Source organism: Amblyomma mixtum, chromosome 10 (assembly GCF_055824585.1).
Source record: "Amblyomma mixtum isolate Tamu chromosome 10, ASM5582458v1, whole genome shotgun sequence".
Taxonomy (NCBI): Eukaryota; Metazoa; Arthropoda; class Arachnida; order Ixodida; family Ixodidae; genus Amblyomma; species Amblyomma mixtum.
This window is the reverse complement of record NC_143021.1, coordinates 154292756-154364844: the sequence shown is the minus strand read 5'-3', so window position 1 is coordinate 154364844 and position 72089 is coordinate 154292756. Positions and strand designations below refer to the sequence as shown.

At 47.0% G+C, this 72089-nt stretch overlaps 1 protein-coding gene and 2 pseudogenes across 3 annotated transcripts; 2 read left to right on the top strand and 1 right to left on the bottom strand.

Moving 5' to 3' along the window:
• Positions 1–1715, top strand: part of LOC149327422 (uncharacterized) — a 2765-nt pseudogene extending 1050 nt beyond the window's left edge.
• A 419-nt stretch (positions 1716–2134) lies between these two features.
• Positions 2135–2753, bottom strand: LOC149327421 (uncharacterized; annotated as a pseudogene).
• A 35392-nt stretch (positions 2754–38145) lies between these two features.
• On the top strand, positions 38146–53982 carry LOC149327420 (uncharacterized). 3 transcript variants are annotated; one of them, XM_089562478.1, is made up of 6 exons: positions 38146–38337; positions 39243–39321; positions 39893–39967; positions 44206–44336; positions 49930–50038; positions 53926–53982. In XM_089562478.1, the coding sequence occupies exons 1-6, from the start codon at positions 38322–38324 to the stop codon at positions 53969–53971; spliced, it is 456 nt and encodes a 151-aa protein (XP_089418604.1). In that variant the 5' UTR covers positions 38146–38321; the 3' UTR covers positions 53972–53982. The 3 variants fall into 3 exon arrangements, with proteins under 3 accessions (XP_089418604.1, XP_089418603.1, XP_089418605.1); XM_089562477.1 differs by having other exon boundaries at positions 39240–39321; XM_089562479.1 differs by having other exon boundaries at positions 38147–38337; positions 39240–39321; positions 53921–53942.
• Positions 53983–72089: the final 18107 nt, after the last annotated feature.

Below are 72089 nucleotides of genomic sequence, written 5' to 3'. Positions count from 1 at the left end.
GCGGCATGTGGTGGTATTTCTTCTGCTTTTACAATCAATTAGCTTTAAGCGATAACATATTGAGTAATATAAATTGATCAACACCACAAAATAAATAAATAAAATTAAAAATCCCCTGTTCCCCTTGGTTTCTGTGGCTGTTGGCTTCTCTCATCTGTGTTGAAGAGTGTGTATGGACAAAAAGTCTATGGCTGTCGAGCTTGTGTAACAGCATTGAGGAACATCAGTGCTTAGTTAATGCATTTACTTCTGCCTGCATCTGTGATAATTCTGGTATTGCTTTACTGGTTCAAGTGCTCTGAATGGCTGCTTGTTGTTCTTAAGGTGTGCTGCCTTGCTTTATAGTCCATGCAGCGGCAGCTACTATATTGGATATCATTGAGAGAGGTGCTAATGAGGGCCTAGTTGATGCGTGCCTGCCGTGATGTATAAATCACAGTGGTGTGGCTTTTTGGTACGGTCATACAGATTTTGTGCATTTAGCTTGTGGATGGTCCATGCATGGTGACTGCTTACCAAAAGAAAGAACTTGAGCTCGTGTAGTATAGAGCGAAGTCTTGCGACTGAGGGCTTAACGGTAAGACAGTTAGATTGTACATGCTTGCCCCGTTTGTTCTTGCTGAACAGCAGCAGAAAGGGCTGCTGATCTTGGACTCTTTTGGTGTAGCTGTACTCTAAGGAAAATTGTAGTAGCTACGAGCAGTCATACTCGACAAAGGTTGGCTTAAGGGTGTATGCTTTGTTGATTGTAGCATTGGGTGTTGCTGTTTGTATTGACCTGCTCCAGTGTGCCTGCTATGCTACTATGTGGTAATGCTAATGTGATAGAAGCAGGCAACATGGCTGCCGGTGTCGTGAAGAATGTTTTTTCTTGGTTTTCATGGCCTTGGCTATTATAATGCAGGAAGTGCATGTGACACAGAAAGAAGCACAAGCACTGGAAAAGGACAGCAGACAGCAGGCCAGAAGTAGCACTTGGCATAAAGGTCGAAAAGTTAGAATTACATCCTCCAAGTTTGGCCAAGTCCTCAACCGCAAGTCGTCATGGACAAGCCAGGGCCTACAGAATCTCACAGCTAGTAGAAACCTCTCTAGGGTTCCTGCAATCAGGTGAGTACTCTTTCAGTAGGGGTGCACACAACTGTGATAGTTTGCAAGCAAAGTGATATGGAAAAAAAGTTTGTGAGCAATAAATTTTATATTTTAAACATTTCACTTTACTTTTTTTTTCCAGCTACCGGATCAAAACAGAAGCAATAGCTGCCCAGAGGTACGATGATGTGCTCAAGAAGATGAGCCATGCTCCTGTCGTAACTACGTGTGGACTCCTGGTGAACCCAGCATTCCCATGGCTGGGAGCTCCACCAGACCGAATTGTCTACGATGCTGTGGAAGGGTCCCATGGCATCGTAGAAATCAAATGCCCTTACAGCTTACGTGGCCTCACAGCAGATGATCTGACAACAGCAGAATTCTGCAGCACTGCTGTTAATGAATTGCCACACTTGAAAGAGGATCACGAGTATTACCACCAGATTCTGGGGAAGATGGGCGTTTCAGAACTATCTTGGGGCGATTTTGTTGTGTATGGAGAAGAGTTTATCCTGATAGAGAGAATAAGATATCAGGAGAGTGTATGGAACAGTACAAAAAGGGTCCTAGATCAGTTTTATTTTAATGCGCTGCTGCCATATCTATCTGGGATTCGGATATAAGCTCACTGCCACTAACACACGGCTATTTATATCCCATCTATTCTCATGAACAACTAATCCTGACCTGTTGGGGAATAGGGGAGAAATCACGTTTTGTTTGGTTTATTTGGGTTTAGCGCCCCAAATCAACTCAGGCTATGAGGGACGCCGTAGTGAAGGGCTCCGGAAATTTCAACCACCTGGGGTTCTTTAACGTGCACTGACATTGCACGCTACACGGGCCTCTAGAATTTCACCCTCATCGACCCAAGATAGCTCTGAAACACCCATCTGCCCCAGCCGAGCGCCGTAACCACGGAGAAATCACGCTAAGAAAACTAGCCATGCTCTTATGCAATACCTTTTTTAATTTTTATGGTATTTATTTTTGGAAGCAGATGTTTTCAATCCTGCAGAAGCAGCATTTATTAAAAGTTCCATCACTCGTTGTCTTTCAGAAGGGGAGGCTGAAAGTTCGTCAGAATGGCACACACTGTCCACATTTGGTTTACCAAAGGCAGCAGGAAGATAGGAACAAGGCGGTCGAATATGAGGTAGCCTTTGATTCTCTTTATCTTCCTCTCCACATGCATCCTGATGTAAGCAATCTCCTGTGTCTCTTTCACTTCATTCGCAGTGAACTGTCCTCTCATTAAGAATGGGGGAATGTTCAGTTGTACTTTCTTTTTTTTTCAAGAGCTTTTCTATCTTGAAGCCTTTGTCAGCCATGACTGAGTCTGCTGTTTCAAAGGGAAGTTCCAGAAATGCACTCTTGATGACGCAGTCTTTATCCGACGTGCAGCCCGTAAAAAGTTCGGACACAAATGTCAATGCTCCACTAGGTGCAATTCCTATTAGTCCCTTAAGTGTGTGTGTCGACTTATAGAAAGAATAAACCTGTGACTGTGTCACAGAAGATGTTGGTACTTCACATCTTATTTCAGTGGCATCTAAAATAACACGCGTTGAAGGGTATTTGTCTTTGAATGCAGGTGGCATGGTCGCATCTACAGCTGGTCGTGACAACCAAAGAGAAAGCTCTGTAAGCTGTAAATACATGTAATCTAACCATGTGGAAAAGATCCTTGACACTGTGCTCTCTCAAATGTTGAACAAATGGGCAAGGTGCCGGTGAAAAAGGCCCACCCTAAGCTTCACTAGCACAAGGAAAAGCTGATTCTCTATGCTTATTTTGTGTCGTCGTCCAGTGTTTGCTGTGGTTCTGAGACCGTACTGGTACTGTCACTGCGCGAGATGTTTTCACTGGTTTCACCTGCATCTAGGAACTCCAAGAGGGTACGAAAATGGGAATAGTTGGGAAGACCGGTATAAAACTGCATGTCCTCTGTGCTATCTTTAAATGTTTCAACATCAAATGCAAGAGTTCCTTCCGCTTTCTCTACATTTTTTTTGTGCCTGGATTAGCTCACTACGGAGCAAATTTAGTTCACTGTCTTTGGATCTTAGCTGTAGATTTAAATACTCTAATTCTTTCTTGCTTTCCAGTTCTTTTGCCTTGCTGACAGCTAGTTGTTGTTCTAATTGTGCAATAGCTTCTCCGCAAGAGCAAACAGTGTTTGTGTGTGCATTCGAAGGGAAATTTCGCTGGACGCCTTCATTTTCAGTACTTGAGACCTCTCTGCCTTCTGTATTTCCTGGGCTATTGATAATTTTGGCACAGTTTTCATTTCCTGGGCTGTCATTATTGGCTGCCTGCTTCCTATGCTCGGAAGCAGGGATATCTTCATCCGTTAGGTTCCCGTGATCAACATTCGGAGGCATATGCTGTGCTGTCTGAGGTGACGTGTCCATCGCACATTGTTTCCTCTTTGATGGTGCCACACTCTGAAAAGGGACCGTTGGAGCTGGTGGCTTCCTTGGAGGCTTGGCAATTTTGAATGGAAACACTGATGGCACAGCAAAGTCGTGCAAGTGCCGTTGTCCGTTTGCAACCTTTGCAACATAGTCACTCTCGAGAAAATGAAGAGAGCAGACCTTTGTTGCATTCAACACTTTAAAAAGTGTACCTTCGTCGCGCCTAATGGCCACGATCCATTTTTGGTATAAGTCTGGTTTCCTCCGAAATCTGTGGTATGAGACCTGAAAATAAAATTCCACACTTACACTATGCACTGTTGTGACTTGCAGCTGCACGCTGCCCATGCATGTCATTTCAGACAACTGCTATTTTAAGTAAGCCTTCATGCCATCTTGCATATACCCGCCAACGATTTGGAAGCCAGCCAGCTAATGCGCTGTATTTTTCAGCATGCTGACATAGGGTACCAGATGTCAAGCTTTCCATATCCCTGGCCATAATCCAGCAACGCACTACTACTGCCGAAACCTCTCTTAACCTCTGCCTTAGCAGTCTTGTATCTCTTGCCGAATCATACGAACTGTGCCTTGAAATGCAGTCCTTATAGACTTCTTGCTACGCTGGTTGAGGCTGTTATTTATAAAAAAAGTTACAATAAATATGAACAAGATTCATCAACTTTCCTCGCACACCTGCTTACAGTCCTATTTCGGGTAGCTCGCAATGAGTACGTCGCCGTCGTCGGGCTATCCACGCTTGGTGCCAACGAAAAAATTACCGACGATTACGTTACTTCCTAATGCGAAATTTGAGCGCAGCAAATAAGCTGTTTCACCTTTTCGATAGATTGAGGCAAAGAAATCGAGCAACACATGTATGCGCTATCACAGAATTTTTTTTTTATTTTTCACACGTATTCGCAATTTCGGCTCGGGCGGTGCACATATACAGATTCGCCGCCACCGATCTGGCTCTCTGATTGCCACCGCACAGGGGTTGCATTGGAGGAGGAGCGAAGAAAGGAATTAAGTTCGAGCCGGCGCTTTGACAACCGGAGACTCGCAGGAAGAGGGGGGAGGGGGGCGGCGTGTACACCCAGCGGCAAACGATGGGGGCAGAAGCGCGCGCAGCAAGCGGACAACACGATAAAGGGAGGCGGGAAGAGATAGCAGCGACTGACTGATGCCGCTGACGCCGATAGCGCTGGGGGGATGAAAGGGGGGCGGAGCTGGTTACGAGGCCGACGCCGACGACGACGCGAAACCCAGGAACGGACGCCAAAGAGCTGCGCTCTAAAATACAGCGAGGCGCCTGTGGGAGCGGGATAGCGCATAATTTACGCGCATTGCCCCAGCCGCGGCGCTCCGTTTCGATAGGGCCAGCCGCGGTGGCTCAGCGGCTGGGGCGCTCGGCTACTGAAGCACAGTACGCGACCGTATGCTGTGCGATGCCGGCGGACTTTAAAAGTACCGAAAGTGGGCTGCATCACTTATCTGGTGCTCTCGGCGTCTCTCAACGGTTTACATCATAGCCGGAGTTGTTTTGAGACGTTAAACTCGAAAAGTCACGCCTTGCACACATGCGCGTACTGAAGGCATGCACACTAGAAGCGCAATGCAGAAAGCACTTACTTTTCGTCCCAGCTTGTCGAAACCGCCATACCGCATGCACAGTGGTACGCAGCAGTTAACTGGCATGACTTGAGGTAGTTCAGTGCAGCCAGGTAGCCAAAAATAACCACTGAAGTAAGGCAGCCAGAAGCGTAGAAGCGTCCGCGGGCGCACGGACGCACGGACGCACCACGGCGAGCACTGAGCACCTTTCCTGCACAATGGCGGCTGCAACGAAGTTCGTGTGCATGCATACAGATGGCGCTGCTCCAAACCGTGTTTTGCAACTCGTCTATTCTGATGCCATCACCTTCAGTGCAGCCAGTCTCGCTTTCCAGCCTCGCTACGCCAATGTCTCACACCTCGCTGCTTGACCACATCAAAGACTTTGTGCGTGAGGAGGTGGCTCTCTGTCACTCCTTCACGGCGTTCACGAACCTCTCTCGAACGTGGTTCCAGCCCACCGAACTGTGATTCGCTAGCTAGTGTCCGAAGCGATTCCACCTCTTCGTCCGCCGGCTCCTGCTGCGGCGCCGCTCTCATATGCCAACGCCGACCGAAGTCCAAGGGCCGACGCGTTTGTGTCGTTCTATCTTCTGACACCGCCCCCTGCCTTCTCAACCCGGCCACCCCCTGCTCGTGTTAAACCTTGGCGCACCAGTGGCAAAGACAACATTGCCTTTTGTTATGCATGTGGTGTTCCAGGTCACGTTGTGCGTCTCTATAGTCGCCGCGTGCTACCACTCGTGGATGACCCCCGAACCTACGCCTACGCGGCACCACAGCCCCCGCCACGTCTGTAGTCTGCCGAACAGCTTTATGCATCCGATCGCCGCCCGTATGCTCACCGCCATTCGCCATCCCCGCGGTGCCGCTCGGTTTCGCCACTGCGTCGTCAATCCCCCCCAGGAAAACAATTTGCCACAGCTCCCGAGGCATCAAATGCGTATTCGGCCGCAAGTTTAAGGCCATGTTTGTCCCCAGCGGACGTGCCCGACGATTCTCCGGAGGGCCTCACCGCCTTGGGGCTGTTCGATACTGGCACTGGTGTTTCTCTGATGAATGAGAAACTGTGCCGCAAACGCAAACGCAAACACACACACACACACACACACACACACACACACACACACACACACACACACACACACACACACACACACACACACACACGCGCGCGCACGCACGCACGCACGCACGCACGCACACACGCACGCACACACACGCACACACACTCACACTCACGCACGCACGCACGCACCTGGGCAGGTTGCCCACCACCGGGTGAGCAGATGAGCAGCCTGCCACAACAAAGACTAAACAACACACAACGGCTAAATGCAGTGAATCGTCAATATAAGTTCTAGCCAATAAAAATAAACACTTTTCTCGTTCTAGACGAGGCTCCTTGGTCTCAGGACTTCTTTCTATATTGCGCCGGCAAATACCCTGCAATAGACTTCAGAACAAGAGAATATTACAATGCAGAAAATAACCGTAGAAGGGAGAAGTATAACTGCATTAGGGGAAATATCTCACTTTTGGAAAACATCCGTTGGTGGTGCGATTTATAGTATCGCGAATACATTCCATTCGAACTTGATAAGTTAAAAGTTTCCCTCCTTCCTTTGTGAACAGCGCTGAAGTTGAAACACATGATTTGGCTTTAATTAAGAATAGGATACCGCATTAGGACGCGGCAGCGTTAAGAAAAAAGCGGGATATGCCCATGTCTTGATTTTAAGAATAAGCATCGCCTCACAACACAAGAGTCAGCTCATAAGTCCAAAGTGGAGGCAAGGAAGGAAAGCGTCTAGACATGATTCCGGACCGATAGAGTATATGAAAATTCCACTAACAACCCCCTCATTTCGTGCACTTCACAAAGGTATTCACTCGGCACATCTAGAAATTGAGAAAATTTGTGGTTGTGAGTTTATTCCTGACTACTTTGAAACTGGTCAGGTTTGATTATAATGTATTATTCAGGCCGTCGCCCTGTTTCATGCTTAGCAACGCAGTGCGGTCACATATACTGGAGTAAGTAAAGATCACGACATCTTGGTATGCGGTTGTCTATGATACGCCAATCCTAAGGAATTGTTTCCTTAAAAAAAACATTCATGATAATCCTGAATTTATTGTTGTGCTTAGTTAAAACGTATTCAGAGAAAAGAACAAGTGTCCCTGTGTTCAAGAATAGATTCTATTGTTTTCAAGTGCTCGGCGCACAGATCTCAGTAATAGATTTAAAAATAACTTGGATTTTCGTGCATCAGACAAAGGCTTCAGTTCCAAAACTTATGTATTTGGTTTGGAAACCTGGCCTTCTTTTTGTTCTGGTGGACACATAACTATTGTTTGTGACATAAAAGGAAGAAGGCAAAACCAGAACTAGTTTAATAAGAAATCCCGTGTCCCTTGGTTTCTGTGGCTGTTGGCTTCTCGCATATTTATAACGAGCCCCTCATTCTCCCCCCTTTGTTTGCTTAATTGCTTAGCGAGGGCCTCGGTTCTGGCAGCCTTGACGCCATAGGAAGCATAAGAGGGTTCTCACACAGCTTCCACCCTCGTCGTTCGATGACGTTCTACGTCACACCAGCGGTAACTCAGGACGTTCTACGTCCGCCGCTTACGAGCGTGGGTGGCGCTGGTGAACACTCCCAAGGTTAGGTTATTTGTAAACATAAATACCCCCGAAAGCAGAAGATTTGACAGCCGTCGCCGTAGCTCAGAGGTAGAGCACCGGACGCGTAATTCGGAGCTCGTGGGTTCGGATCCCACCGGCGGCATGTGGTTGTTTTTTCTACTGCTTTTCTAATGAATTAGCTTTGCGCAATAACCTATTTATTCATATTCTAAATTGCTCAACACCACAAAATAAATAAATTAATTGGAAATCCCCTGTGTCCCTTGGTTTCTGTGGCTGTTGTCTTCTCTCATATTTATAACGAGCCCCTCATTCTCCCCCCTTTGTTTGCTTACCAGAACTAGTTGTAATATGTTGTCACAACTGCAGTTTTTTATGTGAATTTTAGACACAGTTTTAGTAGTTTATTTCTAAAAGGCCCTTTTTTATTTCCAAAAAAGAAATGCATACAGCAGCGGTATTTTTAATGTAACGTGTACCACATATAAAAGCGCACCAACCCTCTCAGCCTCAGACGACACAAAGCATTATGTTGCTGTACACAGTTTTGGTTACCTGTCTCACCGCAAACGCTCTTGGCGCCGCACCGCCGCAGAATGGTAAGCTTACACAGCTTTTATTAGAGGGGCGAAAACGGAGATCTTATCAAATTACCTCTTCCTTCACTGCGTGCACTGAAGTGACGCTGAGGTTTGCTACTGCTAAAATGTCCCACCATTTCAACAGTGCCTCAAAGGAATGACGTAATACAAGAATGCACTAGGTGACAATAATGAAATGTAAAAATGATGTGCACTTCACTACAATTACACACATAAGAAAAGTGTATGTGAAGTCACCATTGGGTCATCGCGCAATAGAGAACTATAAATAAAATCTGGCAGTTTAGAACTAGGAACTGCTGTTTGAAAATTGTGTTTAAAAATTTGATGTAGTGCGAGCATCATAGGAGCCCAAGGATTCGTTGACTGCTCGGTGAATTTAGGTGCTATGTTGATTCTGATAACGTTGATACATTTAAGATGCATAATTAGCCAATGTGAAGATGCACATCCTCCATGTTGCTGGTGATGGATTGATCATGCAGCTGGGCTCTTAGACTACGGCGCTGTTCAGCACGCAGCTTGCATGCTGCAAGACGGCCTACAATATCAGAAAACCCGTGTTTGAAGACCGACCATTTGGTAAAGTCTGCTTCGTGGTTTCTGTGCCATAGACTGAACAGGTTTGGCAGGTAAATCAGCATGCTGTTCAGCTCCATGGCATCGTCTCACCGGTTGTGGCAAGCCAATCCTCCAGGTCGTGGTCATCGTCCCCGCTAAAGATGGCTGGGTCCCGTTGTCGGAGTGCGCCAGGGCAAATGACAGGCGTAGGCAAAAGGGCACATGACTGGCTTGCGTCGGTGGACGTCGCTTAAAGATGATTGATTAGAAAAGCAGAAGAAAAAATGCTTCTGTCACTTTAGATAAACCCTAACAACATCCAGGCAATTTCAGTTCTGAAGAACGCTGTTTTTTTTAAATCTTGGTCCATGTTAGCTGGGACACCCTGCGTATAGACGCAAATGGAAATCATTTTGCGTCTATTTTTAAGGCGAAAGCCTTTAATGTCTCATCGTTGTAAGCAGCAGTTGTCGACAAAAATGTCACGCTTTTCAATTGGTTGAAACGGTCGTGACGTCACAGCGCGCGAATTTCAAACGGGGCCAATTGTACTTTGCCTAGTAACCATGCAACCAATTGAAGGGATCGTATAGTGATGCTCAAAGTGGCACCGAGGTTAGTTCATTGCTTAATTACCGAATTAGCCTAATTAACTTTTCTAGTCAGGCCATATAAATAAAACCGAGTAATAAATTAGTCGAGCTCGGGAATCGAACCCCGGTCTTCGGCGTGCGAGACGAGCATGCTATCCACTCCGCCATGCCAGCTCGATGGTTTGGAATGAACAAAGGCGCGTCTAGTGAATACGGTGTCTTCGCTCACTCCCATCCTCCTCCCTTCCCTTCCGGCGAGGTTTAGGTGTCCACCGAGATATGAGAGACGGATACATTTCCTTTCATCAAAAAACAATTTACCGACGAGCGAGGCGTAGAACCGAATGGCGATGGCGTTCTATGGATTTCCTGGCAGCGTTGCAAGGTGCTGTCGCGTTCCACTCTTAGAGGCGAAGCTTAACATCTTAACCACACATCAGTGACTACACTTTAGGTCAAAAAAGTGCCCCCCCCCCTTAATCTTGACGGGTGTTCACCGAGATATGTGAGACAGTTACTGCGTAATTTCCTTCCCTCAAATACAATTTTCATTTTCTTCATTACGGGCCCTCTTTGTCCTCTTTCACTCCCACTTCCTCCCTTCCTCTACGGTGCGGTTCAGGTGCCCACCGAGATGACAGAATTACTGCGCCATTTCCTTTCCTCAAAAAGCGTTGCGTTCAAAGGGCAAGGCATCGCGCCGAACGGGTGGTGGCGTTCCGTGGACTCCCTGGCAGCGCTACAACACGGTGTCGCGTTCCACTCCTAAAGGCGAAGCTTAAGCGTCATTTAGTATTTAGGCATTAATCAGTAATTAACCATTAATTAGTGATTTGTCATCGCTTAGTAATTAGTACACAATTATATGTGACGCCACCAGTGCCACAGAGGCAGTCAAAGTGGTGCGGAAAACGCTTTCGCCTCTACGCACTTTAGACAGTCAAAGTGCCCCCTGAATTTTTTGTTTTATGCGTTCTACAGTGTTCTGTAACGTAACTTCGGTTTATTTTCCTTTCATGCATCCATATTTGCCTTTTCGTTATGTATTCTATTATGTTACCTGTGAAAAAGTTGTGGGTTCGAGTCCCGTGAAGGTCGTGAGGAATGAAAAAATTACCGACGATTACGTTACTTCCTAATGCGAAATTTAAGCGCAGCAAATAAGCTGTTTCACCTTTTCGATAGATTGAGGCAAAGAAATCGAGCAACGCATGTATGCGCTATCACAGAATTTTTTTTTTAGCAGACGGAGGACTTCCATCGGTCGTCTCGCTCATGGCTCAGAAAGAACTGGCAGATAATTTCGCAGTGGCGAACGGCAGCGGCAATTTCGGCTCGGGCGGTGCACACATACAGATCCGCCGCCATCGATCTGGCTCTATGATTGCCACCGCACAGGGCGAACGGCAGCGGCAATTTCGGCTCGGGCGGTGCACATATACAGATCCGCCGCCACCGATCTGGCTCTCTGATTGCCACCGCACAGGGGTTGCATTGGAGGAGGAGCGAAGAAAGGAATTAAGTTCGAGCCGGCGCTTTGACAACCGGAGACTCGCAGGAAGAGGGGGGAGGGGGGCGGCGTGTACACCCAGCGGCAAACGATGGGGGCAGAAGCGCGGGCAGCAAGCGGACAACACGATAAAGGGAGGAGGGAAGAGATAGCAGCGACTGACTGATGCCGCTGACGCCGATAGTGAGTCAACCCCAGCTGCGGATGAAAGGGGGGCGGAGCTGGTTACGAGGCCGACGCCGACGACAACGCCGACGACGACGCGAAACCCAGGAACGGACGCCAAAGAGCTGCGCTCTAAAATAACCACATGCCGCCGGTAGGAACCGAACCCACGGCCTACGAATTACGCGTCCGGTACTCTACCAGCTGAGCTATGGCGACGGCTGTCAGATTTGCTTTCAGGGGTATATATGTTTACAAGTGCCCTAACCTTGAGAGTGTTCATCAGCGCCATCCACGTTTTTAAGCGGCTGACGTAGTAAGTCCTGAGTTACGTCATCGAAAGCGAGGGTGGAACTGTGTGAGGACCCTCTTATGCTTCCTATGGCATCAAGCTGCCAGAACGGAGGCCCTCATTAAGCAATTAAGCAGAGAAGGAAAGGGAATGGGGGGCTCGTTATACATACGAGAGAAGCCGACAGCCACAGAAAGCAAGGAGCAGAGGGGATTTTTTAAATATATTTATTATTTTTGTGGTGTTGGTCAATGGAGAACTTGAGGGGATGTTTGTAGCGCGACAAAAAACAGACAAGGGACAGAAGACGAACGGGACAAGCGCTAACTCTCAACTGGTTTATTCAAGATTCGATCGCACACATTTGTACATTTCCCTTCTCCTTCAAGAACATAATCACAGGAACACTCATGCGAATGACGCGCAAAAAAATTCACACACTTGCATCAGATCAGGCTATCTAAAAAGTTATACTCGTTAGAGTACATCTTCACCGAAGGGGTGCTGACGCAGTCCGGCCCTTTCTTTTTGATATGGAACGCCTCTATCAGTTCTCGCGTTAGTGCATCTTTGCTTCGGCCAACGACCTCTGTCTTGTTTAAAATTGGTGAGCATTTGCATGATTTGCAGTGAACTACCATATTTGTTCCGCTCCCATTGTGAAGGCATTTTTCATGCTCGCGCAGGCGCTTGTTCAAGCATCGTCCGGACTGGCCAATGTAGACTTTTCCACACGAAAGCGGAATCTGATAGACAATTCCCACCTTGCAGCCAACATATCGGTGTTCATGCCTCGTTTCGCATTTATTTTTGGCTTTTTCCTCATTCACCTTTGGACAAAGGCTTTTTAGCTTGCAGAGCGCAGAAATAACCACAGGAATTTTGTATTTATTTGCCACTTTTTTCAAGTTGTGGGCCACGCGATGCGAATACGGAATGACCTCCGGCCTTATGTTGTTTTCTCTCTCTCTTCTTACCTTCTTAATCTTTTGCAGCAATGTTTCTGCAACCATAACCAACAGAGACAAGGGAAAACCTGCTGATAGCAGCCTAGATACTTGCATATCAAAACTTTCCTGGACAGCATGATTACACGTCTTTTTGATGGCTTCTTCAATGCACATGGTTGCAACGGCTCTTTTGACTGTCTTGGACTGGGCTGAGTCGAACGGCATTATTTCTTTGTGGGCACGAGGCTTATAGCCCCAGCAAGCATGGTCGTCATACACAGAAATTGGAAGATCTAAAACAGCAACTTGTTGTCTTCGGCAACCTCATGAGTAAAGTTCAGCCCCCTTCCACAGTTTCTAAAAGTAGCTAAAATTTCCACCACAGTCTCGTGGTAGGTCACAGTTTCTAGTTTTTCTAAAAACACTAAAAAATTCCCCAAGAATCCTGTGGAGAAGGCAGGACTGAAGACACTTGACGGAGTACACCTCACGGACCAGGTGAAAAGTTTCATCGAAAAGGGACCCAAGTACAGTAAGGAACCAAGAACCAGTGCCCCTCAGCTCTTGTCGTTGAACAGGCGCTTAGCTTCCAAAGCAGAATCCGAAGACCAAGAACGATGCCTTCTCGACGGTGTGGACAGCCTCAAGGCTATTTCAGCAGATCGGCATGGCCTTGATTGGTCCTTTCCCGAAGTCAATGCCTTAAAATAAGTGGATCATCGTAGCCATTGACTACTTGACCTGCGACGCCAAGCCAAAAGCCCTAAAAAACAGAGCAGCAGCAAAAGTGCCCGAATTTTTGTGCACTGCAGTTCTCTGCGGAACGGCGCCCCCGACATGCTCTTCACAGACACAGGAACAGTATTCAAGGCGGAACTGAAGCAAGCCATCCTCCATTACAGCCAAACCAGCCACCGGAGAACAATTGCATACCACCCGCAGACCAACGGACTGACGGAGCGCCTGAACAAAACCGTCGCAGATATGCTCGCCATGTATGCTCATGCCGAACACATTGGACGTCATCCTGCCTCCAATAGCCTTCTTCACAACACCACTGTACTGGACACCACCCGGATGGCGCCTTTAAGGCTCGTCTATGGCAGGGAGGCCATAACCGCGCTAGACGTCATGCCGCCCACCGTTAGTGAAGAAGATAGCGTCGATGTCACCGCCTATCTTCGACGCGCAGAACAAGCTCCAAGACTTGCCCGATTAAGGATCAAATACCAGCAGCGGACCGATGCCAGACGCTACAACCTACGAAGACGCAACGCGGAATACAAGCCAGGAGTCCGAGTCAGGGTTTGGACGCCCATTCCCTGCTGCAGATTTAGTGAAAAGCTTTTCCGCCGCTATTTCGGCACGTACAAGGATCTTCGTCGGGTAGGTGAATTGGACTATGAAGTCGCCCCTGACGAAATGACTGCATCCTAGCGACGCTGCGTACGACCAGAAGATGTCCATTTCGTCCGCCTAAAGCCCTATTATTTATTTATTTATTTACCATCACGGCCCAAGGGAATTACAGAGGGGAGTGGGGGTGAAAGAAAGGAAAGTAAAACAAAATACACCAAAGATAACACAAAACTAAATGGTCATTACACAATAAATGTGAACGACTGCGCAACAAGGTATAAAATACAAATTCAAAATCGGCAACAACACAACCAAGCAGTAGTTGTGAGAGGCCAAAAGCACCGAAAAAGGACCGCAAAATTATGCTATACATTGGAGCAAAAAGGGTTGATAACAGCTGTACGAAAAGTATTGGCATCTGTAATTTCAGCAATGCCACGAGGAAGGCGATTTCAACTGTTAGAAGTGCTTGGAATGAAGGAGTCATGGCATTATTTGGTAGACACAATGGAATTCTTACCTTGTGACGGTGATCAATGCGTGCCGAAGTGCAGGACGGTTGTGCTATAAGTTTCTGTCTGAGATATGTATTATAGCGAAAAATCATGTGAAAAAAACACAGCAGAAGTACTTTTTTGCATTCCGTTAGATGAGGCCATGGCAGGGAAGCTTTTATGGCAGTCACCCTAGAAGTGCGATGATAATTAGACAAAATAAAGCGGGAAGCGCGATTCTGCACGCTTTCTAAATCAGTAATAAACGAAACGACGCCTGGGACCCAGACAGAAGCTGCATACTCCAGTTTTGGACGCACCAAAGTTTTGTAAACAAGAAGTTTTAGTGCGCTAGAACAATGTGAAAAGTTTCTTCTGAGGTAGCCAAGGGGTTGGTTAGCATTATTAACTACGTGATGAACATGCAATCTCCTTGACAAGTTATTAGTTGTGTTAACACCTAAATATTTGTATGAAGAGAGATTCAAGCGGAGCAGTGTTGAGGCAGTACGAAAGAGCTGTTTTGCTCTATGTTTAGACTTGTTAATGTTGAGCCTCATGTTCCAACGCTGACACCATTCAGAAATGCTGTTAATATCGAATTGTAATATAGAGACGTCATATTCATTGTTAATTTTATGATAGATAACACAATCATTCCCAGAGTGACAAATGGAACAGCTAAGGTTCGAAGACAAGTCATATATAAGGAAAAGCAGGGGTCCTAAGACTGAACCCTGGGCACACCGGAATTAACTGGGGAAAACTTAGAGCCAGTATTATTTGCTCTTACGAATTGAGGTCGATTAGTAATAAAAGAGTGTAGCCATAAACGCACGTTAGCATCTAAGTTCAATCTGCTTAGTTGTAACAAAAATGTAGCAAGATGAGAGAAGATGACGTGTTCCATGATGTTGCATGGGATGCTGGTGAGCGATATGGGACGACAGTCTTTAGGACAGTGTTTATCGCCAGGCTTTGCAGAGGACTTACTTTATCAACCTTCCAGTCATCGGGTACACAGCCTGCAACAAAGGACTGCTCCAAAAGTTTAGAGAGGATGATGGACCAGTACACCTTTGTATTAAACAAAAATTTCGAATTTATGTTGTCAATTCCACAGGATGAGGGAACCTTGAGCCCTACAATTATACGTAATATTCTTATTGTGTCAAAAATGATGGCGTCCATCAAAGGGAAATCTACGGTGGGATAATCAGGTAAAATGGTAGCGATTGGAGTGACCGAAAAAGACAACGAAAATATGGAAATTTATCCAGAGGCACATTTATCCGCAGGAAGAGCTGCACCGTCCGTACATCTAAAGAGGAGAGCAGACGCATCTTTACTGTGCACTGTGCTTCAAAATTGCTTGATATTAGCCCTCAGTAATTAGGGTAGAGTTCTGTTAAAAAAATAAGTCCTCAGCATTTTTTAGGGCTGTTCGGTATACTGCCGCTGCCATAAGGTATGCCTCCAACGATGCTGTGAATTGGATCGCTTAGCAGAACGAAATTGACGCTTTGTCATGCTAGCAAGTCTTTTCATTGACTGAATAAACCGAGGTGATTGCTTATTAGCCGTGACGGTTCCTTGAGGGACGAATGAATAAGTGAGCGAAGCAACCTTTTCTTTGAAGAGATTCCAGTTCGCGTTGACCGAGCGTTCGGAAAAACCTGGTAAAAAAATTATCTAAAGAAGGCATAACTCTTGCTTAATCGTGACAAAATCAGCTTTCGTATAATCCCTGAACAGTTTAATTTGTTTATCGCGGTTAGGAACAGAAGTGATTAGTTCAAAATAAAGCAACGAATGATCGCTTTTCCCGGGAAGGTATGAAATGGAAGTGACGAGGCCAGGAGAGTTGGTTAACACTAGATCTAACACGCTGGATGATGATCACACTGTGCGGGTTGCTTCAGTGATAAGTTGTGATAGACAAAAGTTTGCACAAATGAGAAGAAAGTTACTGCATTTGGTGGAGAATGGGTTAGGATAAGCAGGTCAGTTTGACCACACGATGGATAGATAGTTGAAATCGCCGACTAAAATGCTAGGAATGTCCGGAAAGCATACAACAATCATATTTTTAGCATTATTTAGTTCATCTAGAAAATAACTGCCACATGATGGTGGCCGGTAGCAGATGTCCAAAATCAGTTCCTTAACAGACACACGAAGTTCGACCCATATCATTTCCAAATCAGTTACAATATCTACGCATGACGAAACAAGGCGATCAGCAACTGCAATAATAACACCTCCATCGCATCGTCGCCCTCTATCAAAGCGGCATATATTAAGGCGGAAGCCTTTAATGTCTCATCGTTGTAAGCAGCAGTTGTCGACAGAAAATGTCACGCTTTTCAATTGGTGGAAATGGTCGTGACGCCACAGTGCGCGAATTTCAAACGGGGCCAATTGCACTTTGGCTAGTAACCATGCAACCAATTGAAGGGATCGTATAGTGATGCTCCAAGTAAGTGGAACTGAGCTTAGTTACTCAATTAGCTTAGTTACTCAATTACTCAATTAGCCTAATTAGCTTTACTAGTCAGGCCATATAAATAAATAAAACTGATTAAGAAATTGGTCGAGCTCAGGAATCGAACCCCGGTCTTCGGCGTGAGAGACGAGCATGCTATCCACTCCGCCATGCCAGCTCGATGGTTTGGAATGAACAAAGGCGCGTCTAGTGAATACGGTGTCTTCATTCACTCTCATCCTCCTCCATTCCCTTCCGGCGAGGTTTAGGTGTCCGCCGACAAATGAGAGACAGGTACATTTCCTTTCCTCAAAAACCAATTTACCGACGAGGGAGGCGTAGAACCGAATGGGCGATGGCGTTCTATGGACTCCTTGGCAGCGTTGCAAGACGCTGTCGCGTTCCACTCTTAGGGGCGAAGCTTAACATCTTAACCACACATCAGTGACCACACTTTAGGTCGAAACAGAACCCCCCTGAATTTTGACGGGTGTCCACCGAGATATGTGAGACAGTTACTGCGTAATTTCCTTTCCTCAAATACAATTTTGATTTTCTTCATTATGGCTCCTCTTTATCTATCTTCTTTCACTCCCACCTCCCTTCCTCTACGGTGAGGTTCAGGTGTCCACCGAGATGACAGAGAATTACTGCGCCATTTCCTTTCCTCAAAACGCGTTGCGTCAAAGGGCAAGGCATCGCGCCGAACTGATGGTGGCGTTCCGTGGACTCCCTGGCAGCGCTACAACGCGCTGTCGCGTTCCACTCCTAAAAGCGAAGCTTAAGCGTCATTAATTAGCAGTTAATTAGTATTCAGGCATTAATCAGTAATTAAGCATTAATTAGTGATTTGCCATCACTTAGTAATTAGGACTCAATTATATGTGACGCCACGAGTGCCACAGAAACAGCGAAGGTGGTGCGGAAAACGCTTCCGCCTCTACCCACTTTAGACAGTCAAAGTGCCCCCTGAATTTTTTAATTCTTTTTTTGCAAAGTTATCGACCTTTGACGAAAGCCACGTTTCTCTTAATAGCACTATATCAGCGTTACCTGAAGGAATAACAGATATATGTTAATCGCGGTTCGGTAAGACACCTCGTATGTTGGTGTAAAGAACCGAAATGGGATGCGCAGCCACAGATGCCAATCCACTGCCCCTCACACGGCCCTATGGGGTGTCTGCTTCTGGCGTCGTAGCCTGACCAGTCGAAGACTGATCTTGAAGTGATCGTCGTTAGGGACTAGCATGTTCAACGACACATTTGCTGGCAAAGTCGTAGACGTAGCACTTTTTCTCAACATACAGTCGGTAGTATCGAAGCTTGAACTTTATTTAAAATCATGTGCTTTGGCGAACTCGTCTAAACCTTTCCTCGCCTGACGTGTTACCAAAGAGTAACCTTCGCTGACAGAGATACTTCTGCCCTTAGACTTTGGGCATGCGAGTAAAATTTGTTGTTTTTTCTTGAAAGACAAGAACTTCTTAATGACTGGCCTACATTTGTATCTGAAAAAATGTCGATTATGTGAGCGCACTGGATTCAATCACATGTTATGTCAAAACTTAGGGAAGTTAATACAGCATTCAGCACCTTTTCCTCTGTCTTGTCCCATGTCTCCGTAAAACCATCAAGCAAACCGTAAATTAAAAGACTGTCACGAGGTAGTCTATCCTCCAGCTGAGCCTGCTCTGCACGCAAGGCTGAATTTTCTTCCATCAGTCGAGCTGCATGCTCACAAAGGTTCGGCAATTCTTCATCTGCGACATCAGTACCAAATGTTTTAGTTTCTACAGCACACAGCCGTTTCTCAATGTCTGCGATGTTAGTCTGTATTGCCTGCTGACTCTTCTTAATATCTTTAACAGAACTCATCAGTTGAGACTGTTCCATTTCCATCTTTTTAAAAAGTTCGCGAGTTGACGCCTTCTAATGCGAAAACAGTTCATTGAGCTTTGTTTGCAAAGCGCTACTGGAACCATCCGGTTATTGAGACCGCGTATCGACCGCATGTCGAGGACCGGGCTAAAGGAAGCTGTGTTTCCACACTCGGTGTTTTTACAGCGCAACTCTTAGGCGCCCGTTTCTACGTTTCGCGGCGTCGCCGTCGCCTTCGCCGTTGTCCGTTGTAACCAGCCGTAAAAGCGCAACCTCCTCCCCTTCTTAGCAACCGGTGCGCCAGTAGGGGTGCAGCTGTGCATAGCAAACGTGACGTCACACAGTAGCGGTAGAACTAGCGCACGCGCGTCGGCGATGGCAGCTACACCGCCGTTCCTTCGCCAGACGTCTCGCTGCAGTCTAGTGAGTGAGGTGCATGGCTCCGAAGCGGCGTAGTGATTCCGCGCCAAGCGATTCGGAGAAGCGGCAGTGGGTTGACCACAAGGCTTTCACCAAGCATATTTTAGAGTTTCCAAAGTGGCTTCGGTATTTTTTCAGGAACGAAATTGCGCTCTATCAGTCTCACAACTGCAAAGCCAATAGAGTGGGGGCTTGGAAAGCAGAGGGTAAAATTTTTAAATTGGTTTTTGAGGAAAAGAAAATGCGCAGTATCTGTCTCGCGCATCTCGCTGGATACCTGAACCAGAGGGAAGGCGCATAACGCTCCTCTTGGAAGAGTGGACGCCTCAATCGTGCTTTAAGCTACGTGGCGGTCGTGACAGATGTACGCTGCATGCGTTGGCATTGTCAACGTTGTGCCAGAAACGCTGCCACCTGCCAGGGTGGCAGCGTTGGTGTGGACTTTAATATAGATATAAAGACAAGCGGGAATTCCTTATCGCTCATGCGGGTGAACAACCCGTTCCTCTCTCTCGTAAGTGCTCCCACAGCTCTGACACCCTCGCGAAATACTTGCGCAGACCTCACCATTGAGAACCAGGCATTGGGGCAGCAACTCGAGCATATATCCATCTATTTCTCTGTCCACAATGTTTCCTTCATGACAATCACGAACTGTTAGTGGATGGTTTTTTGAAGAAGGAATATGTTTGAAAAATAATAAGTTGTCTGTAATCGCACATACATGTCTTGGTCGAATTCTTTGCTTCAATCTATCAAAAGCTGAAACAGGTGATCAGCTGCGCTCAAATTTCGCATTAGGAAGTAACGTAACCGTCGGCTATCTTTTCGAACAATCCGTGCATTTGTTGGTAGTAGCCTTATGTTTTAAAGCTTCGGGTTGATGCTACTTTCAGAGAGTAATGCCGTGAGTTTCTGTAATGTTTGTTCAATATTCAAAGCATCCGGCACGCCGCTTTATCGCTTCGTTTGGTATGCAAGACGAGACCAGATTTATGTCGATTGATCGCATCCAGGCGGATACGATTTTACGTTGTTCCAGAATATTCTAGTAACTTTGCACGCTATATCTCGAAAGTTCGCTATCAGCTTTAAAATAACCACTGCCAAGAGCTGCGGGCATACTGTTCGACGACCGCAGAGAACTCTTGTTGCTACGCCGCCTCCGAGTGATTCAGTTCTTTGCGGGTGCAAGTCAGATAAAATAAAAATTTTCGTTTGGAAGCCATTATCGGTGTCTTCCTTCTAGTCTCACTATAGTCACCACTACGTGACAATATGAATATCCACATATCGTAGAGGTGGCGTTGTGCTATCCTATTAGTTGCCATGTGTTGAACGAATGAGTGGCTACAAAAACTTCATTAGATGTGTACTTATATAGTATATTTATTTCGTACTCTTATAGTAATCACAGTGCTGGAAGCTGAAAGAAGGCAAATATATGGGCGTGTACGAAATGAGTATTGAAACCAGCGCTGAGGGGTACTGTGGCAGCTTTGCGTGGCACATTCAGCCCTTGCATTACACCAATGCTTCTACATGTCGACCTGAGACTGAGAGTGTAAATTTTCAATGAGGTTTTCAAACGGGAAGTTTTTGAGAATTTGAGAACTGTAGCACAATAGCAACATTGTTTCCTTTGGTTCGAAATTGAGGCTCGTGGATCACCAATAAGAAATTGGAAATTGAGAAATTGAGGCTCGTCCATCACCAATAAGAATATTCAGCATTTTAAAGGCCACAAACAGGTTAAAGTTCTCGACAAAGAAATTGGTATGCCCGTCTTTTCGTCGCACTGCAACGAGGCCAAACAGGTAGTTAAAAGTACGTTACCGCGTGTATAAATGAACTTATATCCTCCCACTGTTTTTGAGCACTGAAAGAAGACATCTGAGGCTAGGTACCTCCTATCATAGTGCGCCACAACAGAAAGAAAGCGATGCGATATTAACCGTACTTATTCTATAGAAGGACATATATGAATTGTAGCATGGAAACAGAATTCTACGGGGCTAACCCTCATCCTATAGCTTCCATGACTGCAATCTTATTCTCCATTATATTGAAAAAAAACTTCCACTGACCCCCTGAGGAGGATATACACCATTTCTTTTTGATTGTTAGCAGGTGGCCCGCTAAGACCATACAAGGCATAAATACTTTTGAAAAGGAATTAGATTTCCTTATAATGTACGCTCATAAAAATGCGGAAATGTAATTAAATTACATTTTCAATAACCGCATGCAAAAATTAGCAGCACTAAATTACAATTACTTCCCAAAAATAGTGAAGTTAATCTTTAATTACTCTTTTTGTAAACACAGCCACGGTGGTTACGGCGCTGTCTGGTTATCGAAAGACGCAGTTTCGATCCCGGCCGCAGCGGTCGAATTTCGATCGAGTCGAAATCTAGAGCCCCATGTATTTTGCAATCTTAGTTCACGTTAACAATACCGTCTGGTCGGAATAATTATGGAGCCCTCCATTACGGCACCTCTTCCTACCTTCTCCAATTGCCTTCTTTAACTATTCTTTTAAGGCGCGGTTCAGATGTCTACCGAAATATTACAGAGATGCTGCGCTATTTCGTTTCCACAAGAAACGCTTTCATATTTTCAATTTCTGCCGCTGTTGCTCAGGTACTTAAGATTTCACCTAATGATCCCAACGATACGTATCAATGATATCCCTGCCGCGGGCTCCGAAGAACTGCGAGGCGTGAAATTATACCACCCCACAGCAAACCGCACCGCACTAGGCTGCTCCACACCAGCGCACACAACACGAAAGCACACCCCCACGCCGCCACGCTGCACATCACCTCCGCACCACACACCGCTATTGAATGCCATGCCATACGATACCATACCATATCATACCACAACATACCACACCATTTCATATGACATGCCATGTCATAACAACATTTCATATCCTACTACTCTCTGTAATACTATGCCATATCAAAATGAAAAGAAGTTAAGGCTCAATCGCTGAGGTTCACTGTCTGGAACAAAGGCTCACGTATACGTGATATCTCAGATAAAGTATGATAAGAAAATAGTCTTATCTCATATTCAAATCGAAACGACGTTCCTCGGGATTTTATTTGAGCGCTTGCGAACTCATGTCTCTACCTAAAAATTAAATTCTTCATTAATGCCCAGTTCATTACGAAAAACATGCTATATTCTCTCCTCCTGTGTGAGTTTAAGAGCAGAGCAACTCCTGAGCTTGTGTATTCCTATTTTATTACTATTATTATTTTATTATTATTGACTATTTACTTATATAAAGCGCAGCTCTAATTCCGCAATCATAATTATCAGTTTTTGTGTTCGAATCTGGTTTCTTTCTTTGTAGATCAGTCGCGCATTTTTATATTATTTTGATTTCAGATGTGTGGCTTGAGCTGCCAAAGTGATTTAGTAGTGATGGGTGTGGGGATCCGATGTTCTTTATTTGTCTATCGCCGCCGCCGCGGCGGCTCAGTTATCTTATGGTGCTTAGTTGATGCGGTTGAATTTCGATGGAGGCGAAATTCTCGAGGCCCGTGTACTGTGCGATATCAGTGCACGTTAAAGAGCCCCAGGTCTCTAAAATTCCAGAGCCCTTCACTATGGCGTCGTCATAGCGTGAGTCCTTTTGGGACATTAAACCCCAATAAGCCAAACGTATTGTGTCCATCGTGAGCACTCCGAACCGAGGCTCTTGGCGCAGCCTGCCACATTGCTTTGTTTTCATTAAACCTTCCTCACGCCTTCGGTAAAAATATCGATACCTTTACTTAGGTTCACACACACCCAAATATTTCTGATAAACTTCATGGTACTTCACGGACAGTGCCGAAAATTCCGTCCTGGCTCGCAGATTTCTAAACCCTTTCTTGGAAAGCTTGACTAGTGATCCATAACAACATTTAGGTTAGGAATGAAGAGAATTCCCGATGTCTGTGTGCCGCGTACCCTTTTTTCAACGAATGGAAGCATCTGAAAATGTTGAAATCTTTTCTTATAAGAGAACAACATGCTATGGATTAATCAACCACACAAGACTATTCATTTTATGTGCGCGCGTGTGTGTATGCGTTTGAATACTTAGTGCTCTGCCCTGAGAGAAGCCACTCATATCTTTGTGGACTGCGACTTTCAGCTCTGTTCAACCATTATAAATACGGATCATCAAAACAAGGAGAATAAAGCCGCCGTGGTGGCTGAGTGCTTATGGTGCTCGTCTGCTGAACAGAAAGACGCGGGTTCGATGCAGGCTACAGTTGGATGAAGGCGAAATGCTAGAGGCCGGAAAACTGTCCGGTGTTAGTGCACATATTAATAAACAAACTCCAGGTGGTCGAAATTATCCGGAGCCCTCAACAACGACGTTCCTCATAGCGTGAGTAGCTTTGCGACATTAAACCTCTTAAACCAAAATCCGGAAGGGTTCTTTTACGAGGAAAGATAAGAAGGGCGGACCGAAGAAGGTTACGCGAGAAACCCATCTTCCGTAGCTATGTTTGGGTGGCCCTGACGGTAAGGCCACGCTGGTCATCCACATTTGCGCTACACCGGAAGGCTTTTTACTGGAGCGAGGGGGGGGGGGGGGCGGGGGCGAGTTATGGGAGTCACTGCTGGACGATCGGGGTATTGCCATGTACAATAGTGGATGGTGGAATATAGAAACAAAAAGGCAAATTAGGGGGTGCTACGTGGGGCACAATGTGTTCATAATTGCAAGACGGGCATAGTGTTACTGTAGGTTCGGCGCCAGTTTGCCGCCTCCGCTTGACGGAGATTGTTGTGAAGTGCTAATTAGTGATACATAAGCATGATTTGCCACACTGACAAAGACTGGCCTCCAATGAAAACGGGAGGAAGGCCTTCATATGCTTTTAGGCCGTTATATATTTAGCCCCGGCCGGAGCGACGAAATATTTCACTGTGAATTGCCTGCCTTCTAGAACTTAAACTTTTTCCTGAGGAAGGCAACGAAACCCAGCTTTGATTTTCGTTTTCAGACATCTGTTACCTGTTAATATTATTATTATTACTATTATTTACACCTCTTCTGCCACATAAGAATGAGCCACTAGGTGGATTTCAGCGCGATGACCGAAGGCGATTCTATTGTGTACGCCACTAGCTAGGGAACAAATGGGCAGAGTGCGGTCTGGCACACTCCTTTGTTTATTTTCTCCACCCTCCTTCGCGCTTTAAGCCAGACATGCAGATGCCTCTTATAAAGAATGTCACATCCGCCAACTTTTGATAAATTAGGGGTGCCTCCATCGATAGGGCCCAACCCTACTCCAGGCTCATAGACCCATTTTTCCCTTAGAGTTGGGCGCAGCGCTGAAATTTGATTTCGGGAGAGCTAAACTAGACAACCATTCTTACATTCGTGGGTCCGATTTACTATCTGGCTGACTCGGGTTCTTCCTTGAATTAAACGAAACGTTTCTCGCATCAAGAAAATTTGTTTTGACAAAGGTACTGCATGCCCAGGACTATGAACTTACGACTGCAGTGTGGCCACTGAACATCTTTATGGAGTGTGAATCATCAGGTGTCGTGCGTGCGTCAGTTCCATTTTTGCACCCATTTTGCCTTTCTCTCACTTCGGGCTTTAATTTAGGCCCATAATAGCAGCTTTTTTTCCAGGCCGTATAAATACTTGTCTAGAACAACCTTGTACCACTGTTATTAAGAGTTGTCCCCATTCTAAATATCAATAAACCATGGTCATACTGTTCCGGTGCATAGTCGAGAGGCGAAGACGACGTAGTTTTGACGTTGGGCTGTTGACGACGACGAAGACGCTGCAGCTAGTGCTTGGGGTGACTATTTGGTATGCCTTCGGACTGCCGCCTCTCGCGTCTGCTGTTGAGCTAAACCTCCCTAATATTTGGTAGAGGTGCCGGGTCGGACACCTGGACCCTGCCCTGGACCTCCACAGCTGACGTCAGCTTCGAGCCACCTCTAAGCCGTCCAACATACCTCCAAAAATTGGACGCAAGCTGGGCGCTAAAAAAGACCTTGCTTCTCGAGTCCCGTCGTCTACAGAGTCATACCTCTCCTACATCCAGGACGTCCTCGCCCTGTGCCGTAAAGTAGACAGCGCCATGTCAGAGACTGACAAGGCGGGCCACAACCTGAAGGGGATCGCCGATGGCACTTTCAACCTTCTCCTGTGCAAAGATTGAGCAACCGTCGACTTGTCCTCCAGGTATGCCGGCAGTGCGAGCAAGCAGAACACCGCCGCATTGCTTCTCGTTTCGAGCACCTTCCGAATACGGCGGCGACATCCTCCTGCGAAGACCTGCCAACATTGCAAAAGCCGTCCCATCCTGCCAAATTGACCCGAATTGTGCGCAGAGAAATGGTGGCTATGACTCCTGTCACCTTCGCCCCCCAGCCGGCCGACGATACGATTGGTCTGGTCCAGGCCGTCGTTCGCCAGGAGTTTGTGAACGTGTTCCTCAATTCTGGCCTGCCCTCTGCATCGCCCTGTTTGCAAACCATCAGTTCACTGGTTCCTGCTGCTTCACCGACTCCGACCATACTGCCACATTACCGGTACCGGTATCCTGCGAATTGGCGCACGTCGGACGACCGTGCAACCTGCTTCACCTGTTCAGCATGCCAGCCACATTTCCCGCTACTGCCGCAGCCGTTGGTTTTCACCGCCTCATCTTAGCTCTACTTACGATCGTCCTGCCGACTACGCACCTAGTTCTAATTATGATCGTCGTGCCGTGTACGATCCACGCCAGATGTCTTCCCGTGCTGCGTTTCCACACGCCTTCAACACTCGCGACCCCGCGAAGGTCCAGCCGCTCGCCTTCACCTCAGATCCGATGCTCCCGTTCACCGCAACCTGGCTCTCACTCGGAAAACTAACCAACGCAGCTCCCTGAAAGGACGCTGCATTGATGACCCGGCCCGAAAATCTTCTCCTGACCCTTGCTCCTCACCGCAATCTTCTATATATCTTGGTGGACGGTGCCCCAGTCACCACTCTGATTGACACGGGCGCCCAAATTTCAGTCTTGAGATCCTCCTTCCGCCGTCGCCTGAAGAATGTAGGGACACCTGCCATTTCCTCAGCCGTTCGTGTCGCCGACTGAAGTGCTGCTGCCGTCGTTGGACTGTGCCCTGCGCGTGTTTGTATTGCCGGCCGTAGTACATCGGTCCTGTTTACTGTACTCGACCATTGCCCCCCCCCCCCAGATGTGATCCTGGGCATCGACTTTTTTTACAACGCACGCGACGCTAATTGATTGCCCTACAGGACTTCTTCCTTTGGACTTGCCGCTCTACTCTTAAAGCGCTGATACCAAGCCGCCCCGCTTACTTGCCGCTGAATTTACACTCATGCCGCTCGATGCGGCTGTCTATGTCCCAAGGTCCCAGTTTCTCGCCGTTCCTGATAGTGCCTACGTCATGTAACAAATCAAGGACATTATCCTCCAGCGTAACGTCATCCTTCCGCACACAGTCCTGATCGTCACCGGCAACCACACCCCTACCTAACGATTTTGAACTTAAGTCTCTCTCCCCAAGTTTTACCCCGTGGCATCGCACTCGCTTAACTGGTTCCTTTGGCCGTATACACGGTTTCTGCTCTCACAGCTGAGCCTAACACTAGTCTCCTAGCCCGTGCTCGCTCGGCCGCTTCACACCCGGACCCTACTTTTGCAATGATCGCGGCGGGTGTCCCACCTGACCATGCCAACACCCTCTGCGCCCTTTTAGCTTCGTGCCTTCGCTTTCGAGAATCGTCCTCTTGGCCAAACTGGGACACTTCGAGTTACTGATCAATTCGGTCTCGCCCTACCATGAGCTTGCCGTTCCGGTTAGATTAATTGGTAGAGCGACTGCTCCGGTGAAGCGGTGGTCCCGGGTTCGAACCCCGCACCAGGACGAATTTTTCTTTAACTACGAAGTTTTAAGACGGAAGCCTTTAATCCCTCATCGTTGTAAGCAGGAGTTGTCAACAGAAATGGCGCGCTTTTCAATTGGTCGAAACGGTCGTGACGTCACAGTGCGCGAATTTCAAACGAGGTTAATTGTTCTTTGGCTACTAACCATGCAACCAATCAAAGGGATCGTATAGTGATGCTGAAATTAAGTTTGACTGAGTTTAGTTAATTGCTTACTTAACCAATTTGTCTAATTAACCTTTCTAGTCAGACCAAATAAATAAATAAAACCTACTAGGAAACTGACCGAGCTTGGAAATCGAACCCCGGTCTCCGGAGTGCGAGTCGAGCACACTACCACTCCGCCATGCCAGCTCGATGGTTTGGAATGAACAAAGGTGCGTCTAGTGAATACGGTGTCTTCGTTCACTCCCATCTTCCTCCCTTCCCGTTACGGTGAGGTTTAGGTGTCCACCGAGATGTGAAAGACAGATACATTTCCTTTCCTCAAAAAGCAATTTCAAAAGCAATTTACCGACGAGCAAGGCGTATTGGTCCGTGTTTCAGATTGGCCCAAATTGTCGTGACGTCACCGCGCGCGGATTTTGACGGGTGTCCACCGAAATATGTGCAGCAGTTACTGGGCAACTTCCTTTCCTTAAATACAATTTTCGACTAGTGTCTACTGAGATATGCGAGACAGTTACTGCGTAATTTCCTTTCCTCAAATACAATTTCCATTTTCTTCATTACTGCCCATCTTTCTTCTTTCACTCACACTTCCCCCCTTCCTGTACGGTGCGGCTCAGGTGTCCACCGAGATGACAGAGAATTACAGTCCCATTTTCTTTCCTCAAAAAGCGTTGCGTTCAAAGGGCAACGCATCGCGCCGAACGGGTGGTGGCGTTCTTTGTACTCCGTGGCAGCGCTACAACACGCTGTCGCGTTCCACTCCTAAAGGCGAAGCTTAAGCGTCATTAATTGGCAGTTAATTAATGCACCAAGAAAATGTGCAGTGAACAATCGCGTAGCAGACTGCAGCACTCAGGCTTTCGCCTTTCACCACTTTAGCCGCTAAAGTTCCTCGTAATTTTCTGAGAAAGCTGTGCAGCTTTCCTTTGTAGCCGTATGGCTGCGCTTGGGTGGATGCCAATGAGTAATTACTCCCTTATTACAAATCTACTCCACCTTGGGGGATTCCCCTAAACATATGACCAACACACTTCCCAATTCGAGTTACTGAACAATTCGCTCACGCCCTACCATGAGCTTGCCGTTCCGGTTAGCTCAATTGGTCGAGCGACTGCTCCGGTGAAGCGGTGGTCCCGGGTTCGAACCCCGGACCAGGACGAATTTTATGCGAAGCATATTACTAGAGGTACACTACAGCCCTTCGCACACCACGTGACAAATGACGTCACGACAGAGGAAGATGAGGGTCCACCTCGCGCCGTCGCTGCGGTTGCACGCCGTGTAGACCACGTGGTACAGTGACGACACACCACGTGACATACCACGCGAAACATGACGTCATGACAGATCGCCGTCACGCGCTGGGAGAGGGAGAACGATGCCATCGCACAGACGCCGGAATGTCCTCGAGCGGCATTCCCGCGCATTTTGAACGCGCGTTCACACTCGGTGTAGGTGAAACGCTCGCTCCACCGGGCAGGCGGACGCGGCTTCCGTGGAAATCCAGGCGCCCACCCAACGCGCGTCTCGGGGTTAGTCGGCGTTCAGCTGTAGCCATGCCGTTGTCTTCCCCCACGACGAAGGCTTGTAGCGGTTGTATTAAAATGATCAAGTATTCAACCAAGGAAAGCCATGTATTAACAAGCCTAGCCATCAATATGCTTCGCATCTGACCAGGGTTAACCAAGTTAAGCCTCAGCCATTTTTTCTTTAACTACGAAGTTTCTGAGAAAGCTGTATAGCTTTCCTTTGTAGCCGTATGGCGGCGCTTGGGTGGATGCCAATGACTAATTACTCCCTTATTGGCTAAATTACTGTCCTGGCTCATCGCATCACTACTAGCAATGCCTGCCCAATCGCAGACCCTATCGTGTGTTTCTTCGTGAGCGCCTTGTCATCTAGACAGAGGTAGACAAGATGCCAGAGAACAACATTATCGATTCTTCTAGCAGCCCTTGGGTATCTCCTGTGGTGTTGGTCAGAAAGAAAGATGGCAGGTGGCGCTTCTATGCCGACTACCGCCACCTTAATCAAGTAACAAAGAAAGACGTCTAACCTCTTCCGAGAATTGATGATGGCCTCGACTGTCAGTATGGCACCAGCTATTTTTCTTCTATTGATCTCCATTCAGGCTGCTGGAAAACTGCTGTTGACGAAAGGGATCGTGAGTAGACTGCCTTTGTCACCCCCGATGGCCTGTACCAATTGATAGCAATTTCTTTCGGTCTCTGCAACGCTCCTGCTCTGCCTCTGGGACGCTCCTGCTGAACGCTCCCGATCCTGCTCTGCGCCTGTATGTGCTGCGTCACGATACTCTGTACCGATGCAATATGCACCCAAATGGTGCCGACCTCTTTCTCTTCTTCCCGACCCATCTCCGCTCCACAGTACTTGCCCAACTTCATGACGCTTCTGCTGCGGGGTGCCTCGGCGTGTCACTCACGTACCATACCGTGCCAAGGCGGTTCTTCTAGCCTCACCTTTACCGCTCTGTCCGCGAGTATGTTGATACTTGCGATCAATGTCAGCGCCGGAAAACGCCATCACATCGGCCTAGTGGCCAATTTCAACCAATGGACATTTCGACTGACAGATTTTTCCATGTTGGGCCCAACCTGCTGAGTCCGTTCCCCCCATCAACTTCTGGGAACAAGGGGATTGCCGTTCTGACCGATTACACTACCGGGTACGCTATCACGCGTGCTTTTTCTACCAGCTGTGCCCCGATGTTGCCAACTTTCCTCTCCGTGACGTCGGGCTACTTCATGGCACTCCTCTTCAACTGCTTAAGGATCGTGGCCTCTGCTTTCTTTCTAAATTGGTCCACGACCTTCTTTGATCATCCTCCATCCGCCACAAGTTCAGAATGGCCTACCACCCTCAGACCAACGGCCTTACCGAGTGCCTTAACCGCGCCCTGACAGACACGCTGTCTATGTATGTCTCAGACCACTATCGTGACTTGGACGTCAGTTTACCTTTCGTGACGCTAGCCTAGAATTGCACACGCCATGATAGCACGGGCTACTCTCCATTCTACCCGCTCTTTGGCCGCGACCTATGAGGGTCTGTGTGGCTCTGCGCGACTCCATATTATAGCACGAGGACGCACAGGTGCCTGTGCTGCGCTAAGTGTCTCCACACGGTGGCACGTGAGACCCCAAAACCAGATGAGGTTCGCATATGAGGACCACATGGAGAGGCTCGTTTACAGGAGTGGAAAAAAATAATAACGACAAAAAATTGGCATTGCGATAACCGAAAGAAGCAAAAAAAAAGTAAACACACACGCAGAGGTGACACAAATACACAGAATACACTCAAAATTGTGTCATTCTTGCAGAATGTTTAACAGGCGATATGTGGGGAAATGCATAGAAACCAACATATGAAGTTAAAGACAGCGCCAGAGTGTTAGATAGTTTATCAAAAAGACAAATTTCATTCCAGGGAACACCGCTTATCAACAACACAACATGAGTATTAGAATAAATACAAATGGCACGCAAAATAATAGAGGCGCAGAAAAAATCAAAATACAATTCAAGAGTGTGAAAAAAAGTCCAAACAAACAGAGTTTACCCAAATGCCGCGATCGGCAACAACAAAACGATAATAATGCGATTAATACACATGAGAGGAGCGTCACAGAATGCCTGCTTAACCACAACAAGAATAACTTCAATACCTCGACTAGATATGAAAGTGTTAAATACAGAAAATGTCGCTTTGCAATTATCATCACAGTATATTGAAGAAACAGTCGTCTGGGTGCAAAACAGTTCACAAAAAAACAAGCAAGATATTGCAGGAAGATTTAGCCGTAAAGACAGGAGAGTTTCCCAGGGCTTTAATTAATGCCAGCAGTCAAGGTGTTAAATTTAAAAATTAGATATGATTCACAGGCTTCCCTGTCGTAATGTGTCTGGAAGCCGATTTCAGTAAGGTGGCCTTGAACCTTGCTAATGAACGGCTTTTTGTGGTTGCATGTCTTGAACGTGGCAGATCTGGCAGTGATCGTATGTGTGCTCGGTGCTAATTTATTCTCAATCAGAAAAGAGTTTCAGTTTGCCCAATGTACTGAGCACGGCACACACAGCTCTCGAGAAGGTAGACTACGTTTCTGCCGTCACAGTAGAAATCTCGAATTTTGAATCAGAAAGACCACGCTGTGCTGCGAGCTTCTGTGACCTTATTGATCATTGCACAGAGTTTACAGCGCGGTTTATTGCAAGGCGTGTACCCTGAGACTTCCACGTTGTCTAGTTTTGAGGAGGTTACGCCATCTTTGATATTTCTTGCCCTCCGAAATGCGACACTGGGCTCTAAGCCCAGTGTCGGGAAGCAAGCGCTTCATTTTGTCGCTCTGAAGGAGAATGTTCTGATGCTTTCTGGGAACAGCATTAGCATTCGGTGCTTATGGAGCATAGGTTAATATCAGATTAATTGGGAAGTTCGTCTGCGCACTATTGATACTATTTATCATTGTATGGCGGTCTTGTGCTAGAGCTTTTTCCAAGGCATTGTCGATGATAAGCTTGGGGCAGCGTTGTCGGACCAAATCCTTGCGGAGTGTCTCTCAGGTGAAAGAGAAGTCCTCTTCACGGGAGTAGATGCGTTTAAATCTTAGAGCCTAGCTATATGGCATTCATTTCTTGCAATCTTTTACGTGGCTTCTTTCCAAATGCAAGTATTGGTGCCTGTCCGCTGGCTTTCTAACCACGGAGGTGAGAAGCTTGTTTTGCGAGATCTGAACTTTGGCATCCAGAAAGCTGATCGGAGAGATTGAGTAGGTGTAGAAGAAAGAGATGCTTCTGTGAGCATTATTAATGTCAGCGATAAGTTTGAATAGCTCTTCTTCTCCATGGCACCATATAAGAAATATGTCATCTATAAATCTCCTGCAAAAATGGGGTCTGAAGACACAGCTCTCTAAGTATTCGGCTGCGAGAATGCTCATAAATATATTGGCTTAATGAGTATCTACTTTTGCGCCCATTGGTGTGGCACTAATTCGCACATAGTGGTCGCGGTCAAATTCAGTATTATTCACTTCCAGCCCCGAATGCAGAAGAGTTTCAAGGGTCGTGCGATCCTCTGGTCTTTCCACTTGGGAACCTCTGTAAGCGTTAACGACTATCCTGATCCCACCCGAGTGGGGTATGTTGGTGTACTGGGACACGGCATCGACGGTAAGAAGTATGCTGTTTTCTGGAATGAACAGATCAATTATATCAGAAAGAAAATGAGTTTTGTCTTGGACAAACGAAGGAAATGTTGCTGGTATGTTTTGATTAAGCTGTCGACAAAACTGGAATTCTTTTCTGACGTGGTTTCTGTTCCGGAAATAATTGATAGCCATGGATTATTTTCCTTATGTTTTTTTTGGCAGAAGATAGAACCCACCGGGGATGGGAGACAACAAAAGCAAAAACTTTGCGATTTTATCAGTTATTTTGTTCTCCTTTACGAGGTCTTCTAGAGTGATTTGGACGAGATGTTTGAAATGTATTACATTGTTACGGGGAAATACTATTTACATTTATTTACAAGCGGTAGGTGAATAGTTCCTAGCGGCGGGCAGCAGGAAGCACCAACGCCAGCAGGAAGCACCATCAACCTCTTCTTCTTCGTGCGACCCTTTCATGCGGGAGGCCACTTCGACTTCCACTTCCTCTTCGTCGTAGCATGACCCCCGGCGGTATGAGCACCGTCCCGGCGTTAGGCCGGTGATAGAGGAGCGGCGTGGTAGGGCTTGAGGCGCGTAACGTCAACAATGTCGGTGGGTCGTGTACATGAAGAGGATGCCGGTGTATGAGGAGCAACTTCATACGTGACATCGGTGACCTGACGCACAACACGATAAGGACCATGGTAGGGAGACAAAAGTTTTTCAGAGAGACCGACGCGACGGGAAGGGGACCACAAAAGAACGAGCGACCCCGGTTCGTAGGTGACATGGCTATGGCGATTATCGTACAATGACTTCTGGGCTTGTTGGGACGCTTGGAGCCGAGTTCGGGCGATTTGGCGAGCGTCTTCAGCTTGAGCAATGACGTCCCGGGCGAAGGCGGTGACGGGACGGTCAGCGGATGGCACTAGTGTGTCCAATGGCAGGACTCCGTGTCTGCCGTATAAGAGATAGAACGGAGAGTAACCAGTTGTGTCATGACTGGAGGTGTTGTAAGCGAACGTCACATAGGGCAAGGCGAGATCCCAGTCTTTGTGGTCGGGGGAGACGTACATAGAAAACATGTCTGTTAATGTTCGGTTCAAACGTTCGGTTAGCCCGCTTGTCTGTGGGTGGTATGCTGTGGCAATCTTATGCTTGGTAGAACACGAACGCAGGAAGTCGTCGACAACTCTGGACAGGAAATAGCGTCCGCGGTCAGTGAGTAATTGACGAGGGACACCATGTTGTAGAATAAGACTGTGCAAAACAAAGTCAGCGACATCGGTCGCGCAGCTCGTAGGCAATGCACGGGTGATCGCATACCGAGTGGCATAGTCTGTGGCTACTGCGATCCACCTATTTCCGGAATCCGAGGTCGGAAACGGTCCGAGGAGATCAAGCCCTACACGGTGGAACGGCTCCACAGGCACGTCTATAGGATGCAGAAGACCAGGAGGTAGTGCCGGAGGCTTCTTTCTGCGCTGACAAAGGTCGCAATTGGTGACGTAATGCCTGATTCTACGGTATAATCCAGGCCAAAAGAAACGGCGCCGTATCCGGTCGTAAGTTCGTGCCACACCAAGGTGGCCAGCTGCAGGCAGGTCATGTAGTTCTGCAATTATAGAAGACCGCAGCTGCTGGGGAATGACTAGAAGGAGTGAGGGCCCGTCAGTATGGAAGTTTCGGCGGTAGAGAATGTCATTTTTAGTAACGAAGAGGTGCAGGGAGCGCTTCAAGCTTCCAGAGCTGGGGCCCTCGATGATGGTTTGCAAATATGGGTCTTTGCGCTGCTCCTCGGCGATGTTGTGTAGATCAGAAATGCCAAACAGGGAAGGGATATCGTCAGTGTCACTCAGAGCAGGTGGCTCGACAGGGTACCGAGACAGGCAATCAGCTTCCCCGATCAAAACGCACGACAGAATTTTTTGTTGCGTATCTGTCGCGCGACAAAATTTTGTGTCGCGCGACAAGCTCTCTTGTAGTGCATTGTGTCGTGCGACAGGGGCTCGTGTCGTGGGTTCTTTCTCGCGACAAAAGTGTTTGTATTGGTTTCTGTCGCACGACAGTCATCATTCCTGTATTTTGTAGTGTGCAGAAGGTGCCTGTCGCAAGATTTGTCGCGCGACAGGTTTCTGTCGTAGGTGCTGTCGTGCTTCAGGGAGAGTCGTGCCGCGCGACAGGGCCTGCGTGCCTCGACAGAGTTGCCTGTCGCGGGTTCAGTCGCGCGACACTACAGCCTGTCGAGGTATCTGTCTTGCGACAGATACCTGTCGTGGGTCTGTCTTGCGACAGATACCTGTCGTGGGTTCTGTCTTGGGACAAATATCTGTCGTGGGTTCTGTCTTGGGACAAATATCTGTCGTGGGTTCTGTCTTGGGACAAATATCTGTCGAGGCAAGTGTCGTGTTAGAGGTTGCAGTCGATGGTAATTGTGGTTTTCTACAGAAATCTCGAATTTCTGTTGCGCCATCGTGGGATAGTGATAGGCGGACATTCACCAATTTCGTGTTAAATCGCTTGCACTTTGGCGAGCCACGAAGACGATGCGACTTGCTTTGATCGATTGGCGACAATCATCGAGGGAATTAAATGAAGTGTTAATTCACAAACGCGACTCGAGTTTGCAACTCGCTTCCCTACCTATCTACCGGCCGCACGAAAATTGGCGGGGATGAGAGGCGCCGCTCGCAATCAATCTTCCCTTCAGTTCGCACATGACAGTGTGAGCGAAAGAAGACCATGCTCAAGAGAAAGCATATTCACCAGCGAGAATGCTAGCGGTGCCTGTGAATGAGGCAGTGCTTGCGGTAGTGGCATGCTGCGAGCCACGCGAGCGTCTTCATTCCATCCGGCGCGAGCATGACGAATAGCGCTACTGAAGGTCAGTGTACTCGTGGCTGCTGTGACCTGTGCGTCTCGCAACATACTGTACCCACTACCACATGCGGAGAAAAGGCTAAGGTCACATATACGCGTCGCTTAACGTCACGTAATGGGAGTAACCTGATGGCGAAAAAGCTGGAAGATTACTCGCAGTAATCGTCCTGCTATCACAAAGGCAGCATGTATGTTACGCACGCATGACCTGTTGCCTGCATAAATGATCAAGGCGACTCCCATATCAAGTTTCCACGTTTCAGTTTTTAGCCGCGCATGCTGCAAGATCATCATAAAATATGAAAAAAAATATATATATTCTTACGACTTCGTTCATTGCTTCCATTGAAAATTTCATGACAGTGACACAACCATCTCGCTAAATATAGAGAACAGCGTACGAATCCTAAGGCCCAGTACAGCCTTGAGCGTGTTTGAACACGGACGCCTAGAAAGGGCGCGCGCGTGGACCGTTGCGTCGCGCCTGCCCTGTAATTTCCCGGAGGAGCAAGAACCCGAATATTTGCCAGTCGACGTGGCGTTACCCCGCGACGCCAAGGATTGGGTGGCGAGTTCTGCGACATGAAGTCGCGCCGCAAGAATTCGGTCAGTGAGTGACTTCCCCATGAGGATGTATTAGTTCGGGGCTCCCCCTCCGTGACCAAGGGGCTTAATTAACTCGCGCGAACTCTGTGACTCCCTACTGTAAACGTGCGTTTAATGTCCATTCACACTCGCAATAGCAAAGGCCATGCGGCCAGCAGTCGCTTGCGATCGGGCAGCAGCTCCACGACACTTCCTCACACCTACAAGAGTGACCTGCAGCTCGCCTGCTCGTTTGATTCTCACGTTAAATGATAAGTCTTGGGACTGACGTCAGTCGATCGCGCGCTTTGGTTCAGTCTCCTGCGCCCTCGCGCCTCGTCCTCTAGAGTGTTCTGGTCCCTCACGCTCGGTCCACTAAAGTGTTCTGGTCCCTCGCTATTAACAGTGTGCTACGACAACCTGAGCGAAGAGTAGAATGTCGTGGCGGTTTTGACGTGCGCCACTGCCATTCAAGCGTAAGGGCGCTCTTCTCGGGACCGGCCTGCCAGCCTGGAAGCCGGCGTCAGAAAAATTCACTGGTATTGTTTGTTCACGTCCATTTACTAAGCTCTGGGATAGAGTATCGTTAGCCAATATCGAGTTGTTGGTAGAAGCGATAACAGCAAAACAAATTTTCACCCACAACCGCTTCTGCTGCCCATTGCAGCTCGCCTGGCTTCTGCTAGCTCTGCTCCTGAAGGGGTCGCGGAAACCGAGCTTATTTCACTATGACGCGGGGCTCACAGTAAAACGGTGGCGAGGGTAGCACCTCAGTGCTAGCCAGTTCCGAATCGCACTCAGCTTAGGCGTCGATGTGCAATCGGCTAAGCTTAGCGACGACAAGGGTAGCTAGAGAGCAGCGCGCAGTTCGTCGGCCGGCGCGCCCGCGGGCGGCGTCGTTGCCGAAAGCTCGGCTCGCTCAATGATTGGCTCAGTAGCTCGCGAACTGAGCAGGCAAGGCTGGAAAATCGAGCAGCGAGCGTCTGTCCTGCGACTGAGCGAGACTTTATTCTCACGTTTGCATGCAGCATAGGTGAACAAATTTAGCACACATATATGCATCGAATATCTGCTGCCTTACAGCGTTTATTAAGCTCGTCCTCGACGTCACCGTTAGCGCGGAAACCGCGCATATCTTTATTTCACTACGAGACATGGTTCACAGTACAACGTACAGTGAAGAGAGTAGCACCTCAGCGCTAGCCAGTTCGAAAGCACTCTCAGCTCTGGCATCGATATGAAACCTGCCAGGCTTAGCGACGAATACGACATCCAGGGAGCAGTGCAAACTTGTCGCCCGGCGCGCTCGCGGGCAGTGTCATTTCTGAAAGCTCAGCTCCCGCAATGCTCAGCAGCCAGCGACTTGGGCTCGCAAGGCTGGAAAACTGAGCAGCTAGCGGCTGGACTGCGACTGAGCCCACGTTTGCAGCACAGGTAAACAACTTTTAGCTCACATATACGCTTGGGATACCGGCTTCGTTGCGGCCACCTTAAGGTGATTCTTACGCTCGTCATCGAGGCCATCGTCACCGCTCGTGACGCACTGGCTGAGAACTACAATTCGAGTGCGTGCTAAAACAAGCTGCTCGTATTTCGCGGAACAATCTGAACTCGAAAACACAGTTGCTTCTATCGGCTTCCATGTGGGCTCTTGCTCAATTGTGAAAGTACACGCGAGCAAGATGCGGCGAGTGCGAGCCGCTGTTGCATATCACCTAAAGTGTGACGCAACTATCGGCGTAGTTTCGCAAAGCAGTTGATATCAAAGTTATCCGCTTGTACGGGTCACAGTTAAGCCCTCAGTTTCGTGTAAATCTCCGTCGAGCATGCCCGCGTCAGTCAAAGTAATGCATCGCAGCTGCTCTCAGTCCTACCGCTCACGTCCAACATATCCTTGATATGCACCAGCTTGAGGTACGGTGCATTTCTTTGCCCGTTTTGTCGCAATTAAGAGATTTTAGCTGGCAGCAAACGAAATTTCATTCCGTCAACAGCGTCGTCTGCGCCGTCGTCTGCTCCGTCGTCTGCTAGAACATCCGGGGCACCCTGGGTGATGGGATCACAGGATCGCAGCTTCTACAAAAGTATTTAAAAGCGCTTTAGTGTTCGCACTTAATAAAAAATAAATTTAGAAAAATTGAAATATTTTTCTTCGGAACATAATTTAAATATTAGTAGTAAAAAAGCGCATTTGAGTTGCAGTTTTTCAACGACGCAAAAACAAGGGCAAAGCCGCTGGCGCCGGCGCCATGTCAGAGCGTGCGTTGCCTCACGTTTTGTGTTATTTGGCTTTTCATGGCATTGTTTGAGTGCTTGTGCGGCGGGCATGTGTGAAGAACAGAAGTGTGTTTTGGAAGCCAACGACGAGTATTACGCCCAGTCAACATCGGTGAGTTTGGACGGGCAAAGGCATGAAGAAAGGCAGCGCTACGACGTCTTGTCATCTGGAAAGGCAATGAAGACGACGGCGCGGTTTTACTAAGCCTGGATGAGCTGCATGATTGGTGAGTACCGTCACCGCTTCTCTATTACTGATCTGTATTCGCACGCGTTATTAGTGTGCGGCTATATAAGGATGGCAGCGGAGACAGTCTGCGTGCGGTTGCCTCAGCTATAATGCGTTGCCAGAAAAGCACGGGCGTATAGCCTGCGTGATAAGTGTTGCTTCATAGTCTATGTCTGCGTTTAGTACTCAGGCGCCGTGGTAAATAAAAATGCCACCAGAGATCACAACAGAGTTATGCGGTCGCTTGCTAGCGCTGCGAAAAACTACAGACAATGTTTACTACATTCAACTGGCATGGATTTGTACTGCGTAGAAGACGACGATCAGTGCCGCGGGTGAGAGCGCTTTTGCGTGGACAGCTGAGAACAGGCGAGGGAACTGACAACGGGTGATTTTGCTCGCGGCTGGTACCCATCGGATGGATTTGTGCTATTTAGAAGATTATTATGAGCGGCAGTGCTGCACGATGAAGCACTCGCGCTAGGCGAACTGCGAACAGACGACGGATGGTTTTGCTCGGTGTTGGTGCTCATCGGATCAGTGCTTACTTCTTAATATTCGTCATGCAAATTATTTTGAAGACAGTGATCGCATGTGGAAGGCTGGCGCATATGTACTAGTCATTTGTAAACTTTTTATCTGTGCTTCCCCATTGGAACAGAATTTGGCAATATTATGTCAGTTAGGTCGTTCTTGTGTCTTCCCTGAACTGTAGGCGTCCATGCTTCCTCTCCTTCAGGGCACTGAACTGTTGGGGATGCAACTGCACACTTATTTGGGATTTCAAGCTTTTTGCTGTATGCCTCGCTTATGCGGCCCGCTTTCAGGTCGTTCGCAATTGGTGATGGTTTGTTATTCATTTTCACTTTCTCTTATTTATTCTTGGTTGACTGCCGGCAGCAGTTCTCCGCGCTCGGAACTGTTCCCAGGCACGGAACCCTACCCACAGACCTCCCTGCACCTCACTCACCAGTGTTCTTCGGTATTTTTTCTTGCTCTTGCCCCTACTTGCATTACCACTCGACAAATGTTTTGCTGTTTTTATTTGTGTGCAATTTGTTAAATGCACTACTAATTTTCGTATCATGCTCAGTTGTGACGTGAGATATCGGGCTCCTTGGTATTGAATGCATGTCTTTTGCATTTTCTCTTCTCATTTATGCAAGGTAAACTGGTCGACTGGGTGCTATGTTCAATTTAAGAATACATTAGACGCTGGTGCAAGGCACCCTAATAGTAAGTAACTAAAGCCTGCGCATGCTATATTCGAATAGTTGGGCTCTTTTCATCATGCATAAGAATAAAGCGGTATTCCAGCCAGCTCATCTTTCAATGTGGTTATGACAGTCATGTAAATGTACTCAAAGAATGTGTATGGGTGTTTCACATACAATCTCCTTATTTATTTTGTCATGGGCCACCTCATTGCTTTTTGGTGTTCCTATATTAATACCTCATTTTAGTTTCTGAAGCAGTCGACAGTTTGTTTTGTTGTCATTCATGACATTGTCACTGGCACTGATAGCTGTTGGTGGGGACGTATTTATCTGCAGTTGCCAGCTGCCAGCATCTGCTGGGCCATGCGTGCTTCCTGCCTTCAGCTGTGCCATCCCTCCAAGCCATTCATGGTAATTATCTTTTTCAGTTACGCATACCTTACCTGCCTGTTTTGAAAAATATTTTCAACATCGGCTCACTGCTGTGTTTAAAAATGCATGCAGAACTCTACATGCACTTTACAGCAGTACCTCAGCTTATTACATGAACTGCAAATTTGTACGAAATATAGCCGCTCATGTAGCTCTTGACACTGCGCTGTTATTATAAAGTTGAGCCTGCTTCAGGTGCAGTGACTATTCCACACCTGTTGCCTTTTATGCATGTGTGTCCTCTAAAAGGGCCAAAATGTTCGTTTATCTTTTAAAAACGTTGTGCTGTACAATAATACTTTAATGGTATTTCTTGCTTGTACACTGAAATGTCAGTCAGTAAAGTAACATTGTATGATGACACCAAATCTTGCATGGCATAGCATCCTTGCAGCGTACTTGGCAAGCTCCTGTCAGCGCAGATGTATTGCTGGTTTATTGCTGTGGCATGTGGTTATACTGTACAGTTTGTACCTCTACGTTCTTGAAAGTATCCTTGAAAAATTTAAAATTGGTTTTTGAGCCAAGGAAGTGACAGAGTAACTGTCTCACATCTTGATAGGCACCTGAACAATGATGCAAGGGAAGGGATAAAGGAGGGAGTTAAAGAAGAAAAGAGGTGCCGTAGCAGAGGGCTGCAGAATAATTTTGGCCACCTGGGGATCTTTATCCTGCACTGACATCAAACAGCATGCAGTTTAGCCTGTGTTCACTTGGGCCCGCATAAAAAAAAAACGAGCAGACCTTCTTAGAACTAACATTTCATTGCACCAGCTACTTTGTAGTTTTGACTGCAGTGACCTGAAATCAACGGTTGTTTACTTTGCACAACCCACATACCCTGAACAAGATGTGATCATGCTAGATGAGGTGACCCTGACTGCATAGTAGCGGGTTGGTTCAGGAAATGCGAAGACTCATGGAGAACCGCTCAGTTATATTTGATTTCATGTTATTGTAGTATTAATGGTGAGTTGTAGTATAAGTGATGAATTCTTGCAAATGATTGAGGACATCAATACTCAGTGTGAAAATGACAGCTAAATCAATACTTAATAATCAGGAAAGAGGCCTTTTTATGAAATGCAGTAAGGTACTGGAAGTCGAAACAGAATACACCTCGGCCAGGTCATGCACAGATATAGAGCATTTGAAAGAAATGGTTGGGAGAATAAGAAAGGGGTTTATTGCCTTAGGCATGCACTCAGAAGTTACGAGCAGCGCCTTGCAGTATGCTCAAAAATAAATTTTAAACTGCTTTGCCTTTGCTAAGCTGTCGGGAAAAGTGGGGTACTTTACAAAGGGCTTAAAATTGAGAACAGTGCGGTGAACCACTCAGGAAAATCATAGGGTTAATGATAAGAGATTGGGAGAGAACTGAGTTGGTTGGAAATAAATGCGAATTAAAATCTGAGCGGGAATCATAAATGGACATAGGCAGGACATACATTTTTTAAAGAAGCTGGCTATCCTTTTGGATAGTGGAGCGGTTACTCACAGCAGGAAATTGTGCTCTTCTTGCTTTCATTTTATGGACATATGCTTTGTGTCTTACATCTCTTGGCCTGCCATAGGCAGCATATGCTCATAATAAATTTTTACCTGTCTAATTATGTGGCACAGGGAGAATTGAACTATATAACCTCATCAATGCACACCCTCTCTGAAGTGAACTTTGTCAGCCCCGTCAGTCACCACATTGATGCATGTCACCCCAAATGGGAGCCGTCATGGTGGCTGAGTGGTTATTGTGCTTGGCTGCTGACCCGGAAGAGGCAGGTTCGATTCCAGCCAGTTTTGATTCCAGCTGTACTAGTCTCATTTCAATGGAGACGAAATGCTAGAGGCCCAGGTACCGTGTGATGTCAGCACACCTAAAGAATTTTCCAGTCCTCTACAATAGCGCCCTGTATAGCCTGCGCCGCTTTGTGGCATTAAACCCTTTAAAACCAAGTAAAGTAATGGATACGTCATTTCCAAAAAATGTTTAAATTTATTATTTTCCAAACGTTAACAATTTTCTGCACCTGTTTTCCTTCGTCTTTCCCTCTTATTTCCTCCCTCATGCTGAGTAACAGGTCAGTGATTTTAAGTAAATATTTTGTTCATTTCATTAGCAAAGTTTCTCTGTCTCTCTATTGCTTTGCTTTTTGTATCTGCAGTATAGTATTATGCAGAAATATGTCAAGATTAGATCCAAGAGATATGGCCTAGATTTTAAGTTCTATAGTCAACCACACATTACTTATTACGCTATCAAGGCTTTTTTTTGGCATGTGCTACCTGGTACAGAACTGATGTGGCCTACAGCGGTAAATATTGTTTGAATGTGCATAAATTGAATAGGAAGGCAAATTTCCCATTTGACTATGTAAATAGATTGGGCAATCATGTGCTCACAAAGCTCATAAACTTTTCTGTTTCCAAAACTCTGTAAAAGGCACTGACTCACTGAAATACACTACAGTTACTTTTGCCTAATCCTGATATTATTTACTGAAGATTGGTTTGAGGGAAAGTCCACTGAGCTCGAATGAGTGCACGGCAGCTTGTCTTTGTCCAAAGTATTTGGAGAATAATGAATTTTGTTACCTGGCAGAGATAAAGCAAGGATGGCAGTGTTTTGTAATGTCCACAGGGCATTCTTCCAAAGCCCAGTATGCATGTAATTCCTTCATTTTGTGCAACATAAAATGTTTTCCCTTTACACTGATGGTTGAAACAAAATGCTGAATACTTCACCACTCAAAAAATGAAGGCCATTGTGCTGCTCTACAAAATATCAGGCTGCAGCGGTTGTTGCGAGGCAAATTCACCAGGTTGTCATCATCATCAGTCTAACACCCAATGCAGGGCAGAGGCCTCTCCCATGTCTCTCCAATTAACCCTGTCCTTCGCCAGTTGTGGCCACCGTATCCCCACAAACTTCTTAATCTCATCCGCCCGCCTAACTTTCTGCTGCCCCCTGCTACGTTTGCCTTCTCTTGGAATCCACTCTATCACTCTTAAGGACCACTGGTTATCTTGCCTTTGCATTACATCTCCTGCCCAAGCCCATTTCTTCCAAATAACCCACGTTTTTTTCACACCTATTTGTCAGGCTCCGCGTTTTTTTCTCACCTATTCGTCAAGCTGCAAGCCACTTGCACGCTCTACAAACCTATTTAAAGTACATTATCCAGCATTGTTGGCATGGAGTGTGTAGTGCTAAAACAAAAAATAATACAATAGCTGATGATCTGCTAGAGCAACAGAATTCCAAGAGTTTGAGAAGGGCAGTGGGAGAACTAGCAAGGCGGGATAGCGAAATTCGACAAGCAGTGGACAGGGATCCTCAACTTGTAGAGGACAGGCAAATTGGAGACTTCTGGAAGGGGCTGTAGTCTTGAGTGCGCCTAGCCGGCCTTGTGATGCATTGTATAGGGCCCTTTGTTTTTGAGTAAAACTGGTTTCTCCTTATTGTTGCATTCCAGAAAGATTCATCAAGATTGGGTTAAACCCAAGTTTCGCGTGCAAATGTGCCTGTAAGAAAGTGTAGATTGATAATGCATGAAGCTAAAGAACCACTGGAGAGTAGTGGATACGTCTCGTATTTCTTCGTAGCTATATTGTTTAAACAGTGCTGGCTATTTTAATTCCTTTTTAATGCTTATTGCTTGTCGAGTTGCATAAAATTTTAGGATAAATTGAAAACTGCAGGTAGGTTTAATTACAATAATTATACCCGTGTTTCTGAAGCTCTGTTCGAAGAGAGGTCCACATTTTGTGTGCATGCTTTGAATTTGATTATTTTCACACTGCAAAATGGAGGACAGGTCTGCTGTGAGAGTTTTTTTGCAATGAAGCGAGAGCAAGTGGTGCGGAATGCTTGTTACTGTGTCGCCCTGCCAATATTTCTAGAACCCCTGGGACCACTGAGCTTGTGAGTATCTATGACTCAAAAGGTCGGAGCTGATTGCCCATTCCGTGGTTGTCTGTATTAACCGGTGCAAGGCCAAGGGCTCATAGCTAACAAGCATATGACACCACAGAACTAGATGCAGTCAGGCTGGGACTGTGCAGTATGTCAGTGTTAACGAGGTCGTGATAAACGAGGTTTACTCTGCGAAGCTAGTGTGAAATAATTGTTCTTATGGAAAATATCGTTTTTTCTTAGTCATTGCAGCAATACAAGCATATCAAATCTGATATCTCTCACTCATCCCTCTATGTTTCAGTTTCAAGGGACCAAGAGTTGCGTGGAAGTCGTGCAAGCCACAAAGTTGCGTGCGGCTTGAGCCAGCAAACAGGAGCAGGCTGGGATTTTGCGAATTGCCAGTGGTATTCGCTCAGTCAAGCAGGCTTTACTGTAAGTACAGTGTTTTCGCCATAGCATTTCTTTGAAAAGTACGCATTGAGCTTGAATAGGACAAGCTGTCGGTCTAGTTGGTCTGATCCTTTGTGGTTGACAGAGCTTAGAAACACAGACTGGGGTCAGAAAGAAAAAATATGAGGGCACAGGTGCTGACTACAGATTTATTCCAGAATCACCGAAACACTGCATATATAACCAAAACACAGGCGCCAACAGGTGGCAATTTTATGCACTCGTGGCAACAATAAGTGATATGGCCAAAAGTGGGAAAACAACACAAACTAGAAACAGAAACCAAGACTATAGAGCAGGGAAGGATGAAACCATAACAAGGTTAAAGGAATAGTTTTATGCAAGTCATTTTTAAGACCACCAGCACGTGAAACAGTGGAACGGTTTGACCAAAATTTTCAAGTACTGGTCTGATAACACGGAACTAAAACACTACACGCAAACACAGATCAAGGGCAGTGAAATAAAAGTAAAATGGCAAGAAAAAACATGCCGTGAAAAGAAAATGGTGATTGGGCAAGCAAACAAGAATTGGTCTACAAAGGTGAAGTGAGCTAAAAAACTGAAAGAATAAAAGGGGAATAAATGCACATGAGCAACAAAGGTGAAGCCAAGAACTAACATGGCTAAAGGAGGAAGATGAGCTACTGTAAAAACGAGAGAGATAAAATATCAAAATATGAAATTCAATTAGTATTAAAGATAAAAACAAACAAAAACGCGAAAATAGAGGAGTTGGCAGAAAAGTCAAGGCATGCAAGATGTTTTTAAAACCAGGGCTAGGTCAAACATCCTGAAGAAAGGCAATCTTTTTTTCTGAGGGTGTTCTTGCCCATTAATCCTCGAGCCTCAAAATCCCGGCGGCTCCCACCAGTTCGTCATGTCGGCTTATTCTGGTGCTTTTTTAACACAATGGCACTTTTTCGAACATGGGTGGCATGGCTTTTTTCGGTCACAGTTTTGGCAATGGACTTGCAGATTTAGGACGTGCTTGTAGGCCAGTTGGTTGGAAATCGTTAGAAAAACCGCAAAACAGAATGGGACAAAGGCAGGCAAAACACAAGGCGGTACGACAACTGAACATTTATTGAAGAAATGAGTGCTCATATGGATCAGTTGCGCATGTAATCTGCAAACAATCATTGCAAAAACAACCTAGGGAGGGAAACAAATTCCAATTCTTTCTGAAAAATGGACACAGAAGGCATGCTATCCCACCTATCTGGCTTCGACCTCAGGATGGCAACAGCCTTGAGAATTTCTTTCCAACTGGCCCTTTATTCATCCAATAACAATGTGCAGTTCAGTTTAGGTTAACAGTCTTTACAACTGGGACAGTGGACAGGCAGGCAAGGTCGTCCGGGCCTACCCAAGGAATGCTAATACTCTTGCAAGGGAGTGTTTCACCATCTACCAATTTGGCCGGTATAAAATCGACCACAGCTGAGAGGAATCGTGTACACCACCCCCGTTGCACATGGCATGAGGCATTCAAAAAGTACCGCCAACGGGCATGTTGTGCGAGATTCCCCTCAGCTGTGGCCAGTTTTATATCGTCCAAAGTGGTAGATGTTTACACATTTGTTTGCAAGAGTATGCGTGTTCCTTGAGTAGACCCGGAGGCATTTGCCGTCCCACTCACTGTCTCATTGTAGACTGCTATCCCAAATTGAACTGCACACAGATTATTGGATGAAGAAAGAAGCAGTTGGAAAGAGAAATTGTCGAGGCTGTTGCCATCTTGAGGTCAGAGCCAGATAAGTGTGTCAGCACGCCTACTGTGTTCATTTTTCAGGAAAATTAGCGTTTCTGTCTGTGTTTCCCCCGGTTGTTTTTGTTTCGTTTTTGAGCAGGTGATTGTCATATTTGCTCAGCTCTATGGTTGCCATTGAATTTTTTTGCCTCTTTACGATTGTTTGTAGATTACACACGTGACTTGTCTATGTAAGCACTGCTGTTCAATAAATTTTCAGTTGTCAGTACGGCCTTGTGTTGTCACCTGCCTCTGTGTGATAGTTTTGTGGTTTTGCTCTTTCCGACTGGCAGATTCCCGAGAAATGTACCCGATAAATCAATCTTATGCTCCCTTATCCTTTCATTGATGCCAATGTATACCTTGCCGCAAGACAAAAGGATTGATTAAATGCCCTCCGCGCATGGCGCTAAGGGTTTTCTGTGCTGCGTGGTGCAGCGTCTTTTTTTTTCATTTAGGATTCCGCAACTGCAATAGGTGCTAGGGTGTCAGAAAAGGCAATGTCTACTCCTGCTTTCTCTCCGATTTTCTTAAGGTTCTGTGAAATTTACCTTTAGAAAATTCGAGAGATAGAGTAGATGCTTTTTTTGCTGCCGCCCCCCCCCCCCAATCACCTATCACACCTCTCTAGGATCGTCAATGAAAAAGAAAAAAGAAACAGGCTGCACTGCATTGCACAGAAACCCTTAGTGGCATGCACAAGAAGTGCTTTCTCAATCCCTTTTTCTTGCTGCAAGGTATACATTGGCATCAATGGAAGGCTAAGAGAGCATTACACTGATTTATCGGGTACATCTCTTAGGTACCAGCAAGTCCACTGCTGATAATGGGACGCAAAAAAGCCATGCTGCCCAAAGTTCGAGAAAGCCACTGTGTTAATAGAGCCCCGTAATAAGCTGACGCAATGCAATGGTGGAAGCCGCAGAGATTTTCAGGCTCCGGGGTGAATGTAAAGAACACGCTTGGTTTCACTCGGAGGATTGCCTTTCTTTGTGGACGTACTTGATCTAGCCCTGGTTCTACATGTGTGTTACATGCCTTGCCTCTTCTGCCAACTTCCCTCTTTTGGTGTTTTTCCTTGATTTTTGCCTTCATACTGGTTATTGAATTTCACTTTTTTATATTTTATCTCTCGGCTTCACTGTACGTCCTCTTCCACTTTTAACCATCTTAATTGTTGGCTTCACCTTTGTGGCTCATGCGCGTTTTTATTCCCCTTTTATCCTTTTAATTTTTAGCACACTTCACCTTCGCTTGTTGCTTAATTCTCGTTTGCTTACCCAATCGCCATTTTGCTTCTATTGCGTGTTTTTTCTTGCCATTTCTCCTTCATTTTTTTTTCACTGTGCTTGGTCTGTGTTTGTGTATAAGGTTTTTTAGTTCCATTTTATCAGACCAGTTCTTAAATATTCTTTCGGTCAAACCTATCCACTGTTGGCAGTCTTTTAAAAATGACTTGCTTATAAATTTTTCTCTCACCTTGTTCTGGTTTTATCCTGTGCTGTGTCCTCTGGTTTTTGCTTCTAGCTTTTGTTGTTTTTCCACTACTTCTCATACCACTTCTTGTTACCACGAGTGCATAAATCGCTGCGTGTTGGTGCCTGTGGTGTGGGTATTTATGCAGTATGTCGGCAGTTCTGGGAAAAGTTTTAAGTTCAGTGCCTGTGCCATCATCTTTTTTGTTTCTGTCCCTTGTCTGTATGTCTGAGTGCTGTCAACCACAATCGGTGCATTGAGCTGACTGCTCTGCAGCTACCCATGTGTTTGCAATGAAGTGGCTTCAAGAATAATGTACACAAAAAAATTGATTGCTTAAAATTTCTGGCATGTTTTTTAGGAATACATTTGGCATTTAAAGGGCTAAGAGTGCTCTGAAAATCTAAAAATTATGTGCTTCTTGGGGCCTTTCCTCAAATTTCACATCACCTTGTAGCGTGATGCAAGACGTTCAAGTTGTTACCCACAGTTTACTTTTTTGTTGCCCACTTATTGGCTGCCACCTTCTTTGGGAGGCAGTGTCATGGGGTTTGGGAGACAATCGGATTCCTGTGTGTTGGCTGAAGCTGTCTAAGCTTTTGGATGTGGGGAGCAGGTTCACGGTGCCAACTTTTGGCTGTAACTACAGTTTGGCCATGACTGTTAGTCCTTTTCTGTGATGCAGTGTCATTTATGTAATGCATAATTTGATGATGAAGCAGTCTCAGGGGTTGCGGTGCTCAGCTGTTGACTTCAAAGACACAGGATCGATCCTGGCCGCGGCAGTCGCATTCTGATGGAGACAAAATGCTGGAAGCTTGTGTACTGTGCGATGTCAGTGCACGTGAAAGAACCCCATGTGGATGAAATTATCAGACCCCTTCACTATGGCATCCTCATAGCCTGAGTCACTTGGGACATTAAACCCCATAAATCCAAACCCATTTTGGTACTTCTCAGCTTCGCCGCTGGCCTCTGCAGGCCAGCGAAACCTCCCACAAGTTGACGAACGGCAGTTTTTACACCATTCGTAAATGCCTACATAGACGCTACATCATTGGTGGCAAAGGTTGCCAGATGTGCAAGCGTTTCCGGTAGTTTTTCTCTGTTGCTTTCGTCAGGCAGCTTGCAAAAGCTGTTTTACTAGGCTAATAAACGGTGAGGTTCTTTGTGTTCTTAAGGTGGTGCAGCGTGATAAAACAGACACTTAATAGCCATGCCATGCTTTTTTGTAGCCAAAGGCAATTTTTTGCCTTATTCTCATCATCATTTGCCTTTCATGCTTCCTCGAGGGACGGCAGTTGGAAGGTCTCTAGAGCAGCTCCTTGTCTGAAGAAATGCCGAGTGGCATTCTTCAATCCTAACTGCCCATCAAATGGAAGAGCAGTTGTTTTCTCCACTCCACAGAGTGGAGACGGAGTATCGAGTTGAGGCGCACTTCTGAATTGGGCGGTTAGCCTTTCATAGGCAGCAGATATGCGTAATAAACTTTATTTGCTGTTAATCTTCCAGTTAAACACCAAATCCTCCTCATTCCTCATCAGTGCACACACTGTGTAAGGAACTTTGTCACTCCATTTGTCACCACTTTGATGTATGCCATCCCTAATTCAGGGGCTGTATAATTTTTGAAATTTTGTTGAAATTGCTTGAAAACCTTTGCAATTTCCTGCACCTCTCTTTTTCCCCCAAGTCCCAAACCTACGCAGAGTGCAAGTGGGTTTTTAAACTCCAGCTAAATTTTGTTATTCATCAAAGGGCTTTTCTCTCTACTGCTTTGCTGGGTGTATCTGAAGTATAATATTATGCACCAGTGTGTGAAGCTTTGCTCCCAGAGCTATTAGCCCGAGGTAGTAATTTTAGAGCATTGCGTTGCGTTCTCAGCCTGGTTGCGTTTTGAGCCTGAGTTGTGCTGATTCCACGGATAGAACCCAAGTTGGCAGCCTCCAATGCAGCAGTGTATCCCAGTAGTTGCCATGGGAGCCGAGGTGGTTAGATAATGGAATAAAATAATAGCAGGTGGCAGTGTGATGCTCGAGCACCACAGCTCGAAACTAAACTATATCGATCAGTATGTGTATATCTGTCTGGCAGGCATTAAAGTCTGGCTGCTTAGTCACGACATTCCTGTAAAATTAGTGGGTGAACCGTTTGGCATGAATGTACCAGATGGTGTCATACGATTCAGCCTGTCGTGCAGCATAAACTTACTAGTTAAGTTAGAGCCTTTCTTGCAGCACGGATTCGAACTAACAACCTATGTTAGGTGTATTAATGCTCATTATTCCATCTGCTCATTTTTTATATTCAACCACACTAACATTACTTATTACCCCATCTGTGCAGATTCCTTCTGGTACTATTTGAAGCTGAAGGGTTGCTCGGCTGAGGATCTCCAAAAGTACCACAAGAAGGTGACGCGCTACCTGGCACAGAAGTGCTGTGGCCTGCGGCGGTAAATATCTGTTCAAGCCAATGGTCTCTTGTTATATGCATGAATAGATTGGGTAAGCTCATGTGCTTACAAAACTCGTAACTTGACTGTATTTCCTAACTGTCTGTATGGTACACTTAGACATTAGAATAACCTGCAAATCGCACTGGAATTTGCCTACTATAGTGAGATACTGCTTTACCCAAGTTCTGCTTAAGGATAGTCTGCTACTGAGATGATGCACAGAAGATTATATTTATGAACCAGACTGTTAACAGCACTTATGGACCACATTAGCAGACTGTTCTGAGACCGCACGCAGCCAGGCTTTTCAGCGTGGAAGAGGCGGCTTTAGACAAGGCAGGCGAGCGCTCTGTTCCTGCACATTAAGTAGATGTCGGATGAATCTCGAAAAAATATGAACGACGCGCCAGGAATATCACTACTACAACCCTTCGGAGATGTGCAGTGCACAGTATACGGCCATGCCAGCGACATGTCTTTCTGTTCAAACTTTCTCTAAAACCGCTGTCACTACGCAGAAGCAGGTAGCAGTATCTGTACTAAGAATCTCTTAGTGAAGCAGCGCAACGGCACAAGGCCAAGGGAAGAAGGGGACAAAAACAGCGCTGAACTGACAACAAATGTTTATTCCGGATGCTAACAGCATATATATACTCTTTTGCACCTTAGAAAAAACAATGAAACAGAGAGCAGCAGAAAGTATCAATCCCAGTCATTATGCGCATGCAGCTGTATCGCGTGTACATCGATCATTTGAAATCAGGAAGTTGTGCTCTTTCACAGAGATGGCAACGGAAGGAGTGCTGATACAATTCGCACCCAGCTTCATGATCTCAGATGCCTCAATAATCTCTCGTGTAAGCTTATCCTTGTGTTTGGTAACAACTTGGCTGTTTTTGAATTCTGGGTAACATGAACAGTCACGACAGTGAGTACCTATGTGGCGGGCCGCGTTCTTGACATTGTTTGCGTGCTCTTTAAGTCTTTCATTAAGACACCGGCCAGTTTGGCCGATGTATGACCCACCACACTTCAACGGGACTGAGTACACCACGTTGTCTTGGCATGGCACATACTTCATCCTGTGGTTTTTCTTGCAATTATGACCAGATTCCGATCTTTTATCCGGGCGATTAACTCTCGCACACAAGCCAATCAGTCTGACAGGAGCCGAAAAAACAACATCTACTCCAGCCTTTTTGCCTATTCTCTTCAAATTGTGGGACACAACATGAACATAAGGTATTACTGCCAGATTTTTTTGCTTGGAATGGGGGACAGCTTTGCCCTCCTTCAGCTTTTTCAATATCCCTTCTGCTACTGATGCCAGAATATGAAGGAGGTATTTTGCGTCTGTTAGCCTATCAACCTGATTGGAGAAACTAAATTCAAACTTGTGTGGGCAGGATTTTTGCATGGCATTTTGAAAGCATGACGCCACAATGCCTCTTTTAACAAGCTTCGAATGGGCTGAGCTGTATGGAAGTAAGGGCTTTTTACCCCTAGGATCAAATGCCCAGCATACATGGAAATCAGTAAAATATAAGGTCAGATCAAGGAACTTAATGCGATCATTCACAGCCACTTCATGCGTAATTTCCAGCGGCGAAAGCACTTCACAGAATATCGCGCACAGGTCATTCACTTCCGCAGCGAAGCTAGCCGGGTCACAATCTAGTAAAGTTAGGTAATCATCTACATATCGGAACACTCTTGCAACTGTTAAGCTCATGAGTGATTTTTCGAGTGCCCTGTCAAGCTTAGCAAGGAACATGTCACTTAGCAATGGATCGATGCAAGATCCTATGCAGATCCCATTCTTTTGAATAAAAACAGTTCAAAAGAATGGGATCTGCATTGGATCTTGCATCGCTCCATTGCTAAGTGACATGTTCCTTGCTAAGCTTGACAGGGCACTCGAACAATCACTCATGAGCTCAACAGTTGCAAGAGTGTTCCGATATGTAGATGATTACCTAATTTTACTAGATTGTGACCCGGCTAGCTTCGCTGCGGAAGTGAATGACCTTTGCGCGATATTCTGTGAAGTGCTTTCGCCGCTGGAAATTACGCATGAAGTGGCTGTGAATGATCGCATTAAGTTCCTTGATCTGACCTTATATTTTACTGATTTCCATGTATGCTGGGCATTTGATCCTAGGGGTAAAAAGCCCTTACTTCCATACAGCTCAGCCCATTCGAAGCTTGTTAAAAGAGGCATTGTGGCGTCATGCTTTCAAAATGCCATGCAAAAATCCTGCCCACACAAGTTTGAATTTAGTTTCTCCAATCAGGTTGATAGGCTAACAGACGCAAAATACCCCCTTCATATTCTGGCATCAGTAGCAGAAGGGATATTGAAAAAGCTGAAGGAGGGCAAAGCTGTCCCCCATTCCAAGCAAAAAAATCTGGCAGTAATACCTTATGTTCATGTTGTGTCCCACAATTTGAAGAGAATAGGCAAAAAGGCTGGAGTAGATGTTGTTTTTTCGGCTCCTGTCAGACTGAGTGGCTTGTGTGCGAGAGTTAATCGCCCGGATAAAATATCGGAATCTGGTCATAATTGCAAGAAAAACCACAGGATGAAGTATGTGCCATGCCAAGACAACGTGGTGTACTCAGTCCCGTTGAAGTGTGGTGGGTCATACATCGGCCAAACTGGCCGGTGTCTTAATGAAAGACTTGAAGAGCACGCAAACAATGTCAAGAACGCGGCCCGCCACATAGGTACTCACTGTCGTGACTGTTCATGTTACCCAGAATTCAAAAACAGCCAAGTTGTTACCAAACACAAGGATAAGCTTACACGAGAGATTATTGAGGCATCTGAGATCATGAAGCTGGGTGTGAATTGTATCAGCACTCCTTCCGTTGCCATCTCGGTGAAAGAGCACAACTTCCTGATTTCAAATGATCGATGTACACGCGATACAGCTGCATGCGCACAATGACTGGGATTGATACTTTCTGCTGCTCTCTGTTTCTTTGTTTTTTCTAAGGTGCAAAAGAGTATATATATGCTGTTAGCATCCGGAATAAACATTTGTTGTCAGTTCAGCGCTGTTTGTCCCCTTCTTCCCTTGGCCTTGTGCCGTTGCGCTGCTTCACTAAGATATGTCAGACCAACTCGCCCACCAGTTCATGTTGTACTAAGAATTCGTATCTTAAAGGAAAAAAGAAAGCGCAATGTCCACCTTTGGCACGATTTCTGCAGTGATGTGCGTTCTGCCGGCTGACAGTACACCGCTTGCTTGGTTTTGTAGGCCTAACATGTGCTTTACTCAAGGTGTAGCGAGAAGCGCTTTTGAACTAGCCACCAGCGATCACAGAAATGTCTACTCTTTTTACCGCCTCTACAATAACTTTATGGTGGTATGAACGTGCAGTTTTTATTCCCGCAACGTCTTCGTAAGTGAAGCGCGCGGAAAAACGGGCCAGGCGGACCGCCTCGCACTGATAGATGCGGGTTGCATGCACGGACTCATTCTGAGCCGTTGGCAGAACAGTCATTACAGGCCATGATGCACTTGGTCACACGTTGCATGCACGTCTGCATCTTGATTTCTATCTGGAAACAGCTTGGTTGACGTCACTTCTGTCAGTAAAGTGCTCTGCATGCCAATGTCTCTCCCATTCCGGACGGTTCCCGCCAGCCATCGTATGAAGCGGCGTGTGCATATTCTTCAGTTGTATAATTGAGGCTTTAATGCATTATTCCTATGGGTTTACGTCGGGCCCGTGCCAATTTGATGTTAAATGTGGATCGTTGCATGAAAGGGGAATGCATAATCAAGATTCCACTGTATGACCTTTGTAACATTTGCATGCATTTGTTGTGTATGCATACTATATATATCACTGTTCTTTTTCTTCACCTAGGACAGTCTGAACAAGAGAGACCTGGTGAAGAAAAATTCTGTATATATGTAAATAAATAGTTGATTTGCTCCAAGTGAGGTGTTTTTATACCTGGCTGTACTGCAGGAATGCATCGAATGTTCAGAGTCAGACTGCTGCTCTGTAGCTGCATATTAATTGACAAATAAAGCGTACTTGGTAATGACTACAGGAATACAACACACTACACAAATGCACTACAGAAGGTAGACTACAGAGATACGACACTACAGAATTACGTCACTACAGAAGACAGACTACAGAAATACTACACTACAGAAAGACTACAGAAATACTACACTACAGAAGACAGACTACAGAAATACTACACTACAGAAGACAGACTACAGAAGTACGACACTACAGACTACAGAGGACAGACTACAGAAATACTACATGCCCAAAATACGACAGACTACAGAAGTTTTCTGTCGTAAATTCCTGTAGTGCGTTTTGACTGGGTCTTGACGGAGACGTCCAGACTTGTACACGACAGTGTACGAATATTCCAGAAGGCGTAGCGCGACCAAGACGCCCAGAAGGGTCTTTCAGCGAGGACAGCCAGCATAGGGCGTGGTGGTCCGTGACAACAGAAAAAACAGGCCGGAACAAATATGGCCGGAATTTAGCTACAGCCCAAACCAGAGCGAGGCACTCACATTCCGTAATGGAGTAATTTCGCTCGGCAGGTGAAAGCAGGCGGCTAGCATACTGTCACAGAAGTGGCGGCAGCCTGTAAATTACTTTTGTTTGTATAAAACTGACGCGTCCGCGTTTCTTTGTATGGGTCTCGGGAAGAGCAAGAATGCATGCACGCTTCTTTCAGTTATTTAGACAACCCCTTCGCATTACGAAAGCGGAGGCGACTCAAGGTCGACCCCGATACTGCCGAAGTCTTGAGCTGACCATTAGCAGGAAAGAAGTTGCGGCGTACGTGACTGCCTTTTTGATTGTGTTTTACTTTTTAGCGTTTCCAAGGTCACCGAATCGCGAGTCGAAGCCTAGGGCTTCTTTTTAGTTGTGCGTTAATTTTTTCCTCCTCCAAGATGGCGGCCATGCAGAGTCAAAGTGTAGGTGCCTATGCGCGCTTGTTGCGCTTTTTCGTGTTTTGTTTTTTTGGCAACGACGCTGTGGCGCCGCGAGTGCTCGCCCTCTACAGCTCGAGGGCTTTAAAAGGGGGCCGTATGGAAAATAACTTCAGTCCGCTCGTCGGTGGAAACGCTGCCGCCGAGAACTCCCGGGTCTCCGAGCCGCCGCACCGCATCCTCGAAACCGCAAGCTGCCCTGGACGGACGTCGCCTTCGGGGGCCGCACTGAGTGCGTGTTTGTGGATGGACTGCAGCCGCGCTTCCCGGTTGACTGTATGTTTGTTCACCTTCTCACTTTTGATCGACTGTATCTAATTGGCCTGTCACTTGTATTCTGACCTATGTAGAAATATTCAATCTATAACTTAATTCAGTGTGTTTACTGCTATGTGCTTTCCACAATTGTTTTGTAGAATGTAAATTACGTGTCTGTGAAAGCTGCCGCATTGTTCAATCGAAGCTATAAACGTTGTTTTGTTGTTGTTACCTCTTAACACGCCTCGGTCTCAGTCAATACGTTTACTCACCGGCTACGCCGGGCATCAAACGGCCATCCCCTCATTGTCCGGACTCGGTGATGGTGTCGCCTAGTCACCGAACCCGTGACACATACGCAACCACGCGGTGTGGGCCCCGGGAGCGTTGAGCCGGCACGGCTCCGATCCCGTAGCCACAGGCGTCCGTGCGGAGTTCAGTAGGGGCCGCGGGATCAAAATGTGCCGGAATCGGGGATGATGTTAGCAGGTGGAGAAGCGTTGAAAACGCATTTTGTTGATGAGAGCCCCAGGTAAAGTCCGTGTCCGCCTTCAGGAGATCGGTGAGCGGACGAGCGATAAGGGCAAATTCTGGAATAAAACGGCGAAAGTAGCAGCACAGCCCAAGAAAACTGCGCACGTCTTTCTGAGAATTTGGACGAGGGAACTGTTGCACCGCGGCAATTTTAGCTGGATCAGGACGTACACCGGAGGCATCGACACGATGTCCCAGAATGGTGAGTTGCCGGCGGCCGAATTGGCATTTGGACGAGTTGAGCTGGAGCCCAGCCGTACGAAAGACAGTCAGGATATTCCTGAGACGTTCAAGGTGCGAGGCAAATGTGGACGAGAAGACAACAACATCGTCAAGGTAGCACAGACACGTAGTCCACTTAAATCCGCGAAGGAGTGAGTCCATCATCCGTTCGAAAGTAGCATGGTGCATTACAAAGTCCGAACGGCATAACTTTCAACTGGTATAAACCATCAGGGGTGACGAAAGCTGTCTTTTTGCGGTCTTGCTCGTCAACGGCGATTTGCCAAAAACCGGAACGAAGGTCAATGGAAGAAAAGTATTGAGATCCGTGGAGACAGTCGAGAGCGTCATCGATCCTAGGGAGTGGGTAGACGTCTCTTGTGATGCGGTTCAGGTGGCGGTAGTCGACGTAGAAACTCCAACTGCCGTCTTTCTTTTTAACAAGGACGACTGGAGAGGCCCGAGGACTGGACGACGGTTCGATTATGTCCTTTAGCGAGCATCTTTTCTACTTCCTGTTGTATCACTTGGCGTTCGGAACTGGACACCCTATAAGGCCGGCGCTGTAGAGGAGCGGCGTCACCAATGCTGATACGATGATTCACAATAGTCGTACGAGCTAAAGGGCAGTCATTGAAATCAAATATGTCCTGAAAAGATGCCAGAAGATCGGTAAGCGCCTCGGCTTGTTCGGCAGAGAGATCTGAAGCGATCATATCGGCAAAGTGGTCAGGTCTCGAAAGAGCTGTGACATGATCGCCCGGAGAGGACGATACACAGTTTGTGACTGCAGAGATCACGTATTCATCGGTATGGGACAGCGCGGCGAGGCACATGCCTTGAGGAAGCGTCTGGACGTGCGTACTGAAGTTGAGAACTGGTAACCACGCGCTGTTTCCCGAGACTGCGACAACCGTATGGGCAAGGGCAACATTCTTTGTGACGGGCAAATCAAGGACAGGGGTGATGATATACTGGCCGTTAGGAAGAGATGGAACAAATTTAAACACTACGTAAGTAGCGGCTTCAGGTGGTAAGCGGGTGAACTCGGCAGTACAGAGAGGGTGCACAACTGGGGCAGGTGGTTCTGAGAGCTACGGTAGGTCCAACTCAACAACACTTGTAGCACAGTCAATAAGGGCTGCGTGCTCAGTAAGGAAATCAAGGCCGAATATGATGTCATGAGGGCACTGATTAAGAACGGTAAAGAGCACGGTGGTTTGGCGGTCAGAAATCGTCACACGAGCAGCACACAGGCCGAGGACTGGGGACGTTGTGCCATCGGCAACTCGAACAACGGCTGTAGGAGCAGGGTCAGTACTTTGCGGAGGCGGCGTCGTAGGTCGGAACTCATCACAGAAATGTGGGCGCCCGTATCAACCAGAGCAGAGACGGCAACGCCATCGACTTGTATGGTCAGTAAATTGCGCGGGGAACGAAGACCTAAACGAGGATTTTGGAGCCGGGTCGTATCTGCAGCATCACCTCTGGACGCTGCAGAAACTAGTTTTCCGCCTGTGATCGTCCGTAGGGGCCGGGAGAGGAAGCGCGCGGTCGTTGCGGCGAACGGGACTGGCGGCGCTGTGGAGATGGTGAGCGGCTGAAGCGGGGCGGCCGGACGTCGGTGGTGGGTCTTGATGTGGCCAAGGGTCGCGAGAAAGAGCTTGAGTCTGCAGCGTTGGGGCGATAAGGTGGGGTCGAGTAACGGGTCCGCTGGGAGGAGTACCATCGACTACGGCAATGACGGGCGATGTGGCCGACACGGTAACAGTTGAAACAGATGGGCCTGTCGTCAGGGGTACGCCACTCGGAGGGGTTGCGCGGTCGAGGAGCGGCGTAAACAGGCCGGACAGGGTTATAGAGGAGGGACTTCGGGTACTTGGGAGGAATGAAGAGCGGTGACAGAGGTCAAACCCAAGTTAGCAATTTCCTGACGCACGACGGCTTGAATAAGTGGAAGGGGCAGGGGCTGGTTGGCTGCAGGTGTTGCTAAGGAGGCCGGAGCAATAGCTTTAAGCTCACGGCGTACAATACGGGTCACGTTCTCTGGTGAGGTCGGCTGGTTCTGAGGACAAAGATCTTGGCGGGACGAAGACGCAGCCGTGTTGGGCAAACGGGCGATATGCTGGGTGATCCGTCGGCTTTTGGTGTCCTCGAAGCGGCGGCATTCTTTTACGATGTCTGCAATCTTGTCACAGTTTTTGTAAACGAGCAGATTGAAGGCATCGTCTGCAATGCCCTTCAGCACATGTCCGACTTTGTCAGCCTCGCTCATCTCTGTATCCACGGTGTAGCACATAGCCAACACATCCTTAATATAGGACACGTAGGACTCCGTGGATGACTGGGCGCGACTTGCGAGATCTCTTTTAGCGGCAAGCTGCCGGCCGAGTGGTTTTCCGAAAAGGTCGATAAGTTTCTGCTTACAGTCATCCCAACTGGTTAATCTCTCTTCATTGGTATCGTACCACTTCAGCGCCGTGCCCTTAAGGTAAAAAACGATGTTCGCAAGCATGAAAGTTTGGTCCCACCGGTTGTTAGCGCTGCATCGTTCATACTTGCGAAGGCGGGTGTCGACGTCAGCGTCGTCGTCCCCAGAGAAGGGTCCAGGATCACGAGGGTGAGTGAGGACCAACGAGGACACTGATGCTGCCCGAATCTGGAGGAGCGTTTTCCGTCATTGTCGGCCGTTGAAGGTAGCGGCGGCGTGAAAGGTACGTCGGGGGTGGAAGGTAGTCCGCTGCGTAGTTCCGTCTTGCCGCACCTCCACCAAGATGTTACGGGGAAATACTACTTACATTTATTTACAAGCGGTAGGTGAATAGTTCCTCAAGAAGTACTTTGATTTGGGCTAGTTGGTTCATATCTTGAAAGTGGTTCGGACGGCGCGAAAACAACAAAGACAAAGGAGACACGCCCGTCCTGTTGTGTTCGTGTCTCCTTTGTCTTTGTTGTTTTCGCGCCGTCCGAACCACTTTCAAGAATAGTTCCTAGCGGCGAGCTGCAGGCAGCACCAACGCCAGCAGGAAGCACTATCAACCTCTTCTTCTTCGTGCGACCCTTTCACGCGGGAGGCCACTTCGACTTCAACTTCCTCTTCGTCGTAGCAATATATATGAGTTTTGTATCGGGCCTTTAGGAAGACACATAACATCTTTCAAAATTTCAATATTGCCAATGCGTACTTAGCGCTCTGGTGCATCGAATTCTTGCCATATGGTAACGTTAAACCAAATCCACGGTTATTGCAACGCGAGCCAGCACACGTCATTGTACGACGCACCAAAAAATTAACACATGCATTGCATTGTCATTAAAAAACAAGGATTACCGGCAAAGTGGGCACTAATAATAATTGCTCTATACCTGTGTAGAGCAAAATTGCAACTATATGGATCGATGGTGCTCGGCGAGTCACAAACAGTAGGGCAGCACAATAGACAAGTTTGAACTCCAGCGCAGCGATAACCTGTTTTGCGCACAGGTGTTCCAAGAAAACGGAGAAGGTGCTGAGCTTTTTTAGAAGTATTTAACTAGAAATTGACATCGCTCTTCTATTTACTAAGAAACATTTGATGTGTTTCGGGAACTAAACAAACGAAATGACGCTTGCTGTTAAAAAAAAGTTTTATTACCCCTTTCTACCTAAGGCACATAAGCAGTGAAAATCGGGCGTGTTAGTATTCAGGCAGAAGTAATTTTTTTTTTCTGTTCACAGATCAAACTTCTTTTCGGAGTTTTACTGACGCTCACGGTGCATCTGCGGATACATACCGTTGCTGCCAGAACAATGGAGCATGCTTTACTGTCGCAACCATTATCACGCGTGACGTCGAGAAAATAAAGTGTCACCCGGTTGTGGCGGCGCGCAGAAGTTGCATTTTCCAGGATTTGAACAAAACAGTATCTAACTTGTGCTACCTAGAGCGCAAAGCCAACGCTGTTTATTTGTCTACTCAGATATGAGGAGCGTCAAGTGTGTGTAGCCTGTTGCTAATATTGGCGTAATTATTTTAATAAATAAAATATGCAGAATGTAAAGGTGCCTAGTAGAACAATAAGGTTTGCCATTTTTTTCCCGCTGTCCTGGCCAGTTCAAGTATTTTTAGTGCATTATTTTAGTTATAAGTAATAAATTCTTAACACTGATGTAGCATCAACAACAGTAATGAGAACGTTGTAGAGCATTGCAAAATAGCTATTCTCGCTGTATTTTTGAGCACCGAGAACAATTTATAGTGCGAAACAAATAGATGCTGTGGCCGCATAAATAAGGACAGACCATAGCGCGAATTCCAGTAATGTGAAAATCAAGCACTATAATGGGCAGAATTGAGACACCCCTCCAAGTTTCGACCAATGCCACTTTGCGTGGGGGCGCTTCTGACAAAGCACTTGTGGTGTAGAGGCAGGAAGGCTGCGTCGGTCTCGACAAGAGAAGTGGCAGAAGTTATTTGTCACTGGCGCCCCCGCGCAAAGTTGCACTCTTCGGAGCTTAAAGGGGGGGTTCTCTGTCTCTTGCTTTGTCCACTGTGCTACCTGGCGATTAACAGTCACTAAACGCTGCTCTTGCAATCTCAAGAAATCCATATCTCAAGTTGGGCTTCAAAAACTCTGCGAGTTGTATTCGTTCTGGGGTCCTGCGTCACCGAGATGGAACCTATCTTGGATCTGAAGAGATAAATGATGTAATTAATAAATTTTGAATAATTGTATTTTCATTGGAAAAGCACAGCTTGCGAAAATAAATGCAGAAAAGCTGAAATATTGTACTTAAATACTACTTTTACTGAACTGGCCCCAATTCTCTTTGTGCCTAAAATAACACAGAATTATCGCGCTGAAAACATTGTAGACAGCTTCTCCATCAGGATAGCTCCAAGGAAAAATGAAACATCAGGTTTTTCTTACCCTTGGGCAATATATAGACTGTGATGCGAAAGAATTTACGTGAGCCATATTCATCAGTAAAATAGTTAACTGCAGCTCAGTGAAATTTTTACCCCAATACTTTCACACCCAATATTGCTGAGGTATCCAGAATCATCGGTTAGAACAAGTAGCATACAAGTTCTTAGGTATGTAACTGTCACAAAATTCGGCGCATTTTAGAAACAAAGAAAGAAAAACCGCCGCGCGCACGGCGTCTCGCCGGCGCGAGCCCAACAGGAGAGAGGGAAAGCCCCTGCCGAGCGCGTGCCTCTCTCTCCACCGCCGCGGCGTGCGCCGAGGAAATGAGTCATCACCGCCGGAGATTCTCGAAAATGCGAGTCGGTTCTTCTGCTGACCGGAGGGAAAGGGCGTAGCCTTGCGTGCACTAAGTCACGTCCCCCTCCTCTGCACTCGGACGTCGGCGACGCCGCCACGACGGCGCCACGCTAGAACACGCTGGAACCTTCGCGAAACGACTCCTGACTCTGACCAATGCGGACGCGCGGCCAGTGACAAGAGGGAAGGGAGACAGCACTGCAAATGCTGCGTGTATGTGCGCGCCTACCCTGGCGCGTTGAACAAACAGACGTGGAAGCGAGCCTATAAAAGAGGACGTTGACCGCTATCAGTCAGTCCGGACCGCCGTTTAAGCTTCATCGAAGCGCGCCCGTTCGACTCCCGGGAAAACACCACTCGGCCAGCATCGGACCAACGAGGCAACGGTCGCCAGTCTGCGGGACGGCATCGTCATGGAACTCTGGTCGTCGGACTGCCGCAGTGCCCGGTGAAGAAATTGTGTTTTGTTTGTTTACCTCTCTCTCTTGTGTTAGTGCACTTTAGGTGCAATATTGCCTCTGTATTGCATTCTCTCTCGAGTTTAACTTTGCACGAATTGCATTGTTTGTTAATCACTTGGTATGTGTTTGTACGAGTGATTGTGAAATCCTCTGTATCGTCTCAATTGCTGCATAAACTTTGTTATTGCTTGTGAACCTTTGGCTCCGACCCATTCTCTGACTTGCGACCAGCGAAAGCTGGGCACCGAACGCCCAAAAACCTATTGTCACTTGGTAGCTGGTCTTCGTTGAGTTTGCCACGCTGAGTCGAGGGCATCTCCTTCGAGTCCGAGACTGCTACCCCCACACGCTCTAAGGGTGTCTGGGAGCTTCCCACTAAAAGTGCGCGAAGTCTGGGTGACAATATATTCTGGCGTCCGCGACAGGACGTTTGGTGTTGCAAGCACAGAGAACGGAGAAAGAGTCGGAAGGAGTTTACGAATCGTAAACGAGTGTTAGCAGCAGAGCGATATTGTGAGGTGCCGCGCCGAAGCGGTTAGTGAGGTTCACCGTGGAGAGGTATTCATTGCCTTGAATGTAGAGTTCGGTCTCCAAACATGAGCTTCAAGGAGCTAAAGGAGCTAGTAGAGGCCGGTCTCCATATGGGGATGACCGGAGCCGAACTGCGAGAATGGGTGGACCAGGAAAGAGACAGAGCTGAGAAAGAAAGAGAGAGGGCTCGAGAAGAAAGAGAGAAAGAAAGACAGCGCGCTAGAGAAGCCGCTGAGAAACAGAGGCAAAGGAAACGTGAACAAGAAGAGAGGGAACGACAAAGACGAGAAGAGGAGGCCGAAAGGGCTTTTGAAAGAGAGATGGCAATCATTCAGAGGAAGATTGCTGAAATTCGGCGTTTGAACAACGTCAGGAAGCCTGTGGAGCTTAACCCCGGAGAGGCCGGGTGGAAGACTAACGAGTCTGATTTGTTGGCAACCACGGAAGAGGTTGTAGCTAGCTCCACTAGGGACAGTGAGGTTGTGGAACAGCCTGTTCCTGCAACTGAAACTACCGAGAGTGAAGAACCGGCCGGAGTGTCGCTTCCCCAGGAAACTGAATGTGTAGCTACTACCGAGGTAGTAGACACTGAGGAAAAGGCCAACCTGACGCTTCAGTCAGAGTGCGCCTTAGGGCTCTCGCCTGAAGGTGAGGAAGAAAGTTGGAGCTCCAGCGAGAAATTGCAGTGCTGCACACCTGAGAGTGGCAGTAGGGACCGTGAGGAAGTGCGGTCAAATGTCAAAGAGAAAGAGAATGAATGCTCCGACATAGTCATAGCCGAGGACAGCGCACTCAGTGAAGATCCGGAAGCCGTTCCGAGTGAACCCTCGAGCAGCGAGGAGGGCTTTCCCGATGGTGAAGACGAGGAAATTCTTCCCTCGGAGGAAGGAGACAGTGCAGTACAAGGAATCGAGCACCACTGCACTGAAAGTGTCCAACTGACGGAAAGAATTGAGGAAAGAGTGGGTGCAGTCGAAGGAAAGCCTGTGTACGGCTTCACAGTAAGTGACCAACTGATGGAAGGAATCAGTGAGGAGGATAATTCTCCAAAGAAGCCTGAGCCGCGTTTCGTGCACTGTGCACAAAGCAAGGTCAGGATGAGGAAAAAGAAGAAAACGCGTAACCGAGAAGAAACTTCAGCCCATGAAGAACAGAACGGGACTGAACCAGTGGTTTCATCGCGAGAGCCCGTCTCGGATGATGCAAGTGAAAACGAACCGGGTGTGCTCCGTAGAAGAGCTTGGAAGGAAGTAAAAAGAAAGAGAAAAGAGTCGGACACCACCAAAGCTGGTGAAACCGAAAAGCAGAAGCCCTGGAGAAAATTCAGGAAGAAAATGAACAGAGGCAGAACCAAGCTGAAGACAGCCGAGCCGAATGCAAGCGAGCTGCACGACCACCGCCGCAAGGTCAGAAAGAAATTCAGAGGAACGAGCCCAGCCTACAGCAAGGACTCAGTGGGGAGACGCAAACGGAAACAGAAGAGCGCACACAGAAAAGAGAGCAAACACCTGAAGCGCAGCCGTCGTAAGCGAACTGGCGTTAAATTTGCCCGCAACAGACGCGCTGGCCACAGGAAAAGAAGAAGGGCTCGAAGACTGGCCGCAGAACCAGAGAGGAGTACGAGTAGGAAGCGGAGCCAAAACCGCGTTCGGAAGAGAAGCCTCAGCATGAGGCGAAAGAAGAGCAGAGCTCGCGACAGAAAGAAAGGTCAGAGTCGCGTGCGTAAGAGAATTAAAAGCGCGACTGAAACCTTGAGCGAAACAATACTGCTCCGCGCCCGCCGTGTCAGCCAAACTTGGAAATATAGGCGAAAGTGTGCCTTGTATTTGCGTGCTCCATGTTTGTAGCCTTGTGTTAATGTACTGCCCAATCGCGGCGTGTATTTATGTGCATTGGGAACATTGCACTGTGTCGTGTATGTATTTTCACATGTAGTTTGTGAGCGCATGAATGTGCGCGCGAATTGTACCGCCGAAATGCGGCGTGTTTTGAAGGGTTGTGAAGTTTTGGAGTGCACTCTGTCTATCGCACTGTGTTATGTATGTGAAAGCATCAAGGTATTGATGTATGTATTTTGGTATTCGCCACAGACTTTGTGAGCGCATGCATGTGCGCGCGAATTTTGTGTTTTGTTAATATTGTTACACAATATTCTTAAAGGAAGGGGCAGTGTCACAAAATTCGGCGCATTTTAGAAACAAAGAAAGAAAAACCGCCGCGCGCACGGCGTCTCGCCGGCGCGAGCCCAACGGGAGAGAGGGAAAGCCCCCGCCGAGCGCGTGCCTCTCTCTCCACCGCCGCGGCGTGCGCCGAGGAAATGAGTCATCACCGCCGGAGATTCTCGAACATGCGAGTCGGTTCTTCTGCTGACCGGAGGGAAAGGGCGTAGCCTTGCGTGCACTAAGTCACGTCCCCCTCCTCTGCACTCGGACGTCGGCGACGCCGCCACGACGGCGCCACGCTAGAACACGCTGGAACCTTCGCGAAACGACTCCTGACTCTGACCAATGGGGACGCGCGGCCAGTGAGAAGAGGGAAGGGAGACAGCACTGCAAATGCTGCGTGTATGTGCGCGCCTACCCTGGCGCGTTGAACAAACAGACGTGGAAGCGAGCCTATAAAAGAGGACGTTGACCGCTATCAGTTAGTCCGGACCGCCGTTTAAGCTTCATCGAAGCGCGCCCGTTCGACTCCCGGGAAAACACCACTCGGCCAGCATCGGACCAATGAGGCAACGGTCGCCAGTCTGCGGGACGGCATCGTCATGGAACTCTGGTCGTCGGACTGCCGCAGTGCCCGGTGAACAAATTGTGTTTTGTTTGTTTACCTCTCTCTCTTGTGTTAGTGCACTTTAGGTGCAATATTGCCTCTGTATTGCATTCTCTCTCGAGTTTAACTTTGCACGAATTGCATTGTTTGTTAATCACTTGGTATGTGTTTGTACGAGTGATTGTGAAATCCTCTGTATCGTCTCAATTGCTGTATAAACTTTGTTATTGTTTGTGTACCTTTGGCTCCGAGTGCACTTTAGGTGCAATATTGCCTCTGTATTGCATTCTCTCTCGAGTTTAACTTTGCACGAATTGCATTGTTTGTTAATCACTTGGTATGTGTTTGTACGAGTGATTGTGAAATCCTCTGTATCGTCTCAATTGCTGTATAAACTTTGTTATTGTTTGTGAACCTTTGGCTCCGACCCATTCTCTGGCTTGCTACCAGCGAAAGCTGGGCACCGAACGCCCAAAAACCTATTGTCACTTGGTAGCTGGTCTTCGCTGAGTTTGCCACGCTGAGTCGAGGGCATCTCCTTCGAGTCCGAGACTGCTACCCCCACACGCTCTAAGGGTGTCTGGGAGCTTCCCACTAAAAGTGCGCAAAGTCTGGGTGACAGTAACAATTCTTGGTTGTACCACAGCATAGCGCAGTACCAGTTTTAGGCTGTATCAAACGTAATAAACCTTCAATATCCCTAAGGGTGGAACGTGAATAATAGAAACACGGCTCCCATTCTACACTGAGAACCGAAAAGGACAGACAAAAGCTGGGAGAGACCTTATAGGGGATGACGATGACACTGTAGACTAGATACTCACATTGCTTGCTTGTACGAATACACCCTTGCATAAGGAGACTCGTTATATATGCCCCGCGACAGCGTTCGTAACGGGCGCGAATGCAGTTTCCAAAATTTGAAAAGAAAACTAGAAAATCAGCTTTGACGCACACAGGTCCTTGTAACGATAGCGCACTCTTAGAGGGAAATCTATGCTAAAAGAGGAACAAGAAAGGCAACTCAAGATAAGCGTGCGCTTTACGAATACAAAAAAAAACTTTGCAGAAGCTATTCCCAAAGGAAACAGAAGAAAACTGAATGGAGCTTGCTTGCGCGGCAGAATGAAATGCGTGAGCGGTCGCCTTTACGAACTGCGCTCAATGAGCGGACACCGATTTCTTTTAGCTCCATTTTATTTTCGTTCTTGGGATTTTCGTAGTCGTCATCTGCTTTTAAGGACGCGACATCGGTCATTCTCTACTTTACATTCATTGATCTCTGGGAGCCCTCAGTACTATTTCTGGTACGACAGTGCTGCGCTTAAGCATTGCGTCACTGGTCTGCGATGGCAGGTGCTGCTATCGGTGGGGCTTGTGTGACCCAGGTTGCTCTATCGGGGCGTCCTCTCGCGACCAATCATAAACCTAGCTGCGACCTGCTCCGAACTGCAGTTTTCTCACAATCCCGTGGGCAGCATTTTACTTCCATTGCTTCACTCCTTCGGCTCCTCGTACGGCTTCACTATTTCTCCGCGACGTGCCCCCTCTAATGCCGGCGCATCAATAAAAAAAGTAAAAATAGCAATACATGAATTGTCCACACCGTTTACGCAGCCTTCCACATGCACGCGTAGTGAATTTCAAACAGAGCAACCCAAGCCTTTTAACAGCTTCACAGGAATTATGTACAAACTCTCGTCACTCCGTATAATAAAGAATTCTGTGTTGTCATATAATGACTACTATTGGATAGTGCCTTCATCTCTTTTTTTATAGCGGCCACAAAATGATAAACTGGGGCGCTATGCTGCAAGGCCCGAGTTTGCTGAAACTCGGAATCTTCCCGAGTTCTGGCGACGCCCTCAGATAAGTGAACTAATGGTAGCAAGACAAAATCCCACCCTTGTCACGCCTCCCGCTTCATGGGGTTATCTGGATATATTCCGTGCTTTATCATCACATCGGCGCCACCTCATGGGCTTCTTGGGCGGTCCACAAAGAACGGGTCACGTGAGCCAACCGCCGGTGCACTTTTCATTTGTCTGTCGCTCCACCAAGTGCATTGCCTGTGCAATTCGACAAACGAGGTTTGTTGAATTTTATAATGCACTTAGTACACCTTTATAAGCATTTTATAGTGTAATGATTTGGATTTAAAGCGCTTTAGACCGATTCATGCATTATTAAATTTTGCTTTGTACCGCGAGGGAACGCTAGCAACGCTACATCATGTGCAACGCTATGAAGGCTACGGAAGCAGTCCGCAAAAAAAAATAGAGAGGTGTAGAACTGCGCGCTGTTTCGTGGCCGTGTGGTCTAACGCGTCGCTCCGGAGAGTCGACAGGCAATGGGAGTGCGTGGGTTCAAATCCGGCATGGTTAAACTTTTTTTTTCGCACATTTTTTTTTCATCGCAAGTTGAATTTCGCGTGACTTGAATGAGAAAACTCGTTGTGTTCAGAATCGCTTGAATATTATGCCGTGTTCTGAAATGAACAGCATGCATCTGTTCATTTGATGCATACCGCATACACCATACACCAAGCATACACCACCTCGATATGGCCTATTTTCCCGTGTTAAGTGTTAAATTTTGAACATAGTGTTGATTCCCACAGTGACAGAAAATAGTACTGCCTCAAGAGTCAGCTTGGCTGGATTTCCCTGCTCTCCTAGAAGAGCAGAAGCTGCTCAGGCAGGATTTTCATGCAGCCAGGTAAAAACAGTTCCAAGCTGCGGGAGCGTCAAGTAAGAATGCAGAAAAAGTTGTACAACGCTACGAAAAAATATTTCAAAACAGCAAATAATAAATCAGACACGACAATAAAGAATGCTGACCCCGCAGTGTTTGCGAGAAAAGGTTTATTCTGGAAACAGCCAGTGGCATGGATCACAGTGCATACAAATTAAAGGACACGTGCAGTGGATGTACACCAACACACAATCAGTCAAATGCTCTAAAACTGAAAAAAAAATGTGGAGCCACAGAACAACACTATTTGATAAAACGAAAACCTGACCAATGTACTAACAAAGACCTGACTCGAAACAAATTCACACTCAACTGAGCACGAGCCAGCTTGAAATCATTCACACCTCCGAAAAATTATGCACAAAACATACAGTACTGGCTACCCCAACACTGGCACTGCATAACATGTCAAAACGACCAGAGATTGACAGTAATGCAAGACAACACCAAACCAGGAATCCCTTTTCAGGACAGGAAGATCAGACACCCATACATACCATTCCCAACCCTCACACACAAAATGAGGCCAATGCCTAGGGGTTTGTGAATGTTCGAACTTTTTGGACAGCATAATTGAATAAATTTCTGTTCAGTTAGTCGAACGAATCAAACATTATATGTTCAAAATTGTTTTAAATGAATCCAATTTGCTCTCAAATTTTCAGATACTTTCCAAATAATTGACACAACGCTTCATTAAGCTCCACCGTATTTTTCAGCAGTTAATCTTCCAAAAACTGCACACATTGATGACGTGTACCAGTATAGGTATTCTAATTGGAAAAAGTACTATTTGCACTCCCTTACAAATTCTACTTCTATACAGACACTATTAACACGACCACCTCACCACCTAACTACAAGTTACTGCCCGATACAATTTGATGCAACGAATTGCAATGATGCAATGATTTGATGGAAATGTTACAGTTTCCTCGGTAGATTTATCAACACACACACCCACATGCGCACATATTTCACATTTCCGCCCACACACGCACAAAGGTTATCACAGCAAGCCGATGAGTCCTCTCTCTTTCCTCGGTAGCATGTGTATTACACATCAATTCGAAGTCAGACAAGTTCCTTGATGCCACTCAAATCTTCATCACTGGAATCGGTGCTCGACTCATCAGAGGAAGAGTTGCACGAGTCAGAAATGCTGTAGACAGCCGGATAAATTTTAGCGTCAACAATCATATCGCGTTGCCTTGCTTCAGCCTCAACTTGGTCCACATGAACACAACAGTTTGCCAGTTTTCCTGGCTTACAGACGCCAGTGCTTCCGGCAGGAGCTTTTCCACTTCAGCCAAAGTGAAACATTTATTGCGACTTGCGATTATGAATATTGCATAAGAATGCAATCTGCCAAGTGACACAAATGCTACCGTTTAAAAACCCATTAAAATGCATGCATGAAATAGCTGGAAAAATCCATGCACCTATTACGTGCGCAAACATGAGGTAAAACAAAAAATTATCTACACTGTGTGTAAAACTGCTCAGTTACTGATAAACGGAAGCGGTTTTTCAGGTTTAATGCCCTAAAGTAACTCAAGCGATGAGGCATGCCATGGTGAAGGGCTGCCAATAACTTCAACCATATGAGGTTCCTTAACACACACTGGCACTGCACAGTTCACGGACCACTATCACTAATAAATTGGAGAACATTCCATTAACCGTGGCATGCATGAAAGCAAAAAATTCAGGGGGCACTTTGACTGTCTAAAGTGGGTAAAGGCGGAAGCGTTTTCCGCACCACCTTCGCTGTTTCTGTGGCACTGGTGGCGTCACATATATTTGAGTACTAATTACTAAGTGATGGCAAATCACTAATCAATTGTTAAATACTGATTAATACCTGAATGCTAATTAACTGCTAATTAATGACGCTTAAGCTTCGCCTTTAGGAGTGGAACGCGACAGCGCGTTGTAGCACTGCCAGGGAGTCTACGGAACGCCATCACCCGTTCGGCGCGATGCCTTGCCCTTTGAACGCAACGCTTTTTGAGGAAAAGAAATGGCGCAGTAATTCTCTGTTATCTCGGTGGACACCTGAACCGCACCGTAGAGGAAGGGAGGTGGGAGTGAAAGAAGATAGACAAAGAGGAGCCGTAATGAAGAAAATGAAAACTGTATTTGAGGAAAGGAAATTACGCACTAACTGTCTCACATATCTCGGTGGACACCCGTCAAAATTCAGGGGGGCACTTTTTTGACCTAAAGTGTGGTCACTGATGTGTGGTTAAGATGTTAAGCTTCGCCCCTAAGAGTGGAACGCGACAGCTTCTTGCAACGCTGCCAAGGAGTCCATAGAACGCCATCGCCGATTCGGTTCTACGCCTCGCTCATCGGTAAATTGGTTTTTAAGGAAAGGAAATTATCTGTCTCTCATTTGTCGGTGGACACCTAAACCTCGCCGGTAGGGAATGGAGGAGGATGAGAGTGAGTGAAGACACCGTATTCACTAGACGCGCCTTTGTTCATTCCAAACCATCGAGCTGGCATAGCAGAGTGGATAGCGTGCTCGTCTCTCACGCCAAAGACCGGGGTTCGATTCCTGAGCTCGACGAATTTCTTAATCGCTTTTATTTATTTATATGGCCTGACTAGTAATGCTAATTAGGCTAATTGGGCAATTAAGCAATTAACTAAGCTCAGTCCCACTTACTTGGAGCATCACTATACGATCCCTTCAATTGGTTGTATGGTTACTAGCCAAAGTGCAATTAGCCCCGTTTGAAATTCGCGCACTGTGACGTCACGACCGTTTCCACCAATTGAAAAGCGTGACATTTTCTGTCGACAACTGCTGCTTACAATGATGAGACATTAAAGGCTTCCGCCTTAAAACAGAGCATTCTTGCAATCATCGTGTTCAATACATAACGTGCCTTCCTCGTGAAATAGTTGGCCTTCGCCACGTCAGAGCTGGACTTCGAAGGAGCCTTTACGCCAATGTAGGTCCCATCGACGCATCCCACGACGTCTGTGATGCCGCCGCGCAGAAGGAAACGCTCCTTAACATACGCACGCTCGGCCGCAGCGTGGGGAACGCGAGCCACCGCTTCTGCACAGCCGCGTCGATCAGCGCGTCGGAGACGACCCTCACACAGCGGCTCACAGTGCTTTGGTGGCGTCCAATAAAGCGGTCTGCGCCGACGCTGCCCTGGAAGCTGCCGGTCGCGAACAACCGGAGGGCGCAGAGGACTTCCTCTTCGACCGAAAGCGAATGAGGCCCGGTAGGCACTCTCCGTATGCGTGCGTCGTCGCCTAACTCTTTACACAACCATCGTACCGATGTATTGCAGAGGCGAAAATGTCGCTGGAATTCGTCGTCGGCCATGGCAGTAAACCGGTCCAGCCGGCCGTACTGACATTTGCCGTCAGAGGAAGCGATGACCCAGGCTGCTGCTGCCGCCGCCATGACAGTCCCGAGATGAATTTGGGGCACTTCACCGTTCACGAGTTTAGCTCCGAGTTCACCTGTCAATCAAAACGATTGGTCACGCCGCCGGCGTGCCGTACATAAATTATAGGCGTACGCGCTATGGGTGGGCCACTCCCAATATCCCTACCGGCTACAGGTATGCTGCGCGGCTGTGCTGATTGCTGACAGACATCTACGATGTTGACCATCGAAATATAACAGGCGAAACGGACGTCATCGCTGATTAATCTAAGCACATCTGCGAAGGACACGAAACATGGCAACAGCCGCCGATTTCTTCGCTCGCATACCAAGATTGCACAACACGATAGCCTGTTGCAACACGTAAGACACAGCACAACGCTGACGGCGCGTCACACCTGCTTGCAAGGCGTCAAACACGGACCACGACGACGAAACGGTGCTTGGAGCACGTCGCACTCCAACAAGATGGCATCACAGGTGTTTGGCTTGGCCGTGCTTTCATCGGTGATAAAGATCAGCATCAATGTGTCAAACACATCCGGGATCGACAAACGGTCGCTGCTCTAGACCCGGTGCAATAACGAGCTTGTAATTTCCAACACGCAAGCACTGCGTACTTCACAACCATGACACCTTTCTCTGTTATAAGTCCGATTTCATTATTACAAACAGGATCCTTCATCTGCCCGAACGATATTATTGCGATGTCACTGCGGTATACAACGGCGATCGACGTTAGTGACAAAATCAGTCCGCAAAACCTTGAAGTGCGCGACGTAAACAAATACTACGCAGATACGCGCGCCACCACCTTCACAGCTTTTAGTCAGCGTCTGATGACATAGGATGAG

Coding starts and splice junctions, on each gene's coding strand:
- LOC149327420 (XM_089562477.1), top strand. Junction 39,322..39,892: donor TCACTCACCAGTGTTCTTCG/GTATTTTTTCTT, acceptor ATTTATCTGCAG/TTGCCAGCTGCCAGCATCTG. Junction 44,337..49,929: donor TCAGTCAAGCAGGCTTTACT/GTAAGTACAGTG, acceptor CCATCTGTGCAG/ATTCCTTCTGGTACTATTTG.